This window comes from Drosophila tropicalis, unplaced genomic scaffold (genome assembly GCF_018151085.1).
Source record: "Drosophila tropicalis isolate 14030-0801.00 unplaced genomic scaffold, ASM1815108v1 contig_593, whole genome shotgun sequence".
Taxonomy (NCBI): domain Eukaryota; kingdom Metazoa; phylum Arthropoda; class Insecta; order Diptera; family Drosophilidae; genus Drosophila; species Drosophila tropicalis.
The window spans coordinates 15,392,061-15,449,510 of record NW_027173070.1 but is presented as its reverse complement, the minus strand read 5'-3'; the positions used below and the strand labels follow the sequence as shown (position 1 = coordinate 15,449,510).

Below are 57,450 nucleotides of genomic sequence, written 5' to 3'. Positions count from 1 at the left end.
GCTAGAGAGCCCCTAAGAACTAGCCAATCAGTTACAAATAAAAAGTGTTGCAGTGAAAGTAAAAAGTCTAAAGTATAAAACTATAAAAAACATGATTGAAGTGAACAACAGTCTTGGCGCCCCGACATATACAAAATAACAGTCGCGACATCAGAAGCGTCTAAGGCGATTTCGAAGATACAGGGATTTAAAATATTAATAAGAATAAATAATGAAAAAGGGCGAATCGATGAGATATCACTAACAATTCGTAAACTATTTGATAAATTTTGAAGAGACCATAGACCAGGAAAATCGGTATAGATAAACCAAAAGTTGCTGATGGCTCAACTAGAATTTCCTACCAAGGAATAATTCGGCAAATTTAAACTTTAATGCGGTTGAATAAGGAAAAAACGAATCAATTTTATAATTAGGAATTTAAGAATAAAGAAAAATATTGATCATATTGCAATGGAATGAGTCTTGGCCCTTTTTTGAGCCCTTATTTATACCGTTTCTCCATGACATATTGACAGACAAGAATCAAGGCCAACATACGAGTTGTAAGTGTTTGCAAAAGAGAAAATCAAACAAATAAATATGCATTTTCCAACTCTACGCGATTTGCCCAAATAATGCAACTAGATTTCAAGTTGGAAATCGCATAAATTAGGGAAAATGAAACCAAAAATAAAGGGATTTAAAATATTAATGAGAATGTTTATTCCTTATTTAAGGAAAAAGGGCGAATCGATGAAATATCACTAACAATTCGTCATCAACTATTTGATAAATTTTGAAGAGACCAGAGACCAGGAAAATCGGTATAAAAAAACCAAAAGTTGCTGATGGCTCAACTAGAATTTCCTACCAAGGAATAATTGGGCAAATTTAAACTTTAATGCGGTTGAATAAGGAAAAAACTAATCAATTTTATAATTAGGAAATTAAGAATAAAGAAAAATGTTGATCCTATTGCAACGACTTTTAGCAATGGAATGAGCCTTGGCCCTTAATGAGCCCTTATTTATACCGTTTCTCCATTGAGCTACTCGAGGTTTCAGTGTTGAAAAGTGGAAAATCGGCTGAAGCTAGACTTCAGTGTTGGCAAGCGCTATTTTTTATTTGGCGCGCTGTTTGACCGCCCTGGTAGCCCTGGTATGTTAAACAGTATTGATTTAGTGACTGCTAAGTCGTTGGCCACCTGAAACCATGGTATTTTCCTATGCTGCGGTTACAGAATGATAATTAAAATGTTAAATTTTTAGATTTTGAGTTTGCATCTTTGCCTTAGCATCACGTGTCTAAATAAATGTTAGCAGAAATGCGACCTGTCTTCAGGTAAGATCCTGTATAAGGAGGGGCATTCACAGTAAAAAGATCACAAAATTAATCCAAGTGGAACTAGCAACACAGCATATCGAATATTATGCGGATCTTTCAGTCTCTGCTAGGATACAAAAAGGAAAACTAGAAACATTTCGAGGAAAATCGTCACTTTCTCTCAGAAGTTTCCGTAGTTAATTGGATTAATAAATAAAAAAGATGGAAGAAAAACACATGTCGGAGAATGAATCAAAGCCTGTGAGCATCATTGGATTGACAGGTGTGTCAGTTGTAGCTGTGGTTGAGCATCTAAGCAACCTTACCAACAAATGTTGAGAGCTGCATTCAGGTCAGGTCCTATATAAAGGGGGGCGTCGGGCTAGAGAGCCCCTAAGAACTAGCCAATCAGTTACAAATAAAAAGTGTTGCAGTGAAAGTAAAAAGTCTAAAGTAAAAAACTATAAAAAACATGAGTGAAGTGAACAACAGTCTTGGCGCCCCGACATATACATATGTACAAAATAACAGTCGCGACATCAGAAGCGTCTAAGGCGATTTCGAAGATACAGGGATTTAAAATATTAATAAGAATAAATAATAAAAAAGGGCGAATCGATGAGATATCACTAACAATTCGTCAACTATTTGATAAATTTTGAAGAGACCATAGACGAGGAAAATCGGTATAGATAAACCAAAAGTTGCTGATGGCTCAACTAGAATTTCCTACCAAGGAATAATTGGGCAAATTTAAACTTTAATGCGGTTGAATAAGGAAAAAACGAATCAATTTTATAATTAGGAATTTAAGAATAAGCAAAAGAGAAAATCAAACAAATAAATATGCATTTTCCAACTCTACGCGATTTGCCCAAATAATGCAACTAGATTTCAAGTTGGAAATCGCATAAATTAGGGAAAATTAAACCAAAAATAAAGGGATTTAAAATATTAATGAGAATGTTTATTCCTTATTTAAGGAAAAAGGGCGAATCGATGAAATATCACTAACAATTCGTCATCAACTATTTGATAAATTTTGAAGAGACCAGAGACCAGGAAAATCGGTATAAAAAAACCAAAAGTTGCTGATGGCTCAACTAGAATTTCACGTGTCTAAATAAATGTTAGCAGAAATGCGACCTGTCTTCAGGTAAGATCCTGTATAAGGAGGGGCATTCACAGTAAAAAGATCACAAAATTAATCCAAGTGGAACTAGCAACACAGCATATCGAATATTATGCGGATCTTTCAGTCTCTGCTAGGATACAAAAAGGAAAACTAGAAACATTTCGAGGAAAATCGTCACTTTCTCTCAGAAGTTTCCGTAGTTAATTGGATTAATAAATAAAAAAAATGGAAGAAAAACACATGTCGGAGAATGAATCAAAGCCTGTGAGCATCATTGGATTGACAGGTGTGTCAGTTGTAGCTGTGGTTGAGCATCTAAGCAACCTTACTAACAAATGTTGAGAGCTGCATTCAGGTCAGGTCCTATATAAAGGGGGGCGTCGGGCTAGAGAGCCCCTAAGAACTAGCCAATCAGTTACAAATAAAAAGTGTTGCAGTGAAAGTAAAAAGTCTAAAGTAAAAAACTATAAAAAACATGAGTGAAGTGAACAACAGTCTTGGCGCCCCGACATATACATATGTACAAAATAACAGTCGCGACATCAGAAGCGTCTAAGGCGATTTCGAAGATACAGGGATTTAAAATATTAATAAGAATAAATAATGAAAAAGGGCGAATCGATGAGATATCACTAACAATTCGTCAACTATTTGATAAATTTTGAAGAGACCATAGACGAGGAAAATCGGTATAGATAAACCAAAAGTTGCTGATGGCTCAACTAGAATTTCCTACCAAGGAATAATTGGGCAAATTTAAACTTTAATGCGGTTGAATAAGGAAAAAACGAATCAATTTTATAATTAGGAATTTAAGAATAAGCAAAAGAGAAAATCAAACAAATAAATATGCATTTTCCAACTCTACGCGATTTGCCCAAATAATGCAACTAGATTTCAAGTTGGAAATCGCATAAATTAGGGAAAATGAAACCAAAAATAAAGGGATTTAAAATATTAATGAGAATGTTTATTCCTTATTTAAGGAAAAAGGGCGAATCGATGAAATATCACTAACAATTCGTCATCAACTATTTGATAAATTTTGAAGAGACCAGAGACCAGGAAAATCGGTATAAAAAAACCAAAAGTTGCTGATGGCTCAACTAGAATTTCCTACCAAGGAATAATTGGGCAAATTTAAACTTTAATGCGGTTGAATAAGGAAAAAACTAATCAATTTTATAATTAGGAAATTAAGAATAAAGAAAAATGTTGATCCTATTGCAACGACTTTTAGCAATGGAATGAGCCTTGGCCCTTAATGAGCCCTTATTTATACCGTTTCTCCATTGAGCTACTCGAGGTTTCAGTGTTGAAAAGTGGAAAATCGGCTGAAGCTAGACTTCAGTGTTGGCAAGCGCTATTTTTTATTTGGCGCGCTGTTTGACCGCCCTGGTAGCCCTGGTATGTTAAACAGTATTGATTTAGTGACTGCTAAGTCGTTGGCCACCTGAAACCATGGTATTTTCCTATGCTGCGGTTACAGAATGATAATTAAAATGTTAAATTTTTAGATTTTGAGTTTGCATCTTTGCCTTAGCATCACGTGTCTAAATAAATGTTAGCAGAAATGCGACCTGTCTTCAGGTAAGATCCTGTATAAGGAGGGGCATTCACAGTAAAAAGATCACAAAATTAATCCAAGTGGAACTAGCAACACAGCATATCGAATATTATGCGGATCTTTCAGTCTCTGCTAGGATACAAAAAGGAAAACTAGAAACATTTCGAGGAAAATCGTCACTTTCTCTCAGAAGTTTCCGTAGTTAATTAGATTAATAAATAAAAAAAATGGAAGAAAAACACATGTCGGAGAATGAATCAAAGCCTGTGAGCATCATTGGATTGACAGGTGTGTCAGTTGTAGCTGTGGTTGAGCATCTAAGCAACCTTACCAACAAATGTTGAGAGCTGCATTCAGGTCAGGTCCTATATAAAGGGGGGCGTCGGGCTAGAGAGCCCCTAAGAACTAGCCAATCAGTTACAAATAAAAAGTGTTGCAGTGAAAGTAAAAAGTCTAAAGTAAAAAACTATAAAAAACATGAGTGAAGTGAACAACAGTCTTGGCGCCCCGACATATACATATGTATGTACAAAATAACAGTCGCGACATCAGAAGCGTCTAAGGCGATTTCGAAGATACAGGGATTTAAAATATTAATAAGAATAAATAATGAAAAAGGGCGAATCGATGAGATATCACTAACAATTCGTCAACTATTTGATAAATTTTGAAGAGACCATAGACGAGGAAAATCGGTATAGATAAACCAAAAGTTGCTGATGGCTCAACTAGAATTTCCTACCAAGGAATAATTGGGCAAATTTAAACTTTAATGCGGTTGAATAAGGAAAAAACGAATCAATTTTATAATTAGGAATTTAAGAATAAAGAAAAATATTGATCATATTGCAATGGAATGAGTCTTGGCCCTTTTTTGAGCCCTTATTTATACCGTTTCTCCATGACATATTGACAGACAAGAATCAAGGCCAACATACGAGTTGTAAGTGTTTGCAAAAGAGAAAATCAAACAAATAAATATGCATTTTCCAACTCTACGCGATTTGCCCAAATAATGCAACTAGATTTTAAGTTGGAAATCGCATAAATTAGGGAAAATGAAACCAAAAATAAAGGGATTTAAAATATTAATGAGAATGTTTATTCCTTATTTAAGGAAAAAGGGCGAATCGATGAAATATCACTAACAATTCGTCATCAACTATTTGATAAATTTTAAAGAGACCAGAGACCAGGAAAATCGGTATAAAAAAACCAAAAGTTGCTGATGGCTCAACTAGAATTTCCTACCAAGGAATAATTGGGCAAATTTAAACTTTAATGCGGTTGAATAAGGAAAAAACGAATCAATTTTATAATTAGGAAATTAAGAATAAAGAAAAATGTTGATCCTATTGCAACGACTGTTAGCAATGGAATGAGCCTTGGCCCTTAATGAGCCCTTATTTATACCGTTTCTCCATTGAGCTACTCGAGGTTTCAGTGTTGAAAAGTGGAAAATCGGCTGAAGCTAGACTTCAGTGTTGGCAAGCGCTATTTTTTATTTGGCGCGCTGTTTGACCGCCCTGGTAGCCCGCAGTTTTCAAAGGGGCCCGCGATACATCACAGTCGAAAATAGCGGACCTGATTTTCTCTCTGCGGCCCTGTGGATGGTGTATCGAAGTCTTATTTATTATATCGGTTTTAGTTTTTCATTTTGCACTTTTAATGCATTAAAATTAATTCCGAAACATTTTTCATACACACATACAAATGGTGTTCTTATTGCTCCCCTCTGTCTAAAAATTTTAATCTGTTTAGATTACAGGGTGTTTTTGGGTAGCAATGTCATTTATTTTAATTGACCTTTGGCTCAGCCCTTTGCCCCTCCTTTTTTAGGTGGCCATAAACCAGGTAGACATTTTAATTGAATCGAATTTAAATCGTAAGTGAAACACGATTCCCAGTCACATCTTAATAGGCCATTAAGTTGTGTTGGCCAAACCAAGAATATAAAAAAAGGAAAAGGATTTTTAGCTGCTGTCTTTCCATAGGTAATAAACATTAAGAATTTCGAAATTCCATTTCAAATGATAACATAAATTGTTGCCTGGCCATTAAAATTGTTCGCCCACCTTTCGAAATATTTGAAAATGTATTTTACTATCTCTATGTGCAATTTAATCAAATTGTCGATTTGAAATACGACTATTTGCTTGGCCATTAGAAATTCTTTAAATGTCAATAAACAAATTGATGCACTGCTTTCAGCCTATAATAAAGAAATGAATTATATATCTGGTCCACATCGTAGAAAATATATGTACATATATATTTCTAGATTACGTCACTTTCGCCCCAATCTCACAGCTGCTCCCCCAAAGACTTTGCAAACTTCCATAATTTTCCATTAGCTTTATTATATACTCATTTGGGCAAATGTGTTATATCATTGTTATTAGTAAATCTTATGCCTAGGTTTATTGTTTCCCGCCCCAAAATACTCATATGTGGCTCCCCATCAGCTACCGTTCGACTATTCGTTTGGATAATTCGCTGTTCGGTTCATGAGGTTGATGAACTCTACTGAAGACCTCCCCTTTTTGTTTTTGGGGGGATTCGCGAAACGGAAAGCAGAAACAAGAAAAAACTATTAAAGGTTTCGGGGCTGCTTGGTTTTAATCAGAAAGCTGTTCCAAGAAGGGAAAATTTTTTCACAAAATCTACGCATAATCAGTATGTTTAGATTAACTTTTCTATGAGGGTAAACTTTTGTGTTTCCCATTTTAAGAAAGTTTCCTATTGATGTATGTAACTTTTGTTTTATTTAGATCAAACGATTCGATAATTAACAAATATAAGCAAATAATAAGATATTTATCCTTAAGGACTTGAATGCAGCTTAAAGAGACAAAATAAAATACTAAAATATTAGAGCAATAACATCGATTTTCATCACAAAAGTTTCAAGTGCAAGGTTTTAGCCCTTGGTTTTATAGTATAAATCTTTTTCAAAAACGCAATTTAAATAGAGTGTTCAATTATGCCAAACGCCGGGTGAATAATCCATTCCATTTAAAAATCCATGAATACCTTGACTATATCCTTGGTAGCACCGTCTAAGGAACAATTTTGGATGTTAATATTGGTTTCATACCCATAAATACATATGGGCAACTTGCGCTCATATTTTTTGCACCATAGTTGCATCCTTTTGATAATTTCGTTAACTAATTGTTCTGTTATTTTTGAGCAATAGGTAAGATGAAGTTCACGCAGCTTCGGACAGCGAAGGAGCAGATTTAGAACATCACTGTTAGTAAGTTGTAAGCAGTGTATTAGATTTATGTACTCTAGGTTGCTTAGATTCGCTAACTCGTTAGCGACAACTGAATCGATGCTAATTGCATCAGGTAATGTCAGTCGTTTCAATCCACTCAATTTAGCGATTTGTATGAGCATCTGCTTAGTTAATGCATGGGCAGGATCAATTGCTATCTCTTCCAATTGTTCCGATTTATGTTTGACCAGCTGATCAAACAATTTGTTAAATAAGTCAACTTCTGCTATGGAGCAAATAAAAATACCCTTTAGTAGAGGCAGTTTGGCTATGTCTTCACATTGGGACTCGTGATTAAGGTCCGTACGCAATTTTTCTAGTGATAGACAGCGGGCGTTTCGTGGAAAATCGGTGGGTATTTTGCAAATGTATAGCACTTTCAAGTTCGCTAAAGTCTCGAACATTGAAATTAGATTCTCTGATTTGACATCCTTACAACATGAAAGATTCAGCTTCTCAATGGAGTTGGGGAGTTTCATTAAATTGGAACCGGTTATACGATTTGCGCAAAGGCTTAGCTCTTTAAGGCACTTCAAATTCTTGAAAGCCATTAGATCTCCATCAGTCAGATGACACATGTCTAAAGCTAGAATTTCCAACTTATTGATATTGGAAAATGTTTCGAAGTAAGTCTTCGTACTTATTAAGACGTTTTTAAGCCTAATTGACTTCAAGTTGATGCAATTGCTTCCCAAGCAGCTAAAAATGAGTTCGTTCCGTATAAAAGAAATTAGTCCTTTGCCACAAATATGTTCAACATAAGGGCCGGCATAATAAAAAAAGTCACGTATATCCGAGAAAGTTAAATTGCCAAATATTTTTAAATCGATCGACTTATGGATGGTTCGTGCAGACAACGCGTAAACAGTTTGAAGGCGTTTGCAAACTCTTCCAAAGTGAATTTGATCGGCAAATGGCAGCAATTTTAGAATCATTAATAGACAGTCGTCCGGGATCTTAAAAATGTGTGCTTCCTCCGAACTATCAACGCTACTTTGTGGTTCAGGTTGATTCCAACTATCGCTGGCTAGGACTTCGATTTCATATTCGTTCACATGATGAATCTTTGTTGCCAAGGCTTTGGCTGCGTCACTCGAACTTGCAAACAAAACGCTTCCGGTGTTCTGGATTGTTTTGGGCAAAAATGATTCTATCGATTCGTTATGACATACGACAAAATTATCCATTTCGGGTAACGAAACTTTCTTAAATTTCTCATAAATCTGAACACTTATGACACGTCCAAACACACTGAAATGTTTATGTAAATCATCGATCGTTACATTATCCGGGATGTGGTACAAAGATAACTTCTGCACTGGAATATGGTCTTTGGTGAAACACAATCCATTTTCGACATAGTGGTTTTTATCTGCAAATGGATTCGGTGATTTTATTTCCAAATACAAGTTCTATTAAACAACTTACTAGAATAATTGTCCATAATATTATATATATTCTCTTTGAATTGTTATAAGTCTGTGTTTTCCAGTAGTTTCCCAATCGATAAGCTTCAATGATTCAAATTAACACTTAAAATCGACAGCTTTTGACATATTAGAGCTGGGTTACTATTGGTGCAATCGATAATTATCGATGAAACTGGTGCAGTGCGATAAATGGATGGAAATTTTCCAAAGTCGAAATAAAGCCCGATTCCCACACGATCCATCTACGGGGAACGGTTGGGATTAATGGAGGATGGAATGTGAAAAAAATATATATATTATATGTTACGCTTCGTAAATTCAATTCGATCTGTTATAAAATTCTATGTACAGTGGTTCCAACGCCAAATCGGACGATCAACTAGTCTGGGTTTAAGTTTTGAGGCTGTATCAGAACAAAGAAAATTACCTGAAAAAGATTCTTTATTTAGTTCCTTTATTCCGTTTAGCTTTTTGCACTTTGTCATGTGCTCAGGCTCATTATACCCTTGCAAAAAGGGTATATTAATTTTGGTCAGAAGTGTGCAACGCATAGAACGAAGCATCTCCGACCATACAAAGTATATATATTCTTGATCAGCAGGACGAGACGAGTTCAACTAGCCATGTCCGTCCGTCCGTCCGTCCGTCCGTCCGTCCGTCTGGATCAACGCAAACTCCTCCTAGACCGTAAGAGCTACAGAGCTGAAATTTTGCACGTAGGCTTGTATATACTGCAGGCGTTGTATATCTCGGATTCAGCCGGATCGGACCACTATATCATATAGCTCCCATACAAACCCCAAAGTCACGAACAGTGACTTTTCTCAATAACTTCGTTATTTTCTATGCTATTATCGTGAAACTTAATATTAGAGAGTTTACTACGCCTATAAGCGAATTTGATCAAGATCGGGTGACTATATCATATAGCTCCCATACAAACGGCCAAGTCACGAACAGTGACTTTCTCAATACCTTCGTTATTTTCTGAGCTATTGTCGTGAAACTTAATATTAGAGAGTTTACTACGCCTATAAGCGACTATGCCAAATTTGATCAAGATCGGGTGACTATATCATATAGCTCCCATAGGAACGATTGGTCGAAAACAGTGACTTTTGTAAATAACTTCGTTACTTTTAACGCGATTGCTTTTAAATTAAACATTTCTTAATTTAATATATATGTTAATGACTGTGCCGAATTTGATAAAGATCGGGTGACTATATCATATAGCTCCCATAGGAACGATCGGTGGAAAACAGTGACTTTGATCAATATCTTCGTTATTTCCTATGATTGTAGGCCTTTCTTTCGCAAGCATAAGCCTTTTTAGATAAAACGTTCTTCCACATTGATGGCTAATAGGTAAGGAAAGAGTTACCAAAAAAGTTGCAAGGGTATACAAACTTTGACGCGGTCAAAGTTAGCCCCGGCCCTCTGGTTTAAGTGACCATATTACAAATTAAAACTCGTCAGGTGGGCAGGATCAAGTCCACCGTCCATGATGTCATTAAAAGACTGCGCGAAGATGAAAGTTTAATGAATAAAGAGCAAATAAAAACGTTTAAATACCAACGAAGAACGCTCGATTAAAAGGGAAATTAAAAAATCGGTGAAAATAAGTTTGGTATAATTTATAAACTAAGAAATAATGTAAAATATTACGAAGTCAAAGGATAATTATTTTTTTAGTGGAACAATCTAATGCAGATGTTTCTAAACGCTATACCCTTTTAGCAATAACATTGCATTCCCTTATTTTATTTAAACTTTGCTCTTAATAACTTAAAGAACGCTCACAAAAGTTTTGCTTCGATGAATACGAATCTGAATACGGTGTGATATCTTTCACTTCACAAACGTCTTGATACATTTAACTAAATATTGTGATAATAAATAAATGTTAGAAGAGGATGCCCCCTTTGGGTCTCTTTCTCTCTTTCTTGGCATCTCAAATTGTTATGCCAAATGTTCTAAGGATTGTTTCCCTATCATTTACACGACACGCACGAACGCATCGACATTAGACAAAGGGAATATTTAGGCACTTCGCATTGCGACTTGCAAATTGATGAAAATAAATTGCATAAAATATTCTATTTACGTTCCCACACCGAAAGGAAGTGCCCTGAATTTGCCTTGTTCTCATTCTTGTTGTTGCTGCTGTGAGTAACTAATGCAATCAAAAAAGTGTTGCAATGCCACAGGGTCTGAAATGCCTTCAGATGAACGAAATACTAACACACACACACACACAATGCGCATTTTGGCATTAATTTGCCTTTCTCACTTGGGAAAGGGAGGGGTTAGCTTGGGAGGGGCGAAAACATTTTTGCTTTTGCGTTATGTCTGGAATTTTTGATAAGCTTTGCCAAATGCTAAGAAAACGCAATAAAATCTGACAGATAGTTGAAGAAAAATATCTTTGAAATTTTTGTAATTTGTATGAATCTTCCTATATTTGTCTGTTGTGGAAAATAAATAGATTAAATAATGACGCAATTGCAATATTCATTTCAAAATGTTTTTACGTTTTACCAGAAAGTTTTGTTCTGCTCGAGATTTTAATTTGAATGAAAGCTAAAAAAAAAAACCAAAGGAAAAATACATATTTGTATAATTGTCATTAAATTAATTAAAATGGTGCTTTACCTTCTTGACAAAATGACGTTGCTAAAAATAAAAACTTTTGTTTGCGAGGTGTAAAGGGAAGTAAAAGTACCTATCAGATGTGCATATGTATATATGTACATATGTCTACTTTGTGTATCGGTTTTCTGTGTATATAGTCTGGAAATATGAACGTACGTGAGATAAAAATGCGCTTGCTATAATGAGAGCTTAACAATTAAATTGAAAATTAATTTTGCATCAATTCGTCAGAGAAAAAGGGTGTGAGAGAGATCAACCAGGTAGTTCGCCTTATGTAATATACATATATACTATAGAATTTAACAATATAATTGTTAATTGTTTTGATATGACTAACAACTAACTTTTGCCCTTTGATATGAATTGACTTAATTTGAGGTACAGTTTGTAAAACAGTTAAAATGTAATTAGTTACTGAATTAAATCTATTATTTAATGATACTTCAGTTGAACACTATAAACATTTATCCAGCGCTTCCTAAACTATTTCTTTGAGAACTTTAACTAAATCAATTCAACTTTTGCCAGCCAATTCATTCAACTATTTATTATAAGAAATCAACAAATTAGATAAATCGCAAGAAACAAATATACAGAACTCAATAAGGAATCGGACAAATCTGCTCCCAATGGTATGCAATGAGTTTTAAAAGCATTCATTATTTGCAACATATTCAAAACTTTTCGTATGCCCTGTAACTTACAAATTGTCAACATACAAAGTTGGCCTTGATGATTTATCATTCTATCTCTTTATCTAGGACTAACTATTGCATACTTTTGCCAGCGAATTTCCCTTATAACCCCTCGATTACAATCGAAACAGTCGATTGTTGCCGTATCTTCTTTTTGATATTTTATTTTAATTGATAAAAGGCTTAGTTTTGAATAAGACCATCGAGTCTTACATTATCGAGGCTTGTCTGTTTCTTTGTCGTATTTCGAGTGGGATAAAACCTAAATCTGCAAATGATAATAGAAGTATGATTAACGATATCCGTATTATAACAGGCTCAAAAATAATGGAGAAATACAAAGTTTTTCATACAGGTTATATTAATATAATGAAGCATCGCTGACCATATATATTCTTGGTCAATCAACATATCCATGTCCGTCTGGGTAACTGAGTAAACTCCTCCTATACCGCTTGAGCTGCAGCGTTGGAAAGTTAGAGTGTAAGCTTATGTCTGCTGTAGATATTGTATATCATGGTCATAATCTATAATTCTGACAATTCTGATCAAAATCGGTTATAAAGATATGACATGCCCCAGATAGAGTTTGTAGTCCGTTCTTTCGCGAAAGGTCGAGTATATTCAAAAACTCGCATGGAAATTCAAACATCGGCAAGTCAGCCCTTATCTATCTTATTCCTGTCATTTACATAGCGCAGTAAACAGAATTGAATTCAATGTCTACATTTCCCACTGGTAAACTTTAGCTTACATGATGAAAACGACTTTAACAAGCTTAGAGAAGTAACTCCAGTCTGGTTCACCTGATACTATTTGCTTACTTGTAAAGTAATGAACAGAAATAGCTTTCAGTGGCTTTAGAAGGAACTTTATATTATTATTCACATTAATGCAAAAGAAAAGCGATTATCCCGTGTGGATGTGTTGCTCAACAAGATTGTCTACTGGCCACAGTTGTTAGTCCTTTGTTGTCTCCTGGCTAGTAAAGGAATATAAAACGCATTTACTGCCCACCTCATTACACACTAAAAAAAAGCAATCGAGCATCAAATTACAAAGAAAATAAAATGCAAATAGGTTTGCCTTTTTCACAATTTTACTTTTATATATTTATTTTTCTTTCTTTTTTTTTGTCATTGTTCTTTTTGCCCTCCTGTCAGTTCCAATTTCATGCAGTTGACCACGGATGCGGATGCGGATGTGGATGCGGATACGGATACGGACACGGAGATGCTGTGTGCCTTGTAATTGCTGTGCAGGATTCAGAGTGGATTAAACAATTTCCACATTTAACATGGCGCATCTTTAACCTTTGCTACAATAAATTCTTTGGGGTTTGACTTGGTTCCTTTATTTTTGTTTTTTGCGTTTTCTTTTCTGTTTTGGTTTTGTGGAGGGGCTTAATTTTGGTGCCCAAGCGATAAGAATTTTTAGCGACGTTGTCATTTGGGGGCTTTGGCTTTTACGAGCCGGCACAAAGGACGACTCTTACTCTTACTTTCACCCTGTTTGTGTTGTGTGTGTGTGTGTGTGTCTAATTAGATGCTTTGCCTAATTAGTTGGTTTTATGTGAGACTCGGCTCAACTTGACTTGACTCGACTCGCCTTGTCCTGGCTTTTCTCTTTATGCCATTGGCTTACCTTTTTACTTACACTTAACTCCTCAATCTGTCTCTCACTCTCTTATCCTTAACATTTGCCATTTAAGATCTTTTGGCCATGTCGATATGTGTTGCTCAGGCCAAGAAAAACTGCACACAGTTTACACACAGAGATGGATACATAGAGAGAGAGAGAGAGAGATAGAGAATGTTATAAACTTAAACGTTTATTAAAAAATTCCATGGAATTTCCACACACACACACACACACACAATGTGAGGACAATAATGTGAACTAAAGCAGCGAATTTGCTGCTGATTTTCCCAACCAGCTCTTCACACTCTTCCTCTTTAGATTTTCAATTTTCTTACAAAATGTTATGGTGGGCCGGGGGGGATGTACTGCATTCCTTCACCTGACTGTCTTTTGATGCGTTGTTATATAAAACGAAGATGGAAAAAAAAAACAGAAAGAAAAAACCAGAATGAAATTGAAAGAAACAAAAACAAGGAAGAAACCAAAGAAAGAAGAAAAAAAAAATACATATAGAAGGAACCTTCCAAGGAAACACATTTCGCAGCACTTCGCAGTAAGTCCATATGGACTCCCTCCAGAGGTTAAAAGGGGGAACGAACCTCAGGAACTGAACTTGTCACAAAAGAATTCATTTTGCCAGTGTTCGGAATTTTTGCCAGCAGTTGGGAAAATATGCGTTGAAAAGCTTTGTGACCTCCTCCATTTGCCTCTGCCCGTTTTTGGCTCCATTCACTTGATGGTTTTGCTGCTTCTGTTTGTTAACTGGAATTCAATAAATATTACTAAAACACTCCACGACTTTGAAGCATTTTCACATCATCTTTGCCCTTTGTCTGCTATTTTTATATGCCTTCATTTTGTTGGTTCTTTTTTTTTTGTCCCAATGGCTTTGTGCACACTTTTTGGCCTATTTTATGGCGCATTTTGTTACCAAAGCGAAAATTTTTGGTAATAAGACTCACATTTAATTGCCTAATTGTTTTGTTTTGTTTTTCGTTCGTTTGTATGTTGTTTCTTTTTATTTTTTGTGCCTCATTTTATTGCAGTTCGTACTGGTTTTTATGGGAGCACGCCACTTTTTTTATGACTTAATTACTTAAATGCGTTTTATTTTGCATGCGGTTATAATCATAAACAAATTATTCAAGTGGAAATTATGATATCTAAACGCGGCTCAGTTTGTCTCTTCCCCCCTGGGTAAAATTTTCAGCGTATTTTATGTTTGTCGTCCTGGAAAAAGATGGAAAGATAAGACTTCAAGGTAAGAACATGAGATCATTTGAAATACAATTAATAGTGAATAATTTGTTATAAGTACATTTTGCTAACTAATTGTTCGTTTTTGACTTGGTCAGTGTATAATGTCAGTGTATAATGTCGGTAAAAAGGATACCAAATTCTAAGGGCTGGTTGTCTTATTGTTAGATTTCCTTTTCGAAGTGTAATTTTAAGCATTTACTAATGTTATTTCTGATCAGGAATCTTAAACTGTTATCTGTTAACTGTTGTCTGATATCTAAATAAAGTTTTGTACCAGCTGTTTTTATTAATCCATTTTCTGGGTGGCTTTTTTAGGACTTTACAAATAAAGTAATCTCACAAAACCAATACGATTTTAGCCACATATTGTACAAATGCTCAAAAAATCACACTGGAAGAGATCAGCTCATTTGAGGTCCACCCCGGGGTCCTCGGTTCTCTAATGATCAAGTTATTCTAGTATCCAAAACTACCGACTATAATGTAATAATGAAACTTAAGAAGTTTGTAGGGTTAAAGTTAGGATGTTCTAGAAATCAACTCTATACAGCCAAAACTATAAGGAAACTGGATAGAATCAATGAGATATGCATAAGAACTTTTTCTGTCTGACTATTCGTTGATATATTAAATGAAACTATAATTATAGTTTCGGTTATAACCGAATGTTCCCTCGTGACAGGACAGACAAAACCTTTTTTAAACAAATTTTTGCCCACTAAGTTTTTGGATAAAACAATAAACTCTATAAACTTTTCTTAAAGGATCTTCGGATATTAGTGATTCCAACATTTTAGGAATTCTAGCCAACCATAATGTAACTAATAATCAATTTTTAAGCTTTTTGTGTAAATATTTCTTTAAGATTAATTATTATTTATTTGTACTTACTGCAATTTGTTAAAGTTTAGAACTTCAAGTGTATGATAAATAGTGAGTTTTAAAATGAATGAAAACAAACTCATCAATATTTATATATTTCCCGGCATTCGCAATGAAACTCAGTGCCTATCGAAGTGTAAAACTATTAAAAATCAATCATTTTGCACAACTATGTTAAACCAATTTATGCAATTAATTTGAAATTGAGCACTTGATATTAAATTGTAGATAGTATGTACTAAACTATATGAATATGTACATATATTTGTATGTAAAATTGGAGCAGACAGATGCCTAGCATTTGCCTGAATCTGTGGTCCACCCACGCCAAAATCATGGCAAAAAAAAAAAAAAAACCTACAGAAATTCAATTAGGCTTATCCCATGCAATAACAACAAAAACAGCAGCCGAAACAGCTGCAACACCTGCGCAATTAATTAGTGTTTGCCGCATTAATTTCACAAAGAACAAAAAATGGGGGAAAAAAAGGAAATTGCTAGGTATAGGGTAAGGGAAAGGCAAGCCATGAAATGGGACACGATGGTGGGGCCGGAGGGAGGGGTTAGGGTCAAATGCTTGACTCGGCCCATGGGCTAATAAATTCAAAATGGCCTCGACTTTGTCAGTGGCATCATCTCCATACCAAAGCGAAGGGCTTATCTCTCTTGTGCCGACCTCCACAATTAGAGCAAATATAGGTAACCAAAAATTCTCGCAATGGGGCAGAAAAACCACTAAAACAACACTAAAGCTGGTAAATAAAATAAAGCAAATTCAGTTAATTTAAATTATAATGAGGCCAGTGGATGATGAAAACGTGTGGATAACTCTTTTTGTTTAAATAAAGAAAAGGTTGCAAAAATGGGATTATCGTTTGCTTTGAAGTAAGCCAAATAAGCAATCAAAAACTTTAAGCAAATAGCATTTTTAGAACCGATTTAGGAAGTATATATATATACCATACTAGTAGTAGTAGCATAAATACATAGTGAATCACTAAGGAATCATCAATGAAGTCAGTAAGGAATCATTGTCGAATCCAAAATGATTGCGTAATGATTGAAACAGTAAGGAATAGATTCTTAATGAATCAGTAAGAAATCTTTATGGGCTCGTTTAATTACTTGGAACAAAGTATACATTCCAGTTCTGAATTGTCTTTAGCTTCTGCCTCCATCCTTTGTTCTAGTATGCGAAAACTAATGTCCGTTTCAAGTTTTACTGTATCATACTCAACAGATGTTTTATCGTCGAATGCGTCGTCATCGAATTTAGATATAACTTCAGTGGTTATATTATGGTCAGCACTCTCATCATCTTGCTCCTGATCTTTCGCTTCTTCGTCATGTGCTTGGCTTTCTTCTTCGTAAAGCTCCTGATCTTCCGCTCCTTCGTCTTGGCCTTGTAGTAACTCCATTTCGACTTGCTCCTGCTCCTGGTGCTTCTCATCCACCTGGTGCCTATTCTGTTCCTCTTCGAGTACCTCCTGTTCTTCAATTATTAATAAACTGCCCACTATTGCCGTATCCAAGTCTTTTGTTGCAGTCTCTGTTTCTGGATTGTGTGAACCATTCGGAAAGGATATTGAGTGCACCCAATTCCCAAACTGTTTGCGTATATCATCACTTTCCAAATTGTTGTTAATCTGATGAACTTGCTCCGAGAAGCTGATTAAGTATTCCAACAGATTATGGCACTCTCGGCACAAGTAATGACCCAATTCATCGTTTATTTTAATCTATAATGCACATTGCCCGTTAAAGAAACTATTTTTTATTAATTAAGGAATTATTAAAAAATTATTAATGAATCTTTGACGAAGAGTCAAGGAATCATAAACAGATCGTTTTTGAGTATTCAAGAATCATTAACGAATCATTATGCATTAAGCGTCAATAAATTTATAACGAAATAGTTGGACAAACCTGGAAAACTACTATACTTAAAAAAATCTTTTAAATTAATTTTTAGTTTAAAACTTTTTGTTTTGATTTACCCTGGCAGTATATTCAAATAAAGTCACTATGAAAATTTGAGGGTCTGTGGAAGTGAAGCGAAAGGAGTCAGAGCTCTGCAAAGATGCTCTATAAAAGCATGGAAGACAAGTTAAAAAAATTAAGTTTTCCAAACGTTCCTTGACTAATTCATCAGATGAAATTATTCAGTCAAGGATTCTATATTCAAAATAAAACTAAAAATGTAAATGAAGAACTTTGAGACTACATTCCCAAAAATTTACTCGTTAGACTTTCTAAAGTTAATCTGAAAATTAGTTTTATTGAAAACAATTGCTTATCTTTTAATGGTAAATGAATGTAAGTACTTATACATAAAGTAAAGTACTAAAAAAAAAGTTATATAGTTTTTATAGGGAATAAAGATCCATTGACAATTAAGAAATTCACGCTCTATTCATTTTTTTTTTTTTTCAATTTTCTTATTGGTTAAACTGTGCATTGACTTTTACGACTCGACATGAAAGAGTCATAAAATTTGCATATGATTGTGAATATTATTCATAATACTCACACTCACACCCATTTTTGGGCAGAGCTTGGAAGAGCTCTTTGTTTAGTTTTGGAATGTTCATTTTTTTTCTTTTCTGTTGGCCTTATAATAATGTCAACGTAATGTTTGTCGTCAAATAGTTTTTCGCGTGACATTTGCATTTCACTTTAGTTTAGTGGGAATGGAGCGGTTGCCGCTCTATGTGCCACCCACCTGAATCCCTCCGGTCCAGTTTCATTAGGGGTACCCCCTCGCCTTCTCTCCCCATTCACAAACGTGTGCCATTGTTTTTCATTGTCGTTTTATGTGCTGTTTATATTTTTATGTCATGCCATATAGTATTTAATATTGTATACATATACATATAGTCAAGTTTTTATATAAATATATATATTTGAGTTACATGACGCTATTAACGCTCTCGCCTTCGGCTGCGGCCTCCTTTGAAGGGACCCCGCCCATTTGGTCTATTGTCATGTCTGCCATAAAACTATTTTATTATTTTCTTATATGAAGTTATAGCATTTTGCAGAGGCTTCTGTTTTTTTCTTTCTTTTTTTCGTTTTTGTCTCTCCTGTCATTGTCTCAAATTTTGCCAACAAATCAAACTACTTAACTTCCAGTCCCACAAAAAAAAAAATTTTTTGCAGTTCCAACTCCAACTTTAGGTCTAGTTTCTCTTTTTGTTTCTGTTGCGGATTCAGTTTATGTTTCATTTTGTCCCTAAATGGGGTATTTTGGTTCTCATTTACTGTTTGTAATCACCTTAAGCAGGGAGTCAGTCATCTTCAACAATTCTTTATGACAAGCAACATAGAAATGCATATTGACTTAAATAAGTCTTAAACCTAAAAAACATAGTTTGTTTAATTAAACTACACATTTTCCCTTACTTTTATATAAATGTAGGTACTCCTAAACAACTTCCAACTCAAGAACATCTCGACTTACTTACAAAGGACGCAGTAATAGATCCTGAACTTACTAATTCCCTTACCCGAATTTTTAATCGAACTCTTTGTAAAAGAAATGACCCAGGATTTAGATTAAGAACTAGACTAAGAAGAAGGCTCCAAACTAAGAGAAGATTCAATAAATACATAAAATAAAATACAATAAAATGAAAATATTTTTATATTATTAACAGAAACACAGCTTTATATCCATGTGAGTGTTTTCTTCCTTGGTCTAACAAGTCCTATCTGCATCAAAAGATTCATCGTAAACAGGCGAACCGATTCTGACAATAAGATTCGTTAGATGTTATTATTTATATTATTAACAAAAAAGGTTTTAGACTTTTTTAATGTAATGCTAGAAACCTCCTGGACATCTTTAAATATCCATCTTAAACATATTTTAAAGAGTTTAACTTGGATTGAGGATATTAAGCTATACATTAAAGCTCCTTACGCACAAGGTCGATCAAATAAATAAATATTCTAATTCTAATAGGGCAAAAAAACAAGCTGATCGAAATAAATAAGAAATTCTTCTTAAGTTTAATGACAACATGGCTAAAATTTAAAAGATCGAATTAATGAATGTTGGAATTTGATAGTTTTAATATAAATGAATTTGAAATTAAATTAAAAAAACATAAAAAAGGTATTACATTAATTAAGCCAGCTTTGATGAATACTTAACAAAGAGAGAGTTTGAGTTTTTTTGAAGGAATTGTAAGAGTATTGTTAGATTCGTTTTGCAAAAGTTTAGTTATGTATGGTAGATTGTTGTTGTTTTTGTTGCTAAAGTCAGTTCGTGTTTGCTGTTATTATTACTGTCCCTACATACATAAATCTAAGGGAAAGGGGCCAGGAAAAGTCTACAACAACAACAACAGACATGCTGACATTATGAATTTATTACAATTTAAATATTTTATTTTTGTTATGGCCCTGGCAGGCGACGATTGGAGAGCTCTCTGACATTTCATTTTGGTTAGCGTGCGTAACTATTTATGACTTTGTCTGGATAAGTTTTTGTTTCAAAAACAGTCACCAAAAGCAGGTGAGTTTTCGTTTGGGGTTTCGGTGTGGGGTTAAAGGGAAACCTAAAGATACAGGTGGAGACAGGAGACAGTGGCAGTAGCTGTAGTTTGAGTAGGTCATGAATTATCGATGCTGTCAGCAGTAAATATTTGTAATATATACGATTTAACTTTTAGTTGTTGCACGTAAGTCAACCAACTGATAAATAGATACACAGAGACAATAACTGAACGAGAGAAAAAGAGAGAGAGAGAGAGAGCGCAACAAAAACTTTCCATTATTTACCTTTATTTAAATCGTTTAACCGACAAATTATTCATTCTATATAAACATTATCAATCAGATGTCTTCCATTTTTATTATATGTATTTCGTGGAACTGCAAACCAGTTTGTTTTTTTTTTTTTTTTTAATATTTTGTAGTGTGTGCTTGAAGCTTGCTTTTTGGACTTTGACATCAAAACTTTGGTCCACATTTAAGTTTAATTTATAAACAAACTCAAAAAAAAGAAGAAAAAAAAACAACAGAGAACAAACCGGTATATTTGATTGCCAGAGAGGGGATCTTCCGCTAGTTATTGTATACTAATTAAATTGTTGAATCACTGAGGGCTGAGAAAACTAATCTCAAAGCAATTGTAATTTAATTTCAGAAAATTAGTTAGCTAGAGATGCAGTGAGAAGAAACATAAGAAACAATGGTAAACGATGAAGTCAGCACAATTTAGTTTTAAGTTTAAGTAATTAAAAAAATATTTATATTTATTTGTGTAGATTCATGACCAGAATTCATTCGAATATTTGAAACAATATTTGTTTGGATTTGGTATCAACTATACTTTTAGGGCACTTACGACAGCAAGATTTGTACTTTACTACCTAAAACTGGTATTAGATATCAATCGATAGACTCCAAATCAACATAATGTAGGCCAACATAGAAAGCAATTTCAGCAAGAACTATTCTAATGTAGAAAGCAATTCACTATCTGATCTATAGAAGGTTGAAGACCTTTTTTTTTTGACAATTTAACCCTATAAGTCTTGAGAGTGCCTTAATGTTCATATTGATTTTTAAGTAAATCATAACAACTGAACAGCATTTAAAAAATTATAATATATGTAATTGCTTTAAGTCTGAAAAGGCTTAGGGGGTTAGTATAAAGAGATAAGAGATAAATTAAATTCAACTTGGTCCAATTATTTATTTTATGTTTAATTTTTATGTCTTTTGGTCTTGAAAAACTATTGACTAAAAGAGTGTTTAGGTCAGTCAGTCTTTAGTTACTAAATATATACTTATTTACGCCTCTATACAAAATTGAAGGAGAATTTTGAATAGCTCTTTGTATTTCATATTTCCATGTTGATGTTAATGACATATTTATGTCTTGAATCCATACTAAAGCTATAATTTTTATTATCAATTCCATCTTTGCGTTTCATTAGATGCAAATGTTTTGCCATCGAGACATATTTTGCATAATTGCAAAAAGATAATAATCAAGTGAACTGGTAACCTCATTTGAGTTATGTATTATTTGAAATCAGCTAATCAATGGTTTCGGGTTAATAATGACAATGTGAAATTAGAGGCACGGACTCAGTGGCGGAACTAAGAGTTGTAATGTGGGAGAGTTTTGCCACTCCTCTCAATAAAAAATGAGTAACTTTAATTTTCTGTTTAACCTTTAGCATAATTTGTTAAGCAAGTAAATTAGGGAGGCCAATTTGGCCCCCATTTAACATAAAGTATTTTAACTCCGATGAACTACAATAATTGATTTTGTAGGTACTAATCTCTACTTTGGACCCAAATCTTCCTATTTTAAAGTAATTGCAAGAGTAATTCTAATGAAACTGACGCCTGGTGTTATTTCGATTGGGTTTCCTTATCTTTCTAATCAATTGATATAATAGAATTAACTTTAATTCAAATTTTAGCTTTAATACAGTGAAACTCTTTTGTAGGTTAACTGTAGTTCTAATTAATCTAAGTTTATTACTTTAAATATAGCAAATAATGATTTATACTATCGACATTATTATGAAATATAAAAAGCTGTATAATTTCTGTTTGTGTGGTTTTTAAGCTAACCAAATTCTCAAAGTTTCTTATAATTGACTAAACCAAGTTGATTCGTCTTCATGAATTCAATTTCTTAGATCAACAACTCATTAAGTTTATCTGAATAGATCTTATAAAGAGTTTTGCATTTATCTAATAATCAATGTATAATTTCAATTACTTAAATCTTAAGCTGCAATCTCTAAGAACCCCTTAAAGCCCACCACCCCCCACCTCTCTCTCTCTCTCTCTCTACTTTAAACACCTGCCAAATCATGCTTATACTGCACAACGACCCATTAAAAGCAAGATCTCAAGTTTCTTTCTATTTAAGCAACAAAATGTATAATTACGAGTTTTTTTTTTTTCGATTTTTGTTTAGACAACTGGGAAACAATCAAAGTGTTATTCTGTGAAAAGACATCAAGTCTACTCAAATGAAATTAGTTGGGAAGACAGGGTGTTGGGTTAATGATCATAATAACCAATTAACAACAAATTGTGAATTATTAAACAAAAAAAAATGTAAAAGCAAAAGGCTGGAACAATTTTCTACGACTAATTGTAGTTCAAGTTGCAGCTTCGTATATCGAGTGGACTTTAAACCAGACTAAAACCAAAAAAAGTGACTAAGCAATGCTTATCGTCAATGATAAATCTTAATTGAAGTAACGTTAAGGAAACAGGGCCAAAAACAACTAAAAAATTAAAAAAAAAAAAAAAAACAGTGCAAACTGGCGAGAACCATTAAAATTGTGATTTAAATAAACTAAGTATATACATATGTATGTACACATATTTATGTAAACAACTGTCTATATATTTGCGCCTATATACACTTCTGTTCATGTTTTATATGAAGTCAGTGAAGTAAAGCGAAAAACAAAAACAAAAACAAGCAAAACCACAAACAAAAACACAAAGCTCAAATCATATAAAAGCTCATCGTATGCCGCATTGAACAAACAGTTTCTATTCGAAAAGGTTCTTGACAACATCTTCTTGTGATATCAAAACAGAAAAAAAAAAAAAAAAAATGAAATTCATAATTGTCTTCTTGGCCCTGGTTGCCTTTGTTGCCGCTGCTGTAAGTCAATCTACAAGAAAAAAAAATTAAAATCAATCTCAATCTGTCTTCTTATATGTGTCTCACAGGAACTTCCACTGACAGATGAACAAAAGGCTCAGGCCCATGCCAATGGCGCTTTGTGTGTCCAACAGGAAGGCATAACCAAAGAGCAGGCCATGGCTTTGCGTGCTGGCAATTTCGATGATAAGGATCCCAAGGTCAAGTGCTTTGCCAACTGTTTCCTTGAGAAAACCGGCTTCATTGCCGATGGTCAGGTTAAGCCCGATGTGGTCTTGGCCAAATTGGGTCCCCTCGCCGGTGTTGACAAGGTGAAGGCCGTTCAAGCCAAATGTGATTCTCTCAAGGGTGCCGATAAATGCGATACAGCTTATCAATTGTACGAATGCTACTACAAGAACAGTGCCCACATCTAAATCGACAAGTCAACTAGCTTCGCGAAGTACCAACTTCAAATTTATTTAAAAGTATTAGCTATTAGAAACAGTCGTCTGTGAATTGTTAATTAATTGATTACTTGAATATTAAAGATTAAAGAGAATTGTACCAAAATGTCTGAAGTAACTAATCGAAAAGGAATCAGAATCAGTAACACGGATAAGCCATCTTACTTTGAAAAAGTCTTGAAAATTAGGAAGCTAAAAAATACAATGAATTGAATAATAGAAGAAAGTTTTCATTTACAATAAAATCAAGTCTGATTAAGTCTAATATAGACTGGGATAACAGAGAATACTAAAACTATGCCAAATATGGAGCTAAATAAATCGTTGGATGGGAAAATTGGAGAGGGCCTCCCAGAATAATACATTGGTAAAAAATAGTCGATAAAAACTTTTTAATAACTTATAAAAATTGTAAATACTGCTTCCATCAAACCTTTACAAAGAATATGAAAGAATTGTATTATTTTTCTAGGTTTTTTAAAGTTGATTTTTCATTGAAGTTTTCAATAGTCTTTCTTAGTATTTCGTTGAAATCTTAAGGGCAGTTTTTATTATTCTATTGCATTCGATGGTGCACGAATTCCATCATAAAACTTTTTAGAAACCTCTTTATCGATTCAGGCCAAAAAAAATTGAGAAGGTTATGAACTAACGAGACTCTTCATCAAAGAGGTAATGTACAAGACTTGGAAAACATGACACGAAGAAGAGTTAGAGTAGAACGTGACCGCCCAAGAAGAGAAAAATCACGGTGGGGCTTCAATTTCGACATTGTCAACAATAATCAAGTCACCCACATGAATATCATTGCCAAGCAGTGAAAAATGATCTGAAAAAGTAATCAATTCAGAAAGCATGGGCAACGCGGCATGTTTATAATACTAAATAACAGAAAAATTGGTAAAAAAAACTTCATAAACTCTTTGACTACTTGTTGTCCTTCAACATTTTGTTTTTGTAAGCCTAATTGATCCTTTTCAGAACTTGAACCAATCGATTTTCATTGGTAATATGTTTTTTGTTAGTACTTTTCAAGTGGGCTTGACAATTTAAACGTATTTAAGGCATATTTTATTTATCATTCAAGTATAACCTTTTCGACTATTATTAAAATTTGCATAACAGTCGGCCATCATTAGACGTCTGTGTCCTCGTTCTGCTCCTGCCTCTTATTGTCGCACCGCTGTCATGGGCTTAAAGTCCTTGGCGCATATCCCCAAAGGTATTTGCACATTTATGTATTGCATAAATATTGATGAGCATCGTTTGACAAAAAACCGAAAGGAAAGCCGAATGTTTTTATATCGAAAAATAAACTTTCACACACAAAAAAAAAAAAAAAGGATGTGGGATGCGTCGGAACAATGAAATGAATTGGACGCACACCCAAAGCGAAGGCGGCTCAAGTTGGGCTGCCTTTCGGTGTCTATTTTTTTTTTTTTTTCAGCTTACCCCCAAATCCAATTAACAAATCATTAAACATTCATTGAGCACGTGTCGCAATTGCAATTGCCAGAGTTCGGGTTTTCCCGCTTGGAGAATAAATAGGTGAAATTTTCGGTTTTCCTTTTTTTTTTTGTGTTTTGGGGGTTGTTTGAAATTTACCTAACAGGGGATACACGTAAGGGACAATTGCTTTGGGGACTTTTGGCGCAGAAGTAAGAACCGACATTAGCTTTAATTCTGTCTATAATTCATTTTGTCACTTCGTCTCTAGCTGGCTGGATAGCTGAATGGCTGAGTGACGGACTGACTGGCGGTCTGTCATGTCACTTCCATTTAGCATCCGTTTCAGTTGCAGTTGTCTGCACAAAAGCCTTCACATAATCACTGATGCGTTTACTAATGTCTATTAAAAAGGCATGCCCAACCCCCCCACTGCTCAAGCAACCCAATCAACCTTCCATCTAAACATTCTAACTCCCCCCTAGCTAATGCATTTAAGTAGACATCTCGTGGTTTTCTGCCCTGGCGGCCCTGTCAAAGAAAACCAACACGCGTGATATGGTCGATGTTCTGTGGTCCGTGATCCGTGGACGCTGCCAAAGGGACAAACACATTGATGCTTGACTTGGCCTTTGTCTTTTGTTTGTAGCCTGTTTCTCCTTCTTCTTCATCTTCTTCTTCTGATTCTTGCTTCTTCCTTATATTCCTTGTCTTGGTTTGTCTCGCTCTTGTTCTTGTTCTGAGTCTTGTTCCTGTTAGTTGGCTTCGAAGGAAATGATTCCCGTTTTCCCCGTTTGGGTTGGGTGGTTTGGGTTGGCTTATTTCGCCCTGCGGTTCTCACATTAATGTAATTTAATTTTTATAAAAACTACGCGAAGGGTGGAACGGTGGCTGGTATTTTCTCTATTGACATTGTCCGTACCGGGCTTTCGCTTTGATCTCAAAGACATACGTGTCCTGCTCTTGATTTCTGATAATCAACGCAACTCTGTCATTGAGTTTATTAATTAAAGATTGTCAGTGACTCTTGTTGCCTTTGGTGGTAGGAAAAATGCTTAAATAGTTGCTGTAATTTGTTGAAAATATCTTTTACAAATTGTCAACTAATGGCCACAATTATTCTACTCTCTCAATTGTTTTATCAAACTTTTGATAGAATCATAATTATCTAATGAGTTTATTTGTAAGACAGGTAACTAAGGGGATAAACGTGAAATAAGAAAATAGAAAATAAATTGCTTAATAATTGAAATATCTGTGAATATTATTTATACATTGAAGATGTTAAAAGCTTCTGTTTTATTTAAGTTATCCGATATTTTGGGTTTTAGTTTCAGTTTCTATTTTCAGTTATTCATAACACGACAGAAGAAAATAGAAATTGCTGTTTGTCACATAAGGTTTATCTAAATCTAATTACTTAAATTATCTCATAGTTTCCTAGAATAATAAAATTCTTTTAATGAGGAAACAATTTCATCTGGGCAAGGCAAAAAATTAAAATAAATAAACAAATTTTGTATCTTATTTATTTGTTCATTAGAAATAATCTAAATAGTTATGTTTGATGTAAGATTTTTGTTTGTTTTCGATTTTTCCTCCATTGAATTTTGATTTATTAATATAATTAAAGTTGGGCCGAATTCCGTTAAGTTTTTTGGCATTGTAGACAAAACAATTTGTAAATTATGAGTATATATATAATTTGAGTAAAAACCTTTAATACGAATATAAGGATTAAGGACATCGAATCAATGTCAATAATTGATAAAATTTTAATTACCATATTGTGTTTTTCAAAGTCTTAAAAAGTCACAAAATTTTCAACTGTTTCTTGTGTAAAAATCGGCTAAAATTCTTATCTAAATTTTTACTTTAGTGTGGAATTAAAGCCTGTTATTGACACTTTTTGGCCAATTTCGCCCATTCTGTGTGGATCAATAAAAAGTGTTGACTGGATTGTTTGTAAACAACTTTGAACTGATATATAAACTGATTTTAAGGCAAAAAGAAAATATAAAATTTTGAATTCAAATATATATAAATAAATATAAAATTATTAAAAAAAAGCTTGAAGCCTAAAACTATGTAAAATGGGATAAAATTATGATTCGGTTGCAAAAATATAAACATCTAAATCGAAAATCTGTGTTTTGAGTTGTAATTTATGCCCAAAATAAGTGAACTTGGCCCAGTGTGCAATAAAATGTCAAAGTCAGCAAATATTTCTTTTTGATAATCCAAATTTTAACTGAAACTACAAACTACAAACAATTTAGTTCTTTGGTAAAAAGTATTAAGAAGCCAAAAAATTAAAGTAAAAGTTTTCATAAACTAAACTAAAGTGAGTAAATCGTCCCCCCCATATTTGAAAGATAGGACTATAATAAAACCGATTCTATATAAATACATAAAGTTTCATTTTATCTTTTTTGACGAATTACAATTAGTTTTACCTTTGAATAAACTAACTTCTACTTACAATACTTTGTAATTTTTGTTTGTTTGTAAGTCTCTAGGCTATGGCGAGATGATTCATTTGTTTTGTTTATTTTCTCCTTTTTAACCATAATTATTCATAATTAATGCGATTCTACAATTAAAGTCAACTATATATATTTAAAATTGTTTGCTCGGAATTTTTATATGTATGTACTTTTGTTATTTAAATTGTTAGCAATATGTAGAGTAAACTGTTTACTCAAACTGTATAAATTATAATTTGGTTTTTTTTTTTTGGAAGGGGGGTGTGAGGAGCTCAGAGCATTTAGCGAAATTTTGTTTTTTGGGGTATAATTTTATGGAAGGGTACTTAAATGTTTTTGTTGATTTATCTGGTAAATTGCGCTTGAAATTTTGCTCGCCAACATTTTGCTCATCCGTCCATTATAGATCAGAACGATTTTGTATACATATATTTAAACGAAAGCCTAACTTGAATTGCTAATAATCACATGCAAATGACTTTGTCGATGCATTGAGGCGTGGCATTTTGCCAAGGGTTGATGGCATCCACGTATTGGTCGATCGAATCGAGACCATGATAGGGGATGAGGTCAGCAGTGGAGTTCTATGATCAATTTGAGATTTTTACTGACCATTCAGGCATTAAAATGGCCAGTTGGCAATTTTTTTTTTTTTTCGGCTTCAATTAAATTGCAATTAAAAATGAATGATGGATATGGAATACGGCGACTGTATAAAAGAAACCCATGTGTGGGCCAGGCTCTAGTCTATTTTGGTAAAGCAAAGTTCTTTTACTATAAAATATTTGATAGAGCGGTTTAAGTTTAATGTCTAATAAAGTGCTTTTAGTGTCCTTACTGTGCCTGAGTGTCAGTAATTTTCTGCCATTGGCATGGGTAATATTATAATAGAAAATTTTCCAAAGGACTAAATCGATGTAGACCTCTATTCGCAGAGTCGTTCGCTATCCGTGTCCCTGAATATGTCTCTGACACGTACGGATCTGGGAGAGCAGCGGAATGGTACCGCCTCGAAGCTCAGTCAGGAGATATTGCATCAGTGTATGCGAGAGACCGAAATATCCATGTCGCAGTTGAAACTTTTCCGCCTGAGTCTACTTTCGAATGATTATACCATTGAGAATGAGGTGGCCACTGGCTCCGGTGGAGGGTCCAACGATGGCAATAGCATAAACGATATTGACTATTCGAGCAATCAGATGCCCTATCTCGATTTGAAGCATAACGAGCCACTGCAGTGCTTCGTCCGCTGCCTCTATGAACGTTTGGGTCTGGTCAAGTACGATGTGCTGCTGGAGGAAGCTTTCAGGAAACAAGTGCAGAGCATTATTCAGCGTGAGAAACCTGAAATCAAAGAGTGCATGGATCTGCAGAGTAAGAATCGCTGTGAAGCGGCGTACAAGTTGCATTTGTGCTACAATCATCTGAAAACTCTTGAGGCCGAGCAGCGTATCAGAGAGGTTCTCGAGCGTAGTGAAAATGACAATGATATGGGCAATGATGAAGGTGATAACGACAAGGAGGAGGGCATCATTGATGGCATTCAGCATTCCACTGAGTCCAAACAGTAGGAATGGTCATAATGTAGGATCTTGAATCTATTTAAGTCCATATATGTAAACAAATATGTGTGTATATATCAATGGTACAGTTTAATAATCGGTGTTTTGGTCACATTTAAATAAATATTTTACAATTTGGGTACAGAAGAGAGCAGACCCATGACAACAAAAATTCGATTCTGCTCTGTAAACTTGACTTGCAAAGCATGTTTTGTGTAGTGTGCTTTTAGGCAGCGAATGTTCACTTGGAAATTTAAATATATAAAAGAATAGCACAGTTTCTGGCTCATCTATAACAAACAGTTAAGAGAGTCTAAATATTTCTTGATCTGCGCTGGGATCAATGAAGCCAATAAGAAGAATGTATAATTTAAGGTCATAGGTTTTCACAAAGAACGCTTTGTGTTGTGGAATAGTATCAAATTCATCAAAATCTGTGGCTATGAACTTTCCATTTGTAAGATAGACGGAATGTGGTATAGAATATAATTTAAACTCGCCGGGCTTTGAGTCATATGACCACATGGGAGGCTAGTTGAAGTCATAAATCAAAATATAAACCAAAGATGCATGTAAAGTAAAACTATAACAAAAATGCCCTTGCTAAAGATATCTTGAACACTTAGAATGGATAAAGATATAGATATTTGGTAACGAATTTGATTCAATCGCAAGTCCATACGAAAACAAGCAATATATTGCTCTAGATAATAAATAGTTTAATTAAAATACAGTCAAAACAACAATAACCAGCCAAATGCTAGTTAATTTACCCTTCTTTTTTTTTGGATCCCCAAAATTATATAGTTAAGAACGATTAATTTCAATTAATTTAATTTCCAAAATTGAATAATTGAATTGTAATAACTTTATAAGTGGAATATTTTATAATTTGGTGGGTTATATAAACTGCATGAGTTTGCTGAACATATATCAAATAGTGCAAAGAACTCGAGCAAGATGAAAGTTAAAGTATTTGTCTTTCTAGTCCTTGTAATGGGACTGAACGAGGAAGTTATGGTGAGTCAAAAGGATATTTAAATTAGTTGCAATACTAAGAAGATTTCTTTAACAATTTAGTCGCAAAGTGCAGCGGATATAGCAGCCTTAAAGCAAATGCAAGATGGTTGCATTAAGGAGCTAAACATTGGAACCGCCGAGGCGGCATTAATTGCCACTGACAAACCGGTGGCTAATCCAACTGAATCCTATAAATGTTATCACAATTGTCTCTATAAGAAAATGGGCATGATTAATGCCGATGGCAAGGCCAATAACGATGCCATTCTTAAGATTATTACAACTCGTTATGCCAAGGCTCCGGTCGATAAGGTCAAGGCCCTGTTGAGCAGTTGTGGTGCTGCCTCTTCGACCAATGCCTGCGATTATGCATACAAATTTGAAATGTGCATGATTAACGGACTCAAGGCTTAAGAAAAAGTAGGCACAATATCCCTCCAAATGGTTTTTCTTGTTTTTTTTTGTGTAAAGTAAATCCATTGAATAATAAAGTTATTTTACAATATTAACGCATTTCATGCATAATCGTCTGTTGGAAAGAGAAAGGCAGTCATTGTGCATTTAATTATGCAAATTGAAAACGGCAAATGGCCACACACACACACACACATATATACATTCTCTGCATATGAATATGCAGTATAAGCTGTTTAAGCAGGGGCTAGAGACCCTACGAATCAGGGGGATGGAAGGGCCTGAAAGCTCCAATTAAGCTGTGACAAACTGTGACGCTGACATCATTATCGTTATATCGGTCCCAATACAAGTGCAACAGAGACAAAAGGCACAAGTTGCAAACCTTTCAACCCATTCCCAATTGTTGCCCTATTATGAATTACCGTTATTATTATTGTTTTTCAATGCAAACACAAATTAATTACAATTTGCGAGAGAGAACCGCATTAAGCTTTTACCCAGCGACCATACAACCTTTGTCTCGCTCTCTTTGTTGTTCATCCACATAAACAAAGAAATAAAAATGCAGAGGAAAAATACATACAAAAAATATTCTAGAGTTATGCATCATATATATCTATGTAGGTATATAACTTTAGTCAGGACCCAAGTATAAATTAGCCCGAAAAAGAAAGTTCTACAAAACGGGCTCTAAAATTATTGATCGTAACTTCGAACAAAATAATTTTCATTCGACTTTTATTAGATGTTTATTTTCATAAATGTTTATTAACATGGGTTGTTGCTGTATTCAAAATGTATTCAAAAAATGCGGTCAACCACATTTCCAATTAATTCAAGGCCACCGCAAGCTTTTCCGTTCTTTACAAGTTGAAAACGAAATTTGTAAACTCCACGCTTCATATATGATACCCAATTATCAGTATTCGGCAATCCATTAATAATCCAATATTCACCTTTAGGTAGTGGGCAATAGCCTTTACCAGTTTTCGGAAAGTTTGTGTTCAAGTTTTCAATATCGGCATATTTCATCATCAAGTTTTTACTAAACTCACAAAAGGACATTCCATGTATCCCGTAAGGCGATGGAATCCACATACTATTCTCAAAAAAGAACTGGCTACAAGAGACTACTATGTCACTAGTCACATCAGTAGAGGCAAATGCTGAACCGTTTAAGGCTCGTTCACGCCCAACTAATTTAATCCCTCGAAAGTCTGCTATTCGGCAATCGACTTCGCCTTCGATCGCCGAAAACCCTTCGTATTTGACGTCATAGTTAACTTTACCGAGGCTCTAAAAAGATTAAAATAATTTTAAGGATCACGATCAATAAACAAACTCATACCTGCACTTCCATCGATATGAGAAATATAATTAATAATTTTAAGCACATTTTCGACGGCGATTTGAAGAGTATTGCTTGATAAGTCGCCATTTATAGACTCTGAATTGCCATGTTAGTCACCTGATTATGCTAGCCATGCAATGTGAATGTAATGCTAATTATGGGTTGTCACTACTGTAACTACTTAAGGGCGTAACGAGTGGTCAATCTAGATTTCGTGGAAGCTAATCCCCACTTTTGCGATCCAATTTTAGGCGAACTCTCATACTTTTATATTAGGTTAAAATTAAAGCAAGCTTTTTAGCTGAGAGTTAAATATAATACGAAACCAGTCAACCTCATTCCAAATTTTGTAAATGTCTGTGAAAAATCTGTTTATTATAAGCAAAGATGACCTATCGAATCTTTACTTAACTTTTAGAAATCTTTTATTAGTTTTTTTATAATTGTAATTTTCCTATAAACTGCCAAAACTATTTTGATGATACAGCCAACTGTCTCGGCGAGATCTAGGCTTCGCCTTGGACACACAAACCTCACCCATTCCTACCTCCTCAACTCCACAACAACCGCCTTATGTAACTATGTATCTTCCATTAACCACAACCTACTAGTTTGTCCGAACACCTTAAACCTTAGAAAATCCCTTTTCCCATCCTCCAACCCACTATCACCCATATTTAACCCAAGCTTAGAAAACCTATCCAAAGTCGTTCAATTTTTAAAATCATCTAACATTTACGAGCTCATCTCAATAGTTAACTATATATACATATTATCTCACATTGAAAATATATATGTACATACTTATTTGTAATTTTCCTTTTTTCCTCAATATAAACATGTTATAAGGCCTTTGCAGCGACTAAGCTAAGTTTACTATTAATTTTACATTATAAGTAAACCGTATAGAATAATAATAATAATATTTTGTTGAGTAAAATCTTTAATTGTTCTAGGAAATTTATAATTATAAGACCAATTATGATGATCATCATTTTTAAAATAGATGATCTAAAATTTTAATGGATTTATTTTTATCTCATAAAAAGTCTTTGCTATAATCCAAAGGTCAGCTTTATGGAGAGTTAAGTTAAAATATTAATCAGGTCGCTTTAGCAAAACTCAAATATTATTAAAATAATAAAACTGTGGGACAGACGAGGCAAAGTTGTGTGTACGGGATAAAGGAGAACACCTATGCAATTATTTTTTGTCATCAGCTGTCAGCTCGTTAGTTTTATTCCACAAAAAAACCTAGTGGACGTAGTTTAGCTTTTGGCAAAAAACTTATTTGTTAGAAGTGATATAACGGTTAGATCGTAAAACTAAAAATTATATACCTTGATTTTTATTTTCCATATATTTTTTTTTCTACAAATGATAAAGCTTTAAACTTGAAAAGTGTTGACAACTTGTTCAACTTTTAGGCCCTTATAATTTTGATACATTTTTATTGTTTCCCTCTGTTTCGATAATAACCTTTTTCTCTAACGCCCACATAAGCACTTTAATCTGAATTTCTAATTTTTAATTCTAGAGAAAAGTTATTAATCGTTTTATTAACTGTTAGGTTGAAAATTAATTACAGATTATATATGTATACCATATCATTAAAGATTTTACAAGTCTAGTTTTCTAGGATGATTTACGTAGATGAATATATAAAAGACCTTTACCAGCTATATATATATATATATATACAAATTTGCCTTTGTAAACAAGTCTAGATGTCTTGTAACACATCAATCTTTTGTAACCATTAAGTTGATAGATTAATTAAAACTTCAAATGGGTGAAAACAAAACAAAACAAAAAACTACTACTTATTAACCTGGTTTATTCCAAAAAAAAAAGCTCATTAAGAGCTTAGGTGAATAATGCGGTATCATTATATTGATAATGGAAGTGCTTTTGATAATAGATAGAATTGACATCGTAATGTATGTTTAATTTGAAGGCAAATCAAGTTTAAAGTGCCTCGTAACTGCGTATAAGTGAATGATTTTAAATGAAATAAGCCAAATCCTCATCGACCATCAATTCTGTAATTAAAGTGCTTCTGGACAAAAAAAAAACCTGAAACCATTTTGTTTTCAAAAATTTAAGAGTCAGGAAAAATAATTTATGATTGCATTAGAGACAAATATTCCATTGGGTTCAGCGATTAGAATCTTTTTTCATTTATGATACTTATAAAAAATGCTAGATTATTGCCTATCCTCTAGGTATAAAGATTTTTGGTGATTATTGCCCTTAGTCGATGGTAATAATATGCCCTCAACTGCATGGTGTCACCTTTTTGGCGATTTGCATTTTTGTTTAGCTTTTTTAATTATTATTTTGATATTAAACATTTGGTCCTAGTATACTTTTACTTTAATATCATATTCATCTGAACATTTCCGTCTTGAAAAAGCACGACTATAAGCAAATGTTTTTTGTTCTATCTTAATTTCAATGCTAATCATGAAATGGAGGTTGACTTACCAGTCCGACTCTGGTCTAAATGTAAGGTCAAGAAGGGGACTTCTGTTGTTTAATAAATAAAACTATGAATTCCTTGTAAACAAAAGTTGTAGTTTAGTAGATAAAAATGTCTGATTATAGAAAAAGAACTCAAAACACAAGTTAAACTCAACTGAGAACTGTGCTACTCCTTTGTCTAGAAGACTCCGCTCCTGTTATTTACACACACACACACACACATAGAATAAAAATCTCAATGCCACCAAAAACAAAACTCAAACATAATGTTTGTTGACAAAATCATAATCCATATATTTAAATGCATCACTTTAGTTGATTTGTGTTCGAAATGAGAAAAACACTTTTTTTTTTTGTTTTGTTTTGTTTTGATTTTTCTGCCTTCTGCAAATTCAATTACAATTTGTCACGTTTCGCTATTGAATGATTCGATTTAAGCCTTAATCTCATGCTTTGGCTTGAACTCCTCGAAGCACTCGTGCAACTTGACAGCAGTATCACAATTGTTCTCGCCCTTGATGGAACCGCATTTGGCCAGAGCAGCCTTGGTCTTCTCCTCACCAATGAAGGCGCCCAATTTCTCCAAGACAACGGCTTCTTGAATCTCACCGTTCTTCAATGTGCCGATCTTTTCGAAGAAACAGTTGGCAAAACATTTAATGTTCTCGGTGGGATTCTTGAAATCCTTGGCCTTAACTTTGGCAATCTCCTCTTCAGTCAGATTCAGTTCCTTGGAGCATTGTTCACCATGTTGCTTGGCCAGAGCCTTTTGCTCTTCATTCAATTCAACAGGCTGAAAAAGTGCCGAAGAGGAAAGTTTTTGTTTTGTTAGAAATGGAATGGAATATTCCACATTATCATTAAATAATACTTACTGAGGCCAGAGCCAAAGCCAAAATCACAGCACTCAAAGTGATCACAAAAATGGAATTCATATTGTTAATGACTTGCTAGAACGTTTGGGGAAGTTCTGATACTGACTGGAGCTGTGCACGCGCCTTTTATACCCTAACAGGTCATCAAATGAAAGCCGGTTTGGTTTTTTTTTTTTCAGCTTTTTGTCTAATGCCCTTAGGCTGTGATCCAGCTAAGCCGCTCTGTGCTTCCAAGATCTATTTGCTGTCTTTTGTTGTTCTATTTTTTGTTTTGTTTTGCTTTTTATGTGCTTTGTTTTTTTGTTTTGTTTTTGGGCAAGTACTTTCGTCAACATCTTGCCTGAAGCTATTTTGTCTATGGTCTATGGGCTTGTCTGTCTCTAACTCTCTATGTGACTTCTTGAAAGCATGGTTCATTAAACTGAATTTGCGAAAAAAAATTACGAATAATACCTTTTATTTTTGCTGACAGACGATCGAATCAATTTCGCACATAGACATAGGATAGATAGACAGACCACGATCCAGACTGCTCAAGAGGTCTCATAATGATCGTGTACTTGAGTTTTTTTTTTTTTGTGTCTTTTTCTTGGCTAAGCGACCTCAAAACTCATTTTGATATGGGAATGGGGATGGACAAAGGGAAGCGAAGTTACTTTTGCAGCTACTTAGCCATTATCGGGTGCACTCTATCAAAACAGGAGAAAATGAAAAGTTTACTCCCACCCAAACCGAAAACCCAATTTCAATTCAACACCCCACTTTCAGATATATATCTTTAGAATTCAACTAGAGGAAGATACATACATACATATATACAGATATCTGTATGTATGTGTGTACTTTGGTATTGAAAGTTGAGAAGCGCAAAAGGAGACAGCCAAAGACGGCAAAGTTTTTTCATTTGAATCCTATTATTTCAACGTAGTTGTAATCTTATTATCCACGAGATGACAGCAAAATGACATTTAGAAAATTTCACGCTGTGTGAAATGTACAAAAATAAAAAAAACTTAGAGTAAAAAAAATATATACATATATATATATGAAGCAAACGAGCAAAAATAACCAAAGGAATCGAGAAAGCAAAACCAAAGCGAATACGGGAATGCAAGAAAGTCAGCCAAGCAATGCGTGTGGGTGATGGAATTGTGATGAAGATGGAGTGGAGTGGGTGGATTGCCGGATGGATGGATGAAGTGAGGTGAGGAATGGGTGGGCGATGCCTGGTGGGAGCTGGAAGTCTGCCACTTTGAGCCCGGCGTGTTTTTCACAAGTTTTTCCTGCTGCTTCCCTTTTAATTTCAGTTCTGACATTTGTTTGTCTGCTGTCAAAATAAAGTAGCTTTAGCGCAAAAAGAAATAAACCAAAAGATTGCGATTGAAAAATTTCCAGCCCCTCCCCTTTCCACCGCCTTTCCATCGCTGCGGTTGCAAAAAGTTAAAAGTTTTTTTTTTTTTATTTTTATTTGTCCCCGAACGCAATAATAATAATAAACTAAAGCCTGTTTGACTTTTCTTGAAATTCTTTGAAATCCTTATGTGGTAATCTTAATTCAATTTGCCTGCGGTTAAAAGTTAAATTCAGACAAAACTTTCTCGTCATCTCAACAGAAATCTAAAAATAATTCATCTTGAAAACACATTTTAGGCAAATTGTTACCGGCTCAAGAGTAATTAAAGTAATTGATTTTGTGTGCTTTGATTTGACGTGTTCTACGAATTACGAATTACATTTCGACTTAAACGTTATTTCGATACAGTCTATTGAAGTTATGGTAATGTGATTAATACGTTAATAGATTACAGAGAGTAAATTGAATCGATTAATGTCGTAATCATTCTAATGTATTAACTTGTTATTTAGTGAGCTTTCGAAACAACAACAACCTGTAATATATATTTACTGTGAAAGTCATTGAAGTCAAATCATTTGTTTCTTAGAATAATTCTTCTCGAGATAAAACTTTATAATCATCGTAAAAAAGGGTTAAACCTCTAACAAAAAATAAATTATATAAGCCTGATATATAGATATTGAATACTAAGTTAACAGCCCCAAAATAGGTATTATAAATTGTTACTTAATTTGCTGATTACTTTATTAGTTTAATGTATGTACTTAACATTCAGTTAATCTGCTGTTTATATGTTGCACTTCCTGTACTTTAGACTATGAATTTGTTTTTAAAAACATGACTATTGGTTTATTATACTTGCAAAGAGTAATTTTGCTCAGAAGAGTGCAACGCTTAGAAGGAAGCATTTCAGACCATATAAAGTATATATATTCTTGATCAGCACGACGAGACGAGTTCATTTAGAAATGTCCGTCCGTCCGTCTGGATCAACGCAAACTCCTCCTAGACCGTAAGAGCTGAAATTTCGCATGTAGGCTACTATATACTGCAGGGGTTGTATATCTCGGATTCAGCCGGATCGGACCACTATATAATATAGCTCCCATACAAACCCCAAAGTCATGAACAGTGACTTTTCTCAATAACTTCGTTATTTTTAGTTAATAACTTCGTTACATTTTACGCGATTGTTTTCAAATTAAACATTTGTCAGTTTAACATAAGTATAATTGACTGTGCTAAATTTTATCAAGATCGGGTGACTATATCATATAGCCCTCAGAGGAATGATCAGTGACTTGGATCAATATCTTAGTTATTTCTTATGCTAAGATTTTAGGCCGTCCATTGGACTTTTTAGACGAAATGTTTTCCCGCTTTGACGGCTATACGTAAGGAAAGAGTAACAAAAAACTTGCAACTATCGCCGACCCTCTGGTTTTAGTCTTTAAAATCAGACAATTACTTAGCATTCATAAGGAAAGTAACTGTTTGTTCCTTGGTCTATTCTGCATCCTGTTTAATTTTTTTCATTTTTGCGGTTTTCTATGTAAATCTCGAACTTATTAGGACAAGAAAGGATTAAAAATGTTGACTTCGTTACTGTCCGATTATCTATATGTATATTAAAACAAATACAGCTTCTATGATAGTAAAGAGAAGTGCGTAGACATAAAATATGTATAAAATTAAGATTAGCTTTAGAGACTGAAGTACCGAGAATGTCTAAAATTAGCCAGAAACTAATCAAAATCGTGAAATTTGTTGCTAAAGCTGCAGCTTATCGTGGCATTTGGTTTGAAAGTTATATGTGATCACTGACAAGTAATATATTTTTTTAAAATATGAAGTAAAAACAAGTCTTAATCCCACAATATGGCTTGATGACTTTTCCATAAACTCTGCTCTTGGCCCCAAAGGCAAAAAGTGAACGGAGGTGGGGGGGCGGTTTTTCTCGGTTACCAACTAGAAATTAAGTACAATTTTCATTTTAAATTAAGCTGCCACGGTACTCCCCCGCATGCCGCCTGGTGCCCTCTCCCTTTTGCCCAGTCTTTGGCGTCATTAATCACCAAAAGAAGCAACAACAAAGGCAGCAACAAAATGCTAGCCAGAAAACATTTGTCAGAGCCTTTTTGGGTTACTTTTTTTTATGTTTTACTTTCGCAAGAAGAGGAAAAAAAATAAACAACATTTTCTAATCACCCCCCAAACAAAAAAATAAAGAATGAAACTCTGTAAATAAAAAAAAAGTTTGCTCTTAAGACTCAGTACCACGTCACATGTCAGTTGAATGGAATGGCAACGGAGGGCGGCGAATGAGAGCTCCCTGTCTACCCCAACTATGAGAAGTCGAAAATATTTTCAAAAGGCCACCTGTCTGAAGGTTCGGGGTTTTTTTTTCTTTTGCTTTGTTAGAAAAATGGTCGCTAAATTTGCGTGTAAAGGCAAATAATTTGAAATTCCCAGGGGTTCTAAATATGTAAGTAAATTTAAATTGCATTTTGTATGCGTTAAAAATTTGTGCTGTGTTGTGTTATGTTACGTTATGTTGCTCTTCTATACACTTTGGTTAAAGAAAATTGGAAAAGTGTTTATTAATTTTAGGTAAAGGTTTGTTACAAAAAACCATGAGTTTGGAAATTATAGCTGAGGTGGTTTATTTTAGCTATCTGGTTCTACGAAAAATAAGGTAAAGCTGATCCTGTTTGCTTTGGTAAGAGCCAAACAAAGAATAGATGAATAGTCACTTTCACAACTTTCAAGACTTTCCATTATTATATTAGCAGCCCATTGTTAAAGAGTTTGTTAAATTTTAGAATCAGCAGAGTGATATTTGTAGATTGAACTAAATGTATTAAACGACCTCATAGTTTATTGCTCTCAGTTTTGAATTATAGATGAACAAATAGATTAAGAAGTTGTCAAAGATGATTCTAAGAAAATGTTTTTTAAATTTCGTTTTATTATAATTAGTATTCTTGTTAGAAACAACAACAAAAATTTGTAAAAACTCCAAGGATACTATACAATATCAACTAATCAGTCAAATTAAAAATGGAATGGAAATATATGGAAAACCTTTGAATGTTAATACTAAAGACTGTGTACTATGGTTTTGTTTCGTATCTTAACGATTGAATTGGTTAGGATAGAAACTGAAGAGTATTCAGAGTTCGTAGTAAATCCAAAGCCATATATTTGGTTATTCCCTAATTTGTTTTTTTTTTTTTTTTATATTTTTTGTCTAGCCCTCATTTGGCAGTAGTGGCAGACGTAAGAGTTTCTTCCAGTTTGTTCACTTTTCCTCTATTTTTTTTGGCCACAACAAGTTTTTGTTGCCGCTGTTGTTATAAATTTGCGTGTCAAAAGAGACGAGGTGAAGTTTTCTTTTTTTTTTCCTTGCTCCTGTTTTTTTTTTTTTTTTTTTGCTTCATTTTGTTTGATGTTTCGCATACGGAAGTCAGGTTTTTTGCTAGAGAGTGTGAGGAGAGGAGGTTGAATAGGGCAAAGGATCAGTTGGGTGTTTGTGCAATTGTTAATGTCCTTATCAGCGCTTCAACATTTTTACATGTGTCCGCATTTGAAATATGCGGCAATGGCAAATGTTTTTCTGGCACTTTGCATGCGCCCAGCGTCGAGTTGCAGCAATTGCAGAATTTGCAGGGTTCGGTTTCGGGTTTTGGGTGACGTTTTGCCGCTTCCGTTGCAGTTGATGTCAAGTGTCAAGTGTTTGGACAGTTGATGTTATTTATTATAACGACAATTACACTAAAATCCTGGCTTTGGACACATCAGAAGTTCCTTGATTTTCCAACCAATAATAATACCAACAAAAATTCATTCAATTTGCGTTAAATGTAAATTAGAAAACTGCTTTTTGCCAAAGAACTCAAATGAAATGGCCAAACATACCATATAAAGGCCACGCCCACACGAAAAGTTGGGGAAGATGGTTTGAGGAAGCAGCACGTGGACTTCCTTTATATGTTTTTTTTTCCATCCCTCTAGATATGTAAAAATTTGCTAATGTAATGATGCTTAAAAGTGTTTCAAAGTATTTCTTTGCCATTTGCCATGTTTATTTTTATTTAAATGCCGACATGTGTAACATTGTGTATGAATGTGTTCCTGTGTGTGTGTGTGCGGGCGTATGTGTGGGCGTTTGATTGAATTGAAAATGCTTTGCCAAAAAATATCCTTGCCTTGGTTGACTGTTTCTCTGGATTCAGCTTCAGTTTCTCTCTTCACTCTCTGACTCATACATTTCTTCGTCTTCGACTTCATCTTCATTTCCCGTCTGTTTTATTTTCAAGGGTTAAAGGCAAGTCGCACATAATTTGCTAAATGGCTTAAAATACGACTGCGCCTGTGGGTGTGTGTGTGTGTGTGCATGTGTTTGTCTCTAAATGGATTGAATTGCGAAAAAAGATAAACAGAGTAAGTCTACAACATTCACATAATATAGATTTGTTTCTCAGAGGAATATATTATAGATGCCTTCTTTACCCAATACCCAAGGGAAAATAAGTGAAAAGAGATACATATATAATTGTGACAGGCATTTGGTAGACGTTCACTAACATGTCCAGACGTTGTTAACCCCTTCTAAAAATAATCCTTCTTTAATATATTTTTCAGACTTTGCATTAAATTTGTTATTCAAAATATTTTGCAGAAATTGTAGTTAAATTTAGTTGTTCTTCAAAACAAAATGAGAACCTATTGTGGCTATGGTAATCTAAATGAATGTAATTGAATAGATTAATGTATCTGCGTGTCCAGTTAGCCACTGTTATCCTTAATATAGTTGCTCATTTTGCGATTATTTCTGTCTCTCGAAATGAGAAAACAAATAAAGATAATACTCACGAAATCTGACAAAGTTATCTAATAGGATAAGAGGTCAAATTACCTGTCAAGAACAAGGACACATTAAAGTCAGTATCGCTAGCAAATTAAACATCGAAATATTGCAGGACGGGCCATAGTTCTCCTAAGGCCAACAACAGATGCCACAAAGATAACAGGTTTAGGATAAATAGATAACAATGACAAAAATATCCTTGATACGTTGATATCGTTACATTTGCTGTAGACAATAATACACCATACCAACATGTAATATCAAACGAAACGAATGGATAGGTTTAGCCGATCTAGGTCTATGAAATGGCGAAACTTTGGACCTTGAAGTATGAAAAAAGGAGTTCGAAGCATATAATGAAATTTTGGAATATCCTTTGGATAAAAAGTAAACCACGAGTTAAACAATGTTTGTAGGCCTTTGGCATACTTTTAGCAAAAAAACTTGCCCATTTCATAGCCCTAGATTCGTCTCTATGTGTATGTCAAATTTGATAATTTTTAATCGTTTTTATATCTCTAAGGACATACTAGAAACAAAACACGTTCGATTAGTTGCCTTGAAAAGTAAGTAGAGCGAGTAAATTATGTAGATAATATCTATGGATTACTTTTCAACCGATTCTCATTCCCTCCACCCTCACTCATATGTCATTCGAAATGTTCATTTTGCAGCACTTCAGTTTGTCGATATAAACACACTTGTCCTGTAATCATTTTTCCATCCTTGCACAATGTTCGTTCGCTCTTGGGCTCTTGTGTTGGTAAGGTAAGTTCAATGCCATGGCACTCGACATGAGTTGAGTTTGAATTTGTTTTTATTTTTTTTTTGCCAGGTAGTCCTGTGACTTTGAGTGTGTGCACACTAATGCCCATATGTTCCATGGGCATATTTAACGAGAACCATGCCAGGCCACTTCAGCCACTATAATATGCCAAATTAAAAACGTTAACTAGCGCGCCGAGTGTCCTACTACGACTACTACTATTACTACAGCGTCAGCATAAAGAGCAAGTGAAGCCAAAGCAGCCACCAGCAGACTGTCATCATTATCATTAACAGACATCTGGCAACGGGTTTGCATTCGCACCTTCATTCCATTCTCTATTCGCCATTCGCTGTTCTGCATCCTTCATTCATATCCTCTTTGGTCCCCACCCCTTATGTGGTCCTGTTGCTGCGCTGTTGTGGCCCTTATTATTGTCGCTGTAGTTGGTGCTAAAGTGGCCTCCATGAGACAGTTCTTTATCCGGGCGATGATGAAAAAGAATGAGGTGCAGCTTCCGTTGCAGTTTGTTTTTCATGGCATTCGCAGACGGCTTAGTGCCATAAGTATGTGCATATGAACAACTCTGAGTGTGTGTGTGTGTGTGCCACTCTTCATGTGACATAAAAAGGAGAAAAAAAATAAGGCGTTAATCTCTCTAACAAACCAAGTCCGTTGCCTGCAACTTGGTTTTCTGCGGAAGGTTTATGTTGCAAATAACTTGCTTGCACTTTGGCCTAACATAATTTATGCAACTGCAGCAACAACAAAGGCAGGAAAACTACATTTACCAGCCCCGCCTACCCCTTCACACTTTTAATGTTGGTTGTTTAAGTAGTGGGCGTGGCACTCTAAAACTAGCATATATGTAATTACATACTCGGCATTAATGCCAGCCATTCTTCTCGCAGTCAATGTGGAAATGCAACAGCAACAAAACAAATGAAATTGAAGTGCAAAATAAGGAAAACTTAATACCACAACTAGTTATAACAATTGCAATTAAGGTTAGCAGAAGGAAAACACAAAACAAATGTTTAAATTTATAACTTGGCTTTAGTAACTTAACTAACTGCTGCTATTTTAATGTGGCTTACTTTTAGTCAAATATAAAATTGGGAAAAAACTAGCTAGAAAGAATCGAATTACTATATGAATCTTCATATCTTTATAAGGTATTTAAAAAAACCATTAGAGAATCTTTCCTTCATCTAACGCTTGATGATAAGTTTCTATTTGTCAAATCCTAAAAACTAGTTCCTAATTTCAACTTTTCCAATTCTATTCATCTTAATGAAACCATTACTCACTTAGAAGAAGCCCCATATTATTTCTGACTAGATTAGAGATAAAATAATTGTTTAAGTTTCAAGAAAAGCAGACTAAATAAAGTGGATTTCTCTTTCAAAGTTTTAACTAGTCCATCATTTCCTTTTTTGAGTAGAAATCCCTAAAAGTATGAAATTTCTTGCTAAACAAAACTTACTCTGTTCCAGCATTCATGTACTCCATCAATTGTATTTGCTTAAGTGGTCGTTATGAATTCATTACTCCGCGTATCACAAAGTAAATATATAAAATAAATGGAGACTTGTACCAAATTCTCTTCACCATTTACAAATACAACAATTTTGACAAGTAAGAACTAATTCTTTAATAACATAAAACATAAATTATGTATATATTTAGCATTGTCGAATAGTACAATCAGTACAATAACTCCAAGGCGAAGCAAAGTAGGGAAGAGCTTTATCACTTCCAACAAAATCGATTTGTTTACTTTAAAATCGTTCAACATGCTTTAGTTTAAATACATTTTGAATGAAAATGAATGGAATTGAATTTATATGTTGGATCACAAAGTGAATGATAATAAAGCGAATGATAATAATAATGAATTAAAATAAGAAGAAGGCACATTCAATGATTTATTATATGGTCATTCTGTTTTACTTTTAACTTTCTTCTTGTTAGTTGTCGACTGTCAGCCATTTTTATAGGCAAAAGGTGCAACTAGTCGACTATTTCAATAGTCGATCTTTTCCAAATTTTGTATATGCCAAGAGTAGAGTAGAGTCAACGACTTTCACAAAACTCTCTATAAACTATTGATATTTTATTAAACAATATTACCATCAACTCGCCTAAAGGTATCAACATTACTGTCTGCATTTATCCACAATTTTAGTTGCTATATGCAAAACAAGAAAAACAAAACCGAAAGCTTTCATAAACATTAAATAAGGGTAATGTTTAGATACATACAAAAAGTTTGTTTTAGCCACATTTGCGGTAAAGTTGCTGCAAATTCTGAATAATTAATTATAATTATTCAAAAACCTTAATGTTGACCAATGGCAAACGCACTATAAAAATAAACATAAATTAAAATATAAAGATAAATTATTATATTCATAAATCAAAAACTATTATTTCTTTTTTTTTTTTTTGTATGTCTATCTATCTTATGCATGTTTGATTTGCAATTGGAAAAGTGCAAGATGATGTCATTGGTTTTGATGTACAAACACACAAATTTAAAATTTAATTCATAATTTATAAAATTTTTGGCTTCTTTCTTAACAAATTTCCCAAGAGCAAAAGGAAAATGATTATTAAGAATGTTCAAATGGAGCTTTAAGTCCCTCAAATATTATTTTATAAAAATAAATTGAATTGCATTAAAGCAACAATTGAATTGCTTCGTATCAAGGATCAACAATCAAGAAAATGTGCTCCTAAAAGTATACAAGAATCGTCTATCAGCTTTATTCGTTATATGTACATGAATTTGTGAAACATTTTGATAACAACAACGTCACAAATGCCATTCGTTGAGCATTTATTTCTCACTTTTTTTTTTAATCTGAGAATATATCCGTTGCCTATGAACTCTATGAATTGTAAACCATTTAAAGTTGTTCAATTTGACTGATTGGAATCTGATAGAGGAGTTCCTGGCAGTCACCAATAGAATGCAGTTAATGATCTATGATTGTTTTGGACTCTTCAAAAACTTTGTGTCAAAAACAAAAAAACGGCAAGAAATTCCAAAGTATAATTGAATTCATTTTTTCAAAACAGTCTGTGTAAGGGTATTGCATACTTTAAGGATTAAATTTTCTGATATGATCCTACCAAATGTCTACAAATGGCTCTCTGTCATGAGTTTCTTTCAATTCATCTTATTTAGTTGCATTCCTTGAACAAAATTAATTTCAAAGTTGTTTATGTTTTCTTTATAAAACTCTTTCAAAAAAAAAAACATTATGAAAATCAAAAATGTTTATAAAATCCATTCATAACAATCATATCAACTCATATCGCATTGACGTGTCAATAAATAGTCACAATGTTTGATAGTTTATGAAGAATAATCATAAAACCTAGGCCTGATAAGGTTTTTGGGCTTGGTTGGGGGGCTTTTGGGTTTTCCCAATGACTACGAGTTATTGGCAAAAATAATATGAGAATTTGTTTGTTAGTTTTAAATAGACCCAAACCCTTGAACATTCTACGAAACACTAACATGGACATTAACAATTGTTCTCACCTCCGCCCACACTTTGTTTCTCTAAGGACGTTTCTGATTGAGATTTGCACTCAATATAATGACGCATGCGTTGATGTAGTACAAAAACTCTACGCTATGTGGAGATATGGCGCTAGTGAGTGAAGTCCTTTCTCTCTCTCTCTCAATTTCAAAAAAGACTTGTCACTTTCTCTTCTCTTTTTGGAGCCAGCTGTTGACACGAAGGATGTCGAATGTGTTGTCGCCTGAAAGCATGCTTCGGTTTTTTTTCATTTCCTTTTTTTCGAGGTTTTTCCTTGACTCTTCTGTTCGTCGTGGCTCTGAGTTGTCGTGAAAATGCCTTGGGTTTTTCTTTTTTTCTTTTGGTGGGGGAAAGAGAGAGGGTAAACTGGGGGAGAAAGAAGCAGTGGGGGTTTGTGTGTGCTTTGTAGTTGTTGCTGCTGTTCTTCTGCTGCTTTCAATTCAATTTTTCGCCAGCTGTTGTGCTTAATTTGAACTTTAAGCATTTTCCTTTTTGCCACCGCCATTGCCGCTGCTGCTGCCTCAGCTACTGCCACAGCCGTTGTTGTTATTGTTGGTGTTTTTTGTTGTTGCTGTTGTTGCTACTGTTTTGGGCATTTCCGGCTTTAACGCTGCCACCATTGAGAGCCTGAGACTGAGACTGAGACCGTTCAATGCGCATGAAAAACCCATTGGCAAGCAGCAAAAATTGTCAGCCATACTATAGACTATAGTTAATATTATAGGTCAGCCTTCTTTAACCGCTAATGAAGACTTATTTCACATGGAATTGTAGCAATTTTCATGAGGAAGAAGAACAAAAACCAAGAGCATTGCACTTATTTATAGTTAGAGAATTTTAGGTGAACCGTATTTCCTTTATGCCTTTATTTTCTGCGAAATATAGACCGGTTGACAGTATAAATAATGTGTTCCTTTGCCAAAATTTATGGCACTTGTATGTCTTCGGCTTCAACTTGACTGCTATAAATTAGAGACCAGCTACCAGCAAAACAAGAGAGAATGAGGGACCTTTAACTTCCTAGTGTTGCTGTTGTTGTTTGTCTGTTCCCCTACCCTTTTACCATTTCTTGAAGAAGAAAGTACAACCTTACCACACGCAATGGCCCTTTCACATATAATCATACAAATATAAATTATATGTACATGCGAAATTAACCACCGATGTCGATGGCGGCTTTTGAGGTTCCCAAAAACGCGTTTTTGAGGTAGCTTTTACTCTAAATGATTAGCAAGCCATTAGAGCCACTCGATTAAACTAATTAGAGAAACTTGTTCACATTAAAACTTAAGTAAGCACTTGAGTAACTTGTTCACGAGGTGGCCAACAATTTATTTAGTTAAACTATTTAATTTTAGTAAATTCATTAAAATTCTTATTTGATTTATGTTACAATATTGTGCAACAGAAGCAACGCGGTCCAGGTGGGCCATGGCCATGATGATGGTGCGGTCCACCATGATGGGGAGGTCCGCCATGCCCATGTCCCCCTCCATGTCCGTGACCGTGTCCATGTCCTCCCGGTGGTGGTGGCATTTCTGGTTCTTGTATTTAATAATTATGCGTGTATAATGAACGAGTTGTTTTAGCTAACTAAACTTCAATTGACAGCAAAAATCTTATCATAGTCGCTTATATTGACTTTCCGAATACCGATACGTTCGTATCTAATCTTGCTTTTCCATTAGATAACCCCTTATGGGTTATGTTAGTACAAAAGCGAGAAAACAAAAAATTAGTTATTAAGCAAATATTGTAATATTATGAGTAAGGCCAAATAAAACCCAACCAATTGTTATTAGTCATCATCAACAAAATTCAAGGAAAGCCCCCGCTATGGATTCCTATAGTGAAGTCACTCTGTGCTAGAGATAATAAAAGTTCATAATACAATATATTTAGGGCGATAATCATTTAAAATTTATGCATGACAAACTAAAGATAAGATTTGCTCGATCGAAATATTCCTTATAAATTGTTAATTCTTGCTAACTATATAAATGTTTGTTCACTTCAAAGAATATTTGACAAGTTAAGCATATATAAAGTTTTCCCCAAAATTGTTTTTCTCCGAAAGTAGCAATTTTTTTTATCAATTTTCTAAACAACTTGTTATAGATAACATTTTCCTAAAGTTTGGACCGTGCCATTTATTAATTTATTTGTTCGAAAGAACAACAAACCTTAATTACATAATTTGTAATCAGTAATAAATAGATAAGTGGTACATATTGGCAGCGGCTTTTTACTTCTTCACTCCTCTTAAATTTATTTTTCAAATGAATAATTTTCTACTTCTTTTTGTATCTTGCCATTGTGTTAACCCAATAAGACTCGTGAGTGTTCAATCTATTTTAATTATTTAATTTAACAACAAATAAATACTATGAGCTTTTCAAAATTATTTTAAAAATTGATTTAATCACATATACATATATGTATATACTAGGTATAATAGAACTTTGCATTAGCTTAAGGCGCAGTAGCTTTAGCACTGATAGTTGTTTGCTATTTGTAATTACCGTACACAAATAAACACCATATCCTATTTTATTATTTATATACATAAGATCATAGATTAACAAATTTTCGCCATTAAATGCTAAATCAATTAAACAATTTCCTCTTAAGCCATTAACTTTGAAGGGTTTGCAATGTATTTACTTTAGGGTGTCTCTGATAAAAAAGAAGGGTTTGAATGTATGTACATTATGGCCAAGGGGTTCCTATTAGCGAATACAGGTGGATGGAACCTTTAGCTGGAAAAAAAAAACCGTTGTTTCCGAATTATTTCTTAGGAAATCAAATATCCAAACGAATTATACTTATACGTAGTTATATCTAAAGATAAATGGGATTAAATTTCGTCTATCCAAGTGTAGAAAAGAAGTTCCTCTAGTTAAATTAAAATTTTTTTTAGATTACTTTACCAAACACTTTTCTTTTTTTAAACAATTCAAAAGAGAAGAGGCTATTAGAGCTAAGTATATAACAATTTCTTAGTTGTTAGCATTTTCAAAGTCAACTCTAGACTTGACTATTTATGCTTATATAAACACTTAAGACTTTTGAAAGTTCTACTAGATTATTTATGTATGTATATTAACGAAAAATCTTGTAAAGAGAATCCCTCATGCTTGCCTCCATTTTAATGACATTTCAATTAAACTTTCTTGCAAACTACAAAGTTAACATTGATTTCCCTATATTTCCCTAAAATTCCTTTATAAATTTATCCATTTATTAGTTTATATTCTGATCTTTGACTAAGAAAGTCACTTGACCCACTTGATTTATAATTGTTTTAACTTTAACTCCTTTAAGTTTCCCTACCAAAGAGTATCCTCGAGTCTACGCTTAGTAGCAGTTTCTTATCGACTGACCTCAAAACAAAAAAATCGAAACGAAACTATTGAAGGCCCTTAGGGCCAAACTCAATGCAAGCCACTTGTTAAGTGCTAGTGGTTTTCAGTTAGGATAAAAATAGCATATAAAATGCCAACGGATTTGGCTTTTTGAATTCAATTAATTTTATCTGCATCAATTTTCCTTTATAATCGCATCAGAGTGCGCCAGCCAGTCAAACTCACATGCTTGGAACGAAATGCAAAGAAAAGGGAAAAAGGAAAGCAAAAGGAAAGGCCTTTCCCCACTAAAGAAAAGGGCCGCCAGCTCGTAAAATATATAAAGTCATTGCAAAAGCCAATTTGTATATCAGCGAAAAAGGAAGGCAACTGCCTTTGGGAACGGGATGGGGTAGAGATGGAGGGTCGGCGATTATCAAAATGCGAATATGGCACACAGAAAGAGCAATACGAACTTACTTAAAATGCCCTTAGCTGGAACGTGGTGAAGAAGTGGATGCGGGAAATTTCCGAGCTTCTGGGCCGTGCTTTCATGGTAACAATTACATTTCACAGATTTTCGTTTTCGTTACTTTTTTTATTTTTTTTTGGTTGCTTTCTTTGGGGTCGCGTGTGCTGTTGCATGTTGTTGGTGCGGTCGCATTCGCGTCCGCTTTTGGTGGGCGTCCTTTATTTTGGCTTATGGAGCTTACATTATCGCCTGGCCAACCTCCCTCGTAGATGGGAAGATTGGGAACGGGGAATGTAAACAGGAATGGGAACTGGGCTTCTCGCGTTGACTGTCGACTGATGTGCGACGTCTAAATATGAAAATGTTGTGTGAAAATGTTTAAAATCCACGCGAGGCTTTCAAGCGCAAATGCTTAGCACGCCATAAGCGTCAGCGGCTGATTTTTTTTCAGTCTGTGTGTGTGCTGTGTGTGTGTTTGCTATGTGTGTTCAAAAGGAGTGGCCACTTTTGCATACTCCAAGGCACATTGGGGCATAAAGTGCCATTCTTGTAAGTCAAAATTGTTTAGATTTTCGTCTAGTTTAATAAAGTCAATACCAAATGGATTAGCTAAAATACTAACGAAGATGTCTAAAGGACAACCTATCGTTGAAGTAAGGTTGGATATCTATCGATATCGATCTCTATCTTTGACAATGACTTTATGAATATAGTTATTGCAATTGCCCTTAAACGTGTCGATCAACTTCATTTAGCTATGCGAATAAGTAAATCCTTAATATACTCTTGAAAAATTTCCTTAGTCGGCATTTTATTTGCCATACATAAAAAGTTTCCATATTTCGTTTCATTATTGAATTAACAAAAGTTCGAAACCTTTAAATAAAATTAAGCATACGCAGTGTGAGCTTATAATCATATTATCGATGCATGATGAGCTAATAGGGCTGATAAGCTCCATAGTCAATAGTTAGTCCCAGTGTTTATAATTGTTGTGTCCATCAAATTTTAACAATGTTATTAAATTTGGCCAACTTTATTTATACAATTTTGAAACCAATGTGCAGTGTATGGAAATGGCGTGTGGGCGCGCTAAGAAAGGAAGTAAATAGTGGAAAAGGCATAAATAATAGCAAATAATACGGCGACAATGCGCACAAATTTCCCGCTAAAGTGTAGTCATTGTCGACCTCGTCCTGGTCCTCCTGGTCCTGTGCGTGAGTTGGCGGTGCCAAAGTCCTAGGGGCTAGGCATCCGAAAAAAACCACTCGACTTGCTTTTTTGCATGATTTTGCTGTTTAAATTTATTACACATTAGATTTATGAGCGCGTTGAGTTGCCCACTCACACCATACCTTCCCTCTCTTTCTCTTTCTCTCTCTCTCTCTGTCTCTGGTCTCTTGCTACCAACGCCCACAACACTCTTAACACTTATCATTGCCTTTTGTGGAACGCCATCTCCAACAGCCTCACACTCCTCAACCACTGGATTTGGCTTTAATTTCATTATTATAATTTCTATTTGAACTGGGTGTGAAATATAATTTATATGTCCTGCTCCTGCCATATGGCAGCCCTTAGTTGCCTTGCTCTTTCTTATTTTTAAGTGATTCCTTTCACTCGGCTGCCACTGGGCATGCACAATTATTGAGCCTTCTCTCACCGACCACACACACACACACATCAAGTAGGTGGAACTGAGGTTGAAGCGGGAGTGGAAACCAACTTATGTGGTGTGAGTCTAAAAACCTTCGTGTGTGTGCCACTTCTGTCACTTGAGTTGCGGTTAGATTTTTTAATCACATGTTTTCTGGGTCTCTTGCGTGGCTTTCAACTGTTGGGGCACTGCACAGGCAAGTGCTTATTAGAGAAGTGTGACAGAATTCCAAGTTGAACCGGAAACACAGGTATACGCCTGTCCAATCAAAACACGAAGGGTCCAAAAGTTTTTATTTCACCAGCAATTATTTTATGTAAAGTATTTGTGGATTTTTGCATATTGCATATTGGTTTAAGTAAAGTGAAAAGTTCACTTGAGTTATACTCGAATATAACTATAAGAAATTATGTTTATGTGTTCATTTTAGCAACTGAAGAGTTTTTCAAACTTTACGATATTTTTCTATTAATACATTGAGTCGCATAGTTCAGCCATGATTTCCTTCTAAGAATTGTTCAATGACATTTTGACCATCTTATGAGCATGAGTTCTTAGAAAAACATGCTCTCGGGTAATTAAACCAAGTACCTATAAATTTCTTACTAGCTGGTAAATCTAAGAAACGATTGAGACACATTCAAGTTCAATGAAAAAATGATTGAGTAGTGAGTTGAGATGAGACACACGAATTAAGTCTCAATAGAATCCCGTTTTTTCCATGGAATAATGTAAGATAATCTATAATATATCTTAATTTGAAAAAAGCAAATAGCAGCTCACCAAGACTGCGCCGAGGTTCATATTCAATTGTAGTGGGTGTTCATTTAAAATCGAAAACTCCTTTAATAAATATCCTTAAATTAGTTGCGTTTTAAATTTTTTTTTTTTTTTTTTTAAAGTTTCTTACTTAGCCTACTTGAAAAACACTTTTTTTTTCTTCTTTGATTTGTTCAACTTCAAGAAACCTTTTTGATGGGTGGCAGCTATACTTGATAACAAATTTCTTGATTTCAAAAACTCGCAAAACTGGATTATTGCATGGGGCCTGAAGTTCCACTTACACTCCAGCATCTTCTATGCGATTCCCCAGGCAAATGCAGATAGGGTTTAGACGCTCTGCAGGAGAGAGCAAAAAGGACTAAACTATGAACAATTTGAATGTTGCCTAATGTTTGTCGAAGAAGCAGATAAACTTAATATTCTTATTTCCCTATGCTTAATTATTATCTAATGATATCAGGTATTTTATATTATTCCACCTACCTTCAGCCTGCAAGCAAAACAACGCTTAATAAATATTTATAAAATCTCTAAATTAAAATATTAGTCTTACACTATAACAATTCTAATCTAGATAATATCTAGATAAATATCGATAATAGTAAAATGTATTTTGAACATTTTTGTGATTAAGGAGCCTTTTTGGTAAATGTTTACTATTACTACTCGAGATTTCAGTGTTGAAAAGTGGAAAAATCGGGTAAAGCTAGATTTCAGTGTTGTCAAACGCTATTTTTTATTTGGCGCACTGTTTGACTGCCCTGGTAGCCAAATATTTGGTAAATGTTTACTATTACTACTCGGGCCCAAAACGCGCTCAAACTACATAATTTTGGTATCAAACGAAAGAGAAAAATTCCACGAGCTCGACCTCAGGTGCGCCTTGGCGATTTATTTCGTAGTTTTTGAGTAATTAACAAAAGAAAATTAATATTTTTGGCGGGACTATAGTTAAAAGTAGCTGTTTCCGGCTAAAAAAAGCTGTTCAATTTTGAGATGGTGTTGCCAAATGCCGAATTTTGGACACTCGAATACGCGGGCATTTTGAATCTTTTGTTCGCACTATTCTCAACAAACGAAAATATTGTTGAGTTTACAATATTTCTTGATTTAATAGAACAAATATAGTTTAGAATACAATATTCGGCTGCCAGAGCAGCCGAATATTCCTCGACTTTAGAGTTTAGATTAAAATATTTGGCTACCAGGGCAGTCAAACAGTGCGCCAAATAAAAAATAGCGTTTGACAACACTGAAATCTAGCTTTACCCGATTTTTCCACTTTTCAACACTGAAATCTCGAGTAGTAATAGTAAACATTTACCAAACTTTAAATATAAATAAGCAAATATTTTGAAATTCTAAAAACAAAGAAGGCTCGTCGTTCTCTTTTTTTCATTCACTTTTCAAAATTTGAAATATATGTATGCTTATTGTATATGGTGTAAAGCAAACTGACACGGTAAAACATAAATTATAAAAATTCCAAATATATACACATACATATAAAATATACGAAAAGTGGAACGGATTTTACATTGAAGAATAATGGCATCGATTGTTGACGCACCGCAAGTCAGCATGGGGGAGCCACTGCCGATATGGCTGAAGATTGACTGGCCACCAGAGGTGCAACATGATATATTCCGCGATTGGGGCACTTACTATTCACGTCGTCGCCGAGAGAATTTCGCCATGCATTATTATGATAAGGCATTGAATCTAGATCCCAAGGATCATATGACTTTATATAGACGCTGCCAGAGTAAGAGAAAGGCAGCTCAGATTGAAGGAGCCTTGCAGGATTGCATGGAAGCAGCTAGTAAGTAGTCGCTAAAGAGTTTCATGTAATTTCTATAACTTGCAATTTTATTTAGCCATTGCCGAGAAGGTGCGCGGTCGAGATGCCTCTATTAATTTGGAGATATGCGATGTCCTATACGAGCTGAATCAATTTGAGAAGAGCAAAGTCAATATCCATGATAATATACGCCAATTTAAGGGTAATAAGACTAAAAATTTTGAACAACGTTTGATAGTGGTAAGTCTCTCGATGCAAATAATCAATCATTACCCATGGTAATTGCTTTCCTTGATATTAGGTTGATGATGTTATTAATGACGTGACTGGCGATGCCTTAACCAACTTCTTTTCGAAACATAGCAAGATTGTGGATCGTGTAAATGATATACGTAAAGCCAAAGAGATTATGGACTATCGTCCTATGTGGAAAATACTTCGGGAGCAACAAAAATGCGATGTTGTTAGTATACCAGATGTTCAAGAACTTCTTTTATCCCCACTGGAAATTGCTCGTCGGAGACGTGCCTTCAATGTCTTCCATCAGGCCTACATCAATGATTCGTGGATTGATGTTCTGTTCATGAAAGATTTACGCAAAAATTCAAGTTTATTTATGCCACAATGCAAAAACTCATTTGGTTTTCTAGCCACATTGTCATCGAAACAATATGACATAGTGCGAAAGTTTATGGTCAGTTTTGGTTTGTTATTTAAGCCAAACAAAGCTAAAAAAAATGCGTTGTTTCTTTCTGCAGAAAATGTTACAATCTCGTAGTCCTCTTTATTATGTCAATTATGTTAAATATCGAAACAAGAAGCTCTTAGAAAGCAATCGCGAAGCCTATTTGTTCCGTGTACAATATCAAACTCGTCGAAATATGATTGCCGCCTTAAGGACTATACGCCAATTGCGTAAAGACAGGAAGGTTCCGGTAAGTTTTGTCTATGTATTACAAGATAGTCTTGTTAAATTATTATTCCGATAGCAATTAACTAAATACGTCGAAGCTTTAATGGGCGATTATGTTGTGATTAAGACCCATCGTGTAATGTGCTGGAAATTTGAATTTATTAATGAAGTTTACAATACTTTGGCACTGGCCTTAGTTGAACAATTTGTGGTGCCCAAAAATCTCAATCCTGCCGATCCGACAACATTATTGAAACTTCTTCATATGCCAACGGATAAACTAAAAGATTTTGTTTCATTTGTCTTTGGTGATCGTTCCACACATCAAGAGCCCGATCTACATGATCCGGCAACCGTCAATGCCAGGTAATATTAGTTTAAAGCTCTAATTAACATTATTCCCATGTTTTCACAATAATACAATAACAACAATGTAGTCTCCTCTGAGCAAAAGCTTGCCTCGTTTTGATCCCTTATGGCTTGCTTTTTCAAGTTTTTTCTTAGTTCTAACTAAAGAGGTTAATTTGAAAGGTTATTCTCATTGCATTTGTCAATGTTACAAGACTTCTTCGTTCTTTTTATATCTTTATAGAAAACTAATTGCACGACTCGAGAAACGTATGATGTTTGCCAAGTATGCGATTGAGAAATGTTATTTACATTATTTACTTGCTCAAACCCATTTGCAACAAGATCATCACGATGAATGCGCTTTCAGTGCACGTAAAGGCATTAAAGGTTTGCAATCAGCAGCATTAAATACCGAAAAAAGAGTTTAATTTGATTTTTTCTTATCCTTTCAGAGAGTCGTAGTTGCAATAGTAATATTTGGAAATTTTTAAATTTAGTACAAATAATCAAAACGAACGCCTCATTGCATAAACTAGAGCGGACTAGAGAAGCCCTGGAGGAGGCACTGCCAGTTGCCCGTGATTTGAAATCACCGGAACTTGTGATGTTCATAGAGACCTGCATGTTCTGCAATGAGGAGACAGTGATTGTGAAAGGAAGTGTACACAGCCGTCGCGGTAGCAAGCAATCGGATTTCAGTTCTGAACACCGTGCCAGTAGCAACTACTAAAGGAGATCCTATTATTATTAGATTTCTACCTTTAGCGAGAGATCGACAGTCTATTAGATACTCTTAGTACTTCATTTTGAGAGTAAAACGTGCAAATATGTATTTTAATAAGAGAAGAGAGAAAAGCTTATTCGTCAAGGTTTTGTACATAGCTGCAAAAGTCTCTGTGTCTCAACTTTTCGGTTTATTTCGAGCTATTATTTGTGAAATAAAAATTTTTTTGCTTTGTAATGTTTAATAGTTCGTGTATCAAGTTTATTTCCACATATTATCGGAAACATCTACTTCTGGTTAATTGAAAAACTACATACTATATTTAATGAAAGGCATCTTCCAACAAAAATGTGCGCTTCTTCTCTTATATTTGTGTTTACTTAGAAAAAAGTTTTTTTCAATTATTAAGTTAATTTAAAGGCAATTATTTAAAGCCTAAATTAAAAACATCAGAATCTCAGAATAAAAATAATCAGAAATCAAGAAAGAACATCAATTTTGAACGTCATTAACAGCACGTACCAATCCGGTTTTAGAGTAAGCCTTTTGTAAATTAATCAGATTTAATCTTGTCTTTAGTTTAATGTGAGTTTATGTGCTTTGTGTTTCCCATTTTTGCTTTAACTCAATGTCGCATGATGCCCATTCTATCAACAAGAAAGTACATCATAGACAATATTTTAATTGCAAAACAATGTTTTTGAGGAAGTTAATTTTTATAAATGACCATGAATGACACATACCAGAAAAACTTAACTCAGATTTGAAGTACATTTAGTAAAAAACAATAAAAAACCAGAGGGCCGGGGCTTACTTCGACCGCGTCAAAGTTTGTATACCCTTGCAACTTTTTTGGTAACTCTTTTCTTACCTATTAGCCATCAATGTGGAAGAACGTTTTATCTAAAAAGGCTTATGTTTGCGAAAGAATGGCCTACAATCATAGGAAATAACGAAGATTATGATCAATATCATTGTTTTCCACCGATCGTTCCTATGGGAGCTATATGATGTAGTCATCCGATCTTGATCAAACTTGGCACAGTTGTTTATAGGCATAATATTATAATATTCTAATATTAAGTTTCACGACAATAGCACAGAAAATAACGAAGTTATTGAGAAAAGTCACTGTTCGTGACTTTGGGGTTTGCATGGGAGCTATATCATATAGTGGTCCGATCCGGCTGAATCCGAGATATACAACCCCTGCATGTATATACAAGCCTACTTTGAACTCGTCTCGTCGTGCTGATCAAGAATATAT

General features: G+C 34.3%; 6 protein-coding genes across 6 annotated transcripts; 4 read left to right on the top strand and 2 right to left on the bottom strand.

Moving 5' to 3' along the window:
- Nucleotides 1–7,004: 7,004 nt before the first annotated feature.
- Nucleotides 7,005–8,952, bottom strand: LOC137577558 (F-box/LRR-repeat protein 20-like). Its single transcript, XM_068291053.1, has 2 exons — nt 8,716–8,952; nt 7,005–8,659 (listed from the first exon to the last, which is right to left on the bottom strand). Exons 1-2 carry the CDS (start codon nt 8,729–8,731, stop codon nt 7,023–7,025), a joined length of 1,653 nt encoding a protein of 550 aa, XP_068147154.1. The 5' UTR covers nt 8,732–8,952; the 3' UTR covers nt 7,005–7,022.
- A 14,420-nt stretch (nt 8,953–23,372) lies between these two features.
- LOC137575763 (general odorant-binding protein 56d-like) lies at nt 23,373–24,056 on the top strand. The gene is made up of 2 exons (XM_068288447.1): nt 23,373–23,504; nt 23,573–24,056. Exons 1-2 carry the CDS (start codon nt 23,454–23,456, stop codon nt 23,918–23,920), a joined length of 399 nt encoding a protein of 132 aa, XP_068144548.1. The 5' UTR covers nt 23,373–23,453; the 3' UTR covers nt 23,921–24,056.
- A 4,633-nt stretch (nt 24,057–28,689) lies between these two features.
- On the top strand, nt 28,690–29,453 carry Obp56c (Odorant-binding protein 56c). The gene is made up of 2 exons (XM_068291875.1): nt 28,690–28,758; nt 28,818–29,453. Exons 1-2 carry the CDS (start codon nt 28,690–28,692, stop codon nt 29,451–29,453), a joined length of 705 nt encoding a protein of 234 aa, XP_068147976.1.
- Nucleotides 29,454–30,394: 941 nt separating this feature from the next.
- On the top strand, nt 30,395–30,977 carry Obp56b (Odorant-binding protein 56b). The gene is made up of 2 exons (XM_068290795.1): nt 30,395–30,464; nt 30,525–30,977. Exons 1-2 carry the CDS (start codon nt 30,405–30,407, stop codon nt 30,876–30,878), a joined length of 414 nt encoding a protein of 137 aa, XP_068146896.1. The 5' UTR covers nt 30,395–30,404; the 3' UTR covers nt 30,879–30,977.
- Nucleotides 30,978–34,985: 4,008 nt separating this feature from the next.
- Obp56a (Odorant-binding protein 56a) lies at nt 34,986–35,723 on the bottom strand. Its single transcript, XM_068288945.1, has 2 exons — nt 35,592–35,723; nt 34,986–35,509 (listed from the first exon to the last, which is right to left on the bottom strand). The coding sequence occupies exons 1-2, from the start codon at nt 35,649–35,651 to the stop codon at nt 35,150–35,152; spliced, it is 420 nt and encodes a 139-aa protein (XP_068145046.1). The 5' UTR covers nt 35,652–35,723; the 3' UTR covers nt 34,986–35,149.
- An 18,078-nt stretch (nt 35,724–53,801) lies between these two features.
- LOC137576951 (uncharacterized) lies at nt 53,802–56,427 on the top strand. The gene is made up of 7 exons (XM_068290297.1): nt 53,802–54,216; nt 54,272–54,435; nt 54,497–54,889; nt 54,954–55,130; nt 55,185–55,474; nt 55,701–55,846; nt 55,912–56,427. Exons 1-7 carry the CDS (start codon nt 53,943–53,945, stop codon nt 56,187–56,189), a joined length of 1,722 nt encoding a protein of 573 aa, XP_068146398.1. The 5' UTR covers nt 53,802–53,942; the 3' UTR covers nt 56,190–56,427.
- Nucleotides 56,428–57,450: the final 1,023 nt, after the last annotated feature.

Bases quoted from the DNA above. Each gene is read 5' to 3' on its own strand.
- LOC137575763 (XM_068288447.1), top strand. From the start codon at position 23,454: ATGAAATTCATAATTGTCTTCTTGGCCCTGGTTGCCTTTGTTGCCGCT. The intron at 23,505-23,572 runs GTAAGTCAATCT...TGTGTCTCACAG, and splicing joins TTGCCTTTGTTGCCGCTGCT to GAACTTCCACTGACAGATGA.
- Obp56c (XM_068291875.1), top strand. From the start codon at position 28,690: ATGTCTAATAAAGTGCTTTTAGTGTCCTTACTGTGCCTGAGTGTCAGT. The intron at 28,759-28,817 runs GTAATATTATAA...CTCTATTCGCAG, and splicing joins ATTTTCTGCCATTGGCATGG to AGTCGTTCGCTATCCGTGTC.
- Obp56b (XM_068290795.1), top strand. From the start codon at position 30,405: ATGAAAGTTAAAGTATTTGTCTTTCTAGTCCTTGTAATGGGACTGAAC. The intron at 30,465-30,524 runs GTGAGTCAAAAG...TTAACAATTTAG, and splicing joins GACTGAACGAGGAAGTTATG to TCGCAAAGTGCAGCGGATAT.
- Obp56a (XM_068288945.1), bottom strand. From the start codon at position 35,651: ATGAATTCCATTTTTGTGATCACTTTGAGTGCTGTGATTTTGGCTTTG. The intron at 35,510-35,591 runs GTAAGTATTATT...GCACTTTTTCAG, and splicing joins TGGCTTTGGCTCTGGCCTCA to CCTGTTGAATTGAATGAAGA.
- LOC137576951 (XM_068290297.1), top strand. From the start codon at position 53,943: ATGGCATCGATTGTTGACGCACCGCAAGTCAGCATGGGGGAGCCACTG. The intron at 54,890-54,953 runs GTCAGTTTTGGT...TTCTTTCTGCAG, and splicing joins ACATAGTGCGAAAGTTTATG to AAAATGTTACAATCTCGTAG. The intron at 55,131-55,184 runs GTAAGTTTTGTC...TTATTCCGATAG, and splicing joins GTAAAGACAGGAAGGTTCCG to CAATTAACTAAATACGTCGA.